Source organism: Arachis hypogaea, chromosome 8, assembly GCF_003086295.3.
Source record: "Arachis hypogaea cultivar Tifrunner chromosome 8, arahy.Tifrunner.gnm2.J5K5, whole genome shotgun sequence".
NCBI classification, from domain to species: Eukaryota; Viridiplantae; Streptophyta; class Magnoliopsida; order Fabales; family Fabaceae; genus Arachis; species Arachis hypogaea.
The window spans coordinates 6800150-6872238 of record NC_092043.1 but is presented as its reverse complement, the minus strand read 5'-3'; the positions used below and the strand labels follow the sequence as shown (position 1 = coordinate 6872238).

The following is a 72089-nucleotide window of genomic DNA, read 5'->3' as shown; positions in this document are numbered from 1 at the left end:
AATTGTAGCAACCCGTCCACCCTGCTCTTCTTTGCATGCACCGAGGACGGTGCAAACTTTTAAGTGTGGGGAGGTCGTCCGACCGGTCGGCGATTTTGGGAGACAAAAATTCTAATCCCAACACTTTTGCATTTCATTCTAGGATTTTAGGATTTTTACTCGCATTTTCTTAGTTTTTACTCGCATTTTCTTAGTTTTTGCATATATATACAAAATAAGCTTAGTCAAAATAATGAAATTTTTCAAGGATTTCTATCTATATGGCACCAATTGATTTGAGTGAAAACTTTTCATAGAACTTGCTTGAATTATATATATTGTGAAACATGGTTTTTGAGCTAAGAACACAAGCAAGTGAGTTTTGAGCCTAATGGTGTGGTTACATCTTATAACCACTTATTTTTCCTTCTTGTGTGCATTATTCTCTTTCTATAATTGTAATCTTTGATTTGTTTGATTCTTTATGTCCATTATTTTATGTATTCATGAATTTATATGATTGAGGCCATCATTTGATTTAGCTCACTTACCCAAAAAGCCTTACCTTTTATCTTCCATTGTTAGCCAACTTTGAGCCTACGCTTAACCCACTTTATTATTTAATTTAGCACATTACAAGCCTTAAAGCGGAAAACAATAAAAGTCCTTATTTGGATCTTTGATTAGCTTAGGCAAGTGTGTATGAGTATCATTCAAGTGTGGGAATCTTGGGACATTGGGTGAATAAAAGGGTGTATTTTGTATTTTGTTGAAAATATTGAGAATTGGGTACATACTCATGTATTGATCAAATGTAAAACCTTATGCATTGATGTTCTTGTATATAGAAAGAAAAAAAAAAGAAAAATGAGAAAAAGAAAAGAAAAAGAAAAAAAAACAACAATATGAAAAAAAATAGAAAAAGAAAGAAAAAGAAGAAAAATAATAAAAAGGGGACAACATGCCCCAAAGCGAAGCTCAATAAGATCAATGCATAAGTGTTGTGAAATGAAAAAGAAAATGCATGAGTATGTGAAAAGGTGAAAATGGGTAGTTAGGCTAGCTTTGAAATTGTATAGGATGTCATAGGTTAGGTGGAAAGTTTAAGCGTATCAAAGATTCAAATTTCAAGCTCACTTAACCATATATGCATCATACCTTGACCCTAGCCCCATTACAACCAAAGAAAAGACCTCATGATATATGTGTGCATGCATGAAATATATGTTGATTGCGAGATGAAAAATAAATCTTAAAAAGCATGATTAGGGGAGAATTGAGTGAATCAACCCTAAACACTTGAGCGAATAGAGTGCAAACACTACCGGTGAGGGTTCGATTGCTCAATTACATGTTTCCACCCATAAGTGTCAATTTTCAGGCAAGTTTGTAAAAATATTTAATAGCTCAATTCAATTGTGGTTTGGCATGGTTTTTAATACCTTTAGCCCTTGTGCATATATGCTTCTTGGGAATTGATTTATTTTGACCAAGCAATTGCATTCATTTAGATAGTTGCATATAGGTAGATTGCATTTAGTTAGTTTCCATTGAATAAATGCCATACCCTTACTTCATTCTTGGTTTTAGCATGAGGACATGCTTGGTTTAAGTGTGGGGAGGTTGATAAACCCCATTTGTAGGGTTTATCTTGTGCTTGATTTAAGGGATTTTATGACCTTTTACCCACATTTATCCATTGAAATAGCATGGTTTTATAACTTCTCCCTTAATTGTGCTTAAGAGTGAAAACATGCTTTTTAGGACTTAAAATAGATAAATCTAATTCTCCTTGATTCCATTAGATGCCTTGATATGTTTGTTAAGTGATTTAAGGGTTAGGAGGCAAAGATTGGATCAAGGGAATGAAGAAAGAAGCATGAAAAGTTGGAGAACTCATGAAGAAATGAAAGAACCGGAAAGCTGTCAAGCCGACCTCTTCGCACTTAAACGACCATAACTTGAGCTACAGAGGTCCAAATGATGCGATTCCAGTTGGGTTAGAAAGCTAACATCCGGGGCTTCGAAACGATATAAGATTTGCTATAGTTGCTACACGTATGGTGGCGCGCACGTGCATAGTACGCGCACGCGCCGTTGCTGCCACCTGGTTCACTTAAAGCAAAACGTGGCCAGCGATTTTAGAAGCCTTGTGGGCCCAATCCAACTCATTTCTGATGCTATTTAAGCCAAGGATTGAAGGGGAAATGAAGATACTTCACATACTTTTGACCATTAGTCATAGTTTAGTTCTAGAAGTAGTTTCTAGAGAGAGAAGCTCTCACTTCTCTCTAGGATTAGGATTAGGATTAGGCTTAGTTCTTAGATCTAGATTTCAATTCACCTTCTTCTACTTCTATCTCTCAACTTTTTGTTGCTACATTCATTCTTCTTCTATTCTTTTGTTGTAATTTCCTTTATGTTGTTCTTGTGTTTTTATTGTAGATCTACTTTTGTTTCTTCTACTTTCTTCCAATTCAATTCAAGGTAATTCATAATAGATGTGTTTCTTTTGATTGTTGTTATTAATTCTTTTCAATAATTGTTGTTAGATTCTACTCTTGTTATCAATTTACTATGCTTTTCTTTTGTACCCTCCAAGTGTTTGATGAAATGCTTGGTTAGATTTTAGAGTAGAATTTTATACTCTTGGCTTGGAAAGGTAACTTAGGAACTCTTGAGTTACTAATGTCCAAGTAATTGATGATTGGGAGCCATTTACTCTAGTTCTCACTAATTGAATTAGTGGAGAGTTAGGACTTATGGACTAGGATTGATATAGCTCATTTGACTTTCCTTTACTACTAGTTAGAGGATGATTTAATGAGATTAATCCTTGCCAATTCTCATATTGTGATTAGTGATTAGGATAGAGATCCTTGACCACCAACCCTTGCCAAGACCTTTTTAGGCCTTAGTTTACTTTCTTGCCATTTATCTTTCATGCTTCATATCAAAACCCCAAAATAACTCACAACCAATAACAAGACACTCTATTGTAATTCCTAGGGAGAACGACTCGAGGTTTCAATACTTCGGTTTATAAATTTAGGGGTTTGTTTTAGTGACAAACAACTTTTTGTATGAAAAGATTATTGTTTGGTTTAGGAACTATACTTGCAACGAGAATTCATTTGTGAAATTCTAAACCATCAAAAATCCAATCATCACTTTTCTGTTTACTATATAGTGCGTTGAATTCTATTTGGTGTTTTGTGCTAAGGAAAATAATGGAGAGAGATCACATGGTTTACTACTCACACCCAAGGAGTGATTAATATTACTGTGGATGGAGGAACTACTTGAATTTTGGTTGGAAAAGTCAAGACCAAAGAAACTTCAGTGCTCCATGTTCCAACTATCAAGAACCATTAGCTCTTGAGTTTTTCATGAGAGAATGCATACATGATATAAGAATGAGTTTCAAAAATATAGAGAAATATGTGGAGTTGATTATCAAGCCCCAGAAAGAGGAACAAGAAAATTACTTCCCAAGAGATACAATGTAAACTCCTATGGAAGAAGTTCATACTCCAATGAATTAGAGAACTCTCCGCCCTCACACATGGAAGAAGAGGAAGATGCACAAACAAAGGAGGTTGTAAGGGATGAAAACAATTATAAAAATCTATACTCCAATGAAACAGAGTGTAACATAGAGGGTGAGTTTATTGAACCACCAATTCAAGATGTTCTTGATGAAAGATACACTTCAACCATCACACAACATCCAAATTTTGAAATCAAAGAAGTGAAGAAAACCAAGAAAAGTACTGAAACGGGGATTGTGACCAAGAGACAAAAGAAAATATCCATGAAAAAGAGAAGGTCGGCAAAAAACAATCCAACCTCTACCCCAACAAGTAAGGTGAATCAAGCTAATAACAATAAAAGAAATCTTGTTAGGAGAAATTTATATCAGGGGGAACAAATTTTCCCTTCTTCTCCCTTAGAGTCATTTCTTTTAACCAACTGGAAGAAAAGAAAGAAAATTCAAGAACAATCGTCAAGCTAGCGACGTTAAAGAAGCGCTTGTTGGGAGGCAACCTAACGTTTGGTATTTTCTTTTCATTCTCCTTTTTGTTTTGTTTAAGATTGTGTATGTGTTCATGAATTAAGTTTGGTGTGCTACACCAAATTTGTATCGCACTGGGTACTTGGCCTAGTTTTACATAGATTGTATCACACTAAGTTTGGTGTCCTCACACCAAATTTGGTATTGCCACAATCACCATGCAACACATTAACAATCTAGCTATTTTATACTATTTTAGTTTTTCTTGAGTTTTGTTTTAATTTGATTAATTTATTTTAAATAAGGCCTCTGCATTGCTTGATTTTCTTTCACTTGCTAGTCTTATTTACTCTTATTTCCATCACCATTATTTCTCTTTCTTTGTTGCTTGAGGACAAGAAACCATTCTAAGTTTAGTATTGGAAGCTATGCTCTATATATCTTAAAAGGGGATAAAGAATAAGATAATGAAGAGAAAGGTAAAGATAGCTAAGGTTGTTTCCTTCCTTTTTAATTATATGCATGTGTATTCTTCCTTTTAGATAAGCATAATATAATTTTGAATTGTAATATATTGCCTTTACATCATGATTATCATCTTAAAATTTGTGAGTCAAGACAATTAAGCATCATGATCATCAACAAACAGGATAATTAAAGAAGAAGCTAGTATGAGCATATGAGTATTAGAAGGCTAGCATGACTATTTTTGCTCAAACATATTTGAATTTTGTTTGATTGAAATTTTTATCAAGAACACTTTATAAAATCTTTGAAATTTTGAAAACTTTGAAAAAGCTTGTCAATTAATGATCAAGTATAGAAAAAAAATAAGAGAAAGGGGAAAATGAGAAAGTTGAAGGCTCTGAGTACCAATGACAACTCATTAGTCAAGTACTTGTAGCGTTTATGTATCAAGCAAAAAGCTTGAAAACAAAACACTTAGAGTCAAAGTTAGGCTCAAGTGCAAAGGACTCCCTCAAAATTCAAGGCTCTGAGTATCAATGATTAGAGAGTAAAGAAAAGAAACAAAAGTAAAGCTTAAAGAGTTCTCTAGTTATATGCTTGTGGTGCTTATGTATCAGGTGGTAATACTTGAAAATAAAGCATTTAGAGTCGAAGCTATAAAAACAAATGGTGCAAAGCACCCAAGAAGCTAAAAAAAGAAACGAATGAAAAGCTTGTTTCAAGGAAGGAATATAAGAAAAGATTTCATAAAGTGAGCAAGATAAAATCATTAATCATTTGAAATTCTTTTGTGAGTGTTGCATGCATAGTAAACCAGCCAACCATCAATATTAAAATTGCTATCCTTCTTACCTTGGATTGTCAATTTATATTACATGGTTCTTTGTGTAACACCCTAATTATCAAAATGTCACGCTTCCGGCTGCGCCACTCTGATGGCTCGAGTATTACGACTCTTAAAATATTTAATACTAAAATATGAGCATATTTAAATCTTAAACCGAATTTTCAAAACATACGTCCATACTTTTCAATACAATTCATACGACTCATGTAATTATAAAAATATATTTTTCATACTATTATCGACTTATAACAACTCTTAAAAGTAAAATGAATTTAAGAAAACGTCCCTACCTCGATAAGTCAAAACTATAGCCCAAACGACTCACATAATTCCTTTCGTCTCGACCCGAATTGACTGCAACCAAAACCTCAGCTCCGCTTGCTTTCTCAATAGCAGAAGCATCCTCACTCGCTACATGTAAACTCGGTTACTAATTCCTAACTCATTAATATTGCAAAGACTTTTATACACTCAACAGGACACTAACACGGAGGTTTTCGAAATGTAAATACTCACTGTAATGACAAAACGAAGCAGCAACGGTCTCTGAATCGGTTCGGCGGCAGCCACCTCAAGCGGCAGCGGCGACCTGAACAACATGCAGCAACATTGAAGTTCCCAGAAACTCAACGGAAAAGAAAACCAACTCAAATCTCTTACCGGCAGTGGTCATCGGCGACGACAGCGGGGTTCTCCGACGCAAGAGCTTGGCGGTGCACCCCCATCCAAGACGACGAGGCTCACGACAGTAGTTGGGCACAGTGGCAGGGATATCTCTGCGACGGTTCTTCTCCTTCGATGCGACTCTCTCCTTCTCGCGACGTTAGCGGCATGTAGACCGGCGACCACTCCTCACGGACGGCGACTGGGTGGCGGCGAACGATGTCTCTCTCCTCCCTTCTGGTGGTGACACGACAGCGGCAGTGACGCAGAGCTCCAACGGCGAGGCATGGCGACACGCCGGCGACGCTCTTCTTCCCTCCTCTCGCACCTTCTTTCCCGTTCCTGCGGCTCCCTTTTTCTTTCTTCCCTTTCGTTCTTTCTTTTTTGTTTCAACCGCTAGTGTGTGTTTGTGTTGTTGGTGTGCGTGTGTGTGAGCCGTGGGTGAGAGGGGGTGCGGTAGCTAGGGTTAGGGTTAGATCAAATTAGGATTAGGTTTAGATGAAAAATAGGATTTGATTTGGAAATTTTTGGGTTTAATTAGAGTAAGATAGTTTGAATAAAATTAAGGCATAAGATATTAATTTAAACTCTAATTAAATCTTTAAAAATTACTTAAAAATATTATTTGTTGTACCAAAAGACTAATTAATTAAAAATCAAATACTTTAATTGAAATTATAAGATAATAAGATTAATTTTTTTATTTTTAAAACTTAAAGTATTGAACTATAAAAATATCAACTATTTAAATTAAATAATATAAAATTCTTATTATTTCATAACTACTAACATTATAATTTAAATATAGAAAATAAATCAAAAATTATAAAATTTGATAAGAATCTTAATCTATTTCAAATTCAATTAATCAAAACTTGTTTTAAATATTCTTTAATAAAGTAATTTCTGAAACTAAAGTTACAAATAAATAATTGAATTTGAAATTAGTTTATAATATACCTTTTCAAAAATTCTGGGTCTTATACTTTGTTTGCTTGAGGACAAGTAAAGCTTAAGATTGGTGTTGTGATGCGTGAGCATCTTTCCTATCTTTTCCTAGTGAATTTGCATTTGAATTTATAAATTTAATCAAGATTTAAGTACATTTAAGCCACTATGAATGCTACTTTAATTTGTGTGTAATTTTGTTTATTTCAGATAGCATTTAGATGGATTTGATAAGTTTGTGTAGCAGAAAAGGAAGAAAGCAAATGATGCTGTCAATCCTGACCTCCTTACACTCTAACAGAAATAACTTGAGTTATAGAGGTCCAATTGACACGGTTCCAATAGCATTGGAAAGTTAACTTCCAGAGATTTTCAACGATATATAATAGTCTACACTTTCTTTATGGACACATAGACAAGGTGGCGCCTAACTTGGACCATAATCATAAAATGCTCAAAATTCATTCAACCAAGGTGGTGCCTAACTTGGAAGCCATATGAAAGAAGAAGCTTCAAGTTCCATTCGGCCAAGGCAGGGGCGCCAGTTCAAAGAGAAACGCTGGTCCCTGATAAACCACTATTTTATGGTTTATATTGTGCTTAATTGAGTGGATTTTATCAATCTTTCATACACTTATTCATACTAAATGCATGGGTTTACATTCTCCTTCCTGATTTTGTGCTATGATTGAAAACATGCTTCTTTGGTCTTAATTTTGCTATGTTTAATCCTCTCTTATTACCATTCGATGCCGTGATATGTGTGTTAAGTATTTTCAGAGATTACAGGGCAGGAATGGCTCAGAGGATGGAAAGGAAGCATGCAAAAGTGGAAGAAATACAAGAAACTGAAGGAATTGCCAAAGCTGTCATCCTGACCTCTTTGCACTCAAACGATCATAACTTGAGTTACAGAAGTCCAAATAATGCGGTTCTAGTTGCGTTGGAAAGCTAACGTCCGGGGCTTCGATTTAATATATAATTTGTCATAGTGGCCGTACAGCTAGACAATGCGAATGCGTACTCCATGCGGACACATCGCAGTGACAAAAATCAGCGTGGCAGATTTTGCAATCAGCAATTTTTGGACTGTTTTTGACCCAGTTTTCAACCCAGAAAACACAGATTAGAGGCTATAAAGTGGGAGAATCCATCCATTCATTCAACACAATATAGACGACTCACAATTCACTTTTCATAATTTAGATGTAGTTTTTTAGAGAGAGAGGTTCTCTCCTCTCTCTTAGGTTTTAGGATTTATGATTATTTCTTCTTCATCACAGGTTAAATGTTCTTTTACTCAATTCTCTTTTACTCTTCATGTTAGATTTGATTCTCTATTTAAATGCAATTTGAGATATTTCATATTTATGATTGCTTTTTTCAATTTATGTTATGATATGGTGTAATGGCATTCATGTTAATAGAGTAAGTTTCCAACTTGGCTTTGGAGTTGATTAATATTAGGAGACCCTTGAGTTGGGATACTCAAGAGTTCAATTGTAATTGGTTCGTTGTTGGTTGGCTTGTTAGTAACTAACTCTAATTCTTCCCAAGGGAAGGATTAGGACTTGTGAATAGAAGTTGACTTTTAACTTGACTTTCCTTCATTCGTTGAGGGTTAACTAAGTGGAAACAACTACTAATTATTAATTGATCTTGAAAAAATTCCAACAAGGATAGAACTTCCGATTAATCTTCTCCTAGTCAAGGCTTTTTATCGTTATTATTTTATTTTCTCTGCAATTCACTCTTCTTATTTCTTAATCCAAAATCCCAATTTACACAAACTCATAACCAATAATAAGAACACCTCCCTGCAATTCCTTGAGAAGACGACTCGAGATTTAAATACTTCGGTTATTAATTTATTTAGGAGTTTGTTACTTGTGACAACCAAAACTTTTGCACGAAAGGATCCTCTGTTGGTTTAGAAATTATACTTACAACGCGATTATATTTGTGAATTTCTTTACCGATAGAAATCCGATCGTCAGTCCCCACATCCATCAAGCATGGGCACGAAGATTTTATTTATTTATTTATTAAACTTTTATTTTATTTAGAAATAAAAAAGATATTATTTAGTTTTATAAATTATATTTTTACATTAATTAAGTTTAGATATAAAAGAAGAAGATATCTGGACCTAGGCACTCTTCCTAATTTTAATTTTCTACACTTTCATACTTTCTCTACTAGGGTTTATTTTCTTCATGAGGAACTAAGCCTCCATTATTAAGGTTAAGAGCTCTATTTACTTTGATGGATTAATAATTATTTGTTCTTCTACTCTTGATTAATGTTTTTATTATTGTTTAAAAATTGGTTTCGTTCTTCATCTTAAGAATTATTGATTATTGGGAAATAACTCTAATTCAACTTGAATTCTATTTGAATCTTGGAAAAGTTATATCATTAGAATTACATCTTGAAATCAATTCTTCTCAACTCTCTATTTATCTGGATTTAACGTGATACGTGACATATAATCGTCTTATTTTCTGGTATCTAGGGTTTGTGTGGCTCATAAACTAGAATTAAACTTAATCTTCTAATTTAATCAAGTGACCAAGGAATTGGCGGTTGATTGAGTTAGAGGAGATTAAATTACTAAGGAATTTGGGTTTAATCACTTAAGGTTTACCATGAACATAATCTTTGTATGATCAAGGTAGTTAACATTGAATATTAATCCGAAAATTTAAATATCTCTGATACCTTAACTATTTTTATCATATTATTTTATTAACCAATTTTAGTTTGCTCTTATTTAATTTTCTGTTTTTATGTTATTTGCTATTAAAATCCTAAATTTTTATTGTCTGACTAGAAAATTAATTGACAATTGTTGCTTGATCTATTAATTCTCGTGGGATGAACCCTCATTCACCTGAGGTATTACTTTGTACGACTCGGTGCACTTGTCAGTTCAGTTGTGGTATTTTAATTCTGCACCAAGAAGCTTTCTAACTGAGCTGCTGAAGAAGAAAACGTTAGAAATCGTCTATACCTCTTAGAATTCCAATTGGCCGAACTAAAGAGAAAGAGGAAGTATGTTACTGTCAACTTCTATCAGACAAAAGTAATGCTAATGAATAGAAGAAGAGGATATGAATATTTTTATTGGATTAGATTTTTTATTAGAGTTACGAATATCGAGAAATCGTAGTTGAAAACTTTGGCGAGGGTTATGGTTCTATGGAAGCTCACATTCTCTCTCTCGATCTTTCTTTCTTTTTCTTGTCCGTGACAAGAATGAATGAATGGAAAGGAATAAGTGAATGTTATGATTAATGGGAATTGGTGTAAACCTCATTAGGAGGAATCGCCAATTAATGAAAGAAAGCATATGTCATACTTATATAAATATATGCACTAAGACGCATTTTCTATTTTCTTTTCCTTTTGTGTATGACTCGGTGGTGATGATAATGAATGATTTAGAAATGATTAATGACCAATTAATGTAATATATATATATATATATATATATATATATATATATATATATATATATATATATATATATTATATAAACCACATTTAACTTTCTTTTTCCTTTGTTCCATTCAATGGTTTCAGCTAGTTGCTTGAAACCAAGAAGAAATAATAATAATAATAATAATAATAAATATTTTAAATAAAATAATAAATTATGAATAATTTATTATCTAATTTTCAAAAATTCGAGTTGTTATAACAGTAGTGATTCCTGCGACCTCTAGTAGCAGTGGCGACAAGATCTGCACATCATCGTTGCCCTTGTTCGACGATTTGTGTTCGCTACCATTGCTGCTCTATCAACGAGGGCTATGAACGTTCCGTACCTTTCCTTTGTAAGCGCGCATGAGGTCCTACATGATGGTGGCGATTCTCTTGAGATCCGCTTCGATGACTCAATTCTTGGTCTTTGTGTTGCCTTTTACAAGAATGTCATGGACTCTGATTGGGACTATCTCCGACGACAGCCTCCATGCCAGCATTTGAAGCGCTACTCATGAAGCTTTGAGGCTGGGGACTGAGGGATTCGAAGAGTCAGTAATACATCGTTATCATGGTTTTTTTAAATTTTAAATTTTTAATTTTTGTTGCTTCATTCTCTAATTTTGCATCTCTATAATCTGACTTATTATTGAATTGTAGATCTATGATTGTTGAATTTGAATGCTCCATTTTTGTTATTTGGATTTGAATTTGTGTTTGCAGTTCTATTAGTTTTGTTGTTATCTTTATAATAATATGGTTCTGTTGAGGCATTGTTGTTTGAATTTAAATGTAAAATTTTGAATTTGAATGTTCCTCATCTTCAAAATTAATTTTCTAGCAGATGAGTAGCCTTTTTTTTAATCATTTTCTCATTCTCTCTATTTTGGCTTTCTCATTCACTCTTCCTCCCTTGCTTGATGGTGGTGGTAAAGAGAAGGATTTGGGAATGGTGATGACGGCAGTAATGGTAGTGCTTAGGGATAAAAGTGGTGGTGAGAAAAAATTTGGATGGAAGTGGTAGTATGGAGTAAAAAAAAAAAGTTAGAGTTAGATTATATTAAAGAGTATTTTAGGAATTTCAAATTATTTTTAGAATTCGAATAATTTTGTTAGTAAAATCATGGATAAAAATGATAATTTTATTTATTTGTGAGTAAATTTATTAACATTCTAAATTTTTATAAATAAAAATAGTAGTTTCCTCTTAATTAGACTATAATAAGAAGTTTAGAAGCCTAAGCACTAGGCAACTTGTGTGTATTGATTAATCAATGCATTTTTTTTCAAATTCACTTTTTATTATCTTGTGGTTATAACTTATAGTTATAAGTCCATCCAAGACTTAACTATCTATTTTTTTGTTATACTATGTCTTATTGGGTTGATAATAAAAGAACATTTTAAGTACTGAGTATCTTAGATGTGTAATACAGTATTTATTATGTATTCTGAATGTATTTGAGATATGATATTGTTAATCAAAAAAATATTTTTGAAAGGATAAGCTAATTTGAAATGTTAGAGAGTTGTTAGGATGGGAGTGGAAATCGAAAAGACGCATGTGCAAGCATTAAATGAAAGTTATTTGACGCGTATTCAATTTCAATACCTTAATAAATCGGGAAAGTAATTCGAATAGGGAGTCAAATGGTGCTTTCAAGTTGAGAATCGAGCAGTTACACAAAGAAGGAAGTTGAAGGTTTTCCTCTGGGTTTGGAATTTATTGGAACGTTCATTAGCAAAGGAGCGAGAACGATTATCTAGGAATGCGCATGCCAGGCAGCACCATGTAATTAATGGTCGGTTATAGAAGTAGATTATAAATATTAGCAAGTTTTAGGAAATAAGGGTTGGAACTTTTCTTCAGAAATACACTCAAGCACACTTACATCCCCAGCAAATTTCTGAGTCTGCATTCGAGTTCAATTTCTGTAGGGTTCCTTCCATTGTCTTTGATTTTCCATTTACAATTTATGTAAACTTTACTTTTTCTTGTCAGATTTATCTTCAAAGCATCTTTTAATATTATTGTCAGATTTACATTCAAAGTTTCTTTTATTTACTTGCCCAATTTATGTTTCAGCACCTTTAGTCAAAAGCCCTTTGATCAAATCAAAGACATTTTAATCGCTTTCTTTATAATTCAGCACAAGTCATTTCTGTAACACCCTACTATACAGAGTTTTACGCTTAAGTCGTAGCACAGAGATAATGGGGGTGTTACGGACCTCTATGCGAAAAATATTTACATATAATAGTGAAAGGAGGTAAAACACTAGGAGTCTTGAAAAACGGGTAAACAAAAATCGTAAAATAAAAAGCGCAACGCTCAAGAGATAAGATTACTTGCGTGCTAAGAAACGTAGAAGATAAGGATGAGAATAAGTAACAGAATAAAAGAAGGCCAAGAATACAACATAACTAGCTCCCAAAATACACAAAATACAAAATAAGATCCTATCTCTCCCTCAACCTCTATGAGGAGCAACATACACAAGTTTCTCGGAGAGCAAGCTAAATACATATATACATATATATAAACAGAAACAAAAAAATACACCCAGGAACTACTTCGCTTCAAAGATCTAGACGCCTAGCGAGGAGCCTCTCGACCTGCATCTGAAAAATAATAACACAGTATGGGATGAGAACCGGAGGCTCTCAGCATGGTAAAGGTGTCACGCGTATAATAAATAAGGTCCTGGGAATGCTAGAGGCAATCCTAGAACTCCGTCACAATTACAGAACTTAATTTTTAAGTAAAAGTCATAAATAGAGGTAGGTAGTCTAAGTATACTATACTCCCTTGCCTTAAACCTAAAACCTAACACTTAACCAATTCACTATTCCTCCATCCCTCTGTCATCCATAATTCAACAAACACAAACAACCAAACAGATTTACACACAAGTAAGAAACAGATAGTGCAAGTAGCAAGTGTACAAGTAGCAGGATATATACATTCAGTTAGGCAATCCCAGGTAGTGCACAACAACCAAAACAAACAAATGCACATGATGCATGCCTGTCTTATTGATGAGCGGATAATTTATACGCTTTTTGGCATTATTTTTAAGTAGTTTTTAGTAGGATCTAGCTACTTTTTAGTATATTTTTATTAGTTTTTAAGCAAAATTCATATTTCTAGACTTTATTATGAGTTTGTGTGTTTTTTTGTGATTTCAGGTATTTTCTGGCTGAAATTGAGAGACCTGAGCAAAAATCTGATTCAGAGGATGAAAAAGGACTGCAAATTCTGTTGGATTCTAACCTCCCTGCACTCGAAATGGACTTTTTAGAGTTACAGAAGCCCAATTGGTGCGCTCTTAATTGCGTTGGAAAGTAGACATCCTGGGCTTTCCATCAATATATAATAGTCCATACTTTTCCCAAGTTTTGATGACACAAACTGGCGTCCAAACGCCAACTTCCTGCCCTATTCTGGCGTTAAACGCCAAAAATAGGATACAAGCTGGAGTTAAACGCCCAAACTGGCATAAAAGCTGGAGTTTAACTCCAAGAAAAGTCTCTATACATGAAAGCTTCAATGCTCAGCCCAAGCACACACCAAGTGGGCCCAGAAGTGGATTTCTGCATCATCTACTTATTTCTGTAAACCCTAGTAACTAGTCTAGTATAAATAGGACATTTTACTATTGTATTTACATCTTTGGATTATCCTTAGATCATTTTTGATCAGTTTTATGCTATCTTAGACTTTTATGGGGGCTGGCCATTCGGCCATTCCTGGACCTTCATCACTTATGTATTTTCAACGGTGGGGTTTCTACACCTCATAGATTAAGGTGTGGAGCTCTGCTGTTCCTCGAGTATTAATGCAAAGTATTATTGTTCTTCTATTCAATTTAAGCTTATTCTTATTCTAAGATATTCATTCGCACACAAGAACATGATGAATGTGATGATTATGTGACACTCATCACCATTCTCAACTTATGAACGCGTGCCTGACAACCACTTCCGTTCTACCTGAAAACAAGCTTGAATGTATATCTCTTGGATTCCTGATCCATGACGCATGGTTACCTCTCCTGACAATAGAGCCTTCTATTTCGTAAGATCAGAGTCTTCGTGGTATAAGCTAGAATCAATTGGCAGCATTCTTGAGATCCGGAAAGTCTAAACCTTGTCTGTGGTATTTCGAGTAGGATCTGGGATGGGATGACTGTGACGAGCATCAAATTCATGACTGTTGGGCGTAGTGACAGACGCAAAAGGATCATTCGATCTTATTCCGACATAAGTGAGTACCGACAGATGATTAGCCTTACGTAACCCGTAGCTAGACCATTTTCACTGAGAGGATGGACGGTAGCCATTGACAACGGTGATCCCCTACATACAGCTTGCGATGGAAAGGAGTATGAATGATTGAATGAAGGCAGTAGGAAAGCGGAGATTCAGAAGGAATAATGCATCTCCATACGCTTATCTGAAATTCCCACCAATGAATTACATAAGTATCTCTATCTTTATTTTATATTTATTTATCTTTTAATTATCAAAACTCCATAACCATTTGAATCCGTCTGACTGAGATTTACAAGATGACCATAGCTTGCTTCAAGCCGACAATCTCCGTGGGATCGACCCTTACTCATATAAGGTTTATTACTTGGACGACCCAGTGCACTTGCTGGTTAGTTGTGCGAAGTTGTGAAAAAGAGTTGAGATTACAATTGTGCGTACCAAGTTGTTGGCGCTATTGAGATCACAATTTCGTGCATCATTTATGGCTGATGAGGCTCATCTGTCGGTTATCCAGCCAACCCGACAAGTCCAAAAACCTTAGACTGTCTCTCGTCGCGCATCCCCATGAGTCTATGCATATATTTCACATTCATTCATCATTTAAAACAATCACTGGGGGGCTATCCATACCCGGGAATTTATACGTGTCCGGTCACCCTTACGACGTAGAGTCAACAGAGTGTGGAGATTCGACTTGGAACACGTGGTGGAAAGCCACGGTTCTTACCCAGGAAAAATCGTATATGAGACATCATCATTCATAACCCATTTCATAGTCATAATCATTATTTAATCATTCATCAAGCCATGTCATATTAACTTCATTCATTAACCACTTCCCTTTCACATTTCTCTTCATATTTACCTCTTTCTTCATTCTCAAGTTACCTCAAACTCCTAACTTCTGCTATTTATTAAACTTACTAATAGGATTTAGGATTAATAGGGCAAAAATATGGGGTTTAGAGTTCAAAATCATGTTTAGAACAGGAAAACATAGGTACTGGAAAATAGGGCGTGTGCGTATGCACATACCTGTGCGTGCGCACAGCTCAACAAGAAAGCAGAACGTGTGCATGCGCACGAATGCGTGCGTGCTCACACATCACTTGGTGTGCAAGCGCCTCACCTGTGCTGGTGCTACCAACAGAAGGCCCATCTTGGTGTGCGTATGCACACTTTATGAAAAATACCAAGTGTGCGTGCGCACAAGTAAAATTTTGCTTCTGTTGGGTGCGTGCGCACAGACCTGTGTGTAGGCACACACCAAAAAACCTGGTTCTGCTGCAATGTTCAAAAATCCAGTTTTTAGCACCAAATTTTCGGCATCCATAACTTTCTCTACAGAATTCGGTTTTCCACAAACTTTATATCAAACTCAAGCTTATAAAACACTCTTTAATTTAAAACAAACCTTATCTTGATTCAAAATTTGTAGAGCAAGATATGGACTACCAAAGTTCATCAAAATTCATATTTTATCCAAACACCCCAAACCCTATTTTTACCAAATTCACATTCCTTACCCACACAAAATCTACATATATACAATATATCAAGCCCTATTCCATCATCACCAACCTCTAGTACATCAATGCTCATACCATTCCATAAAAATCCATACAGTAGTCCCAATATTTACCATTTCAACCATAAGCTACAAACTTCAAACATTCTTTAACTTACTCCTTTAATTCATTAATGGCAACTCATAAATTATCATTAACTAATCAGCAAGCCATAATTGCCAAGATCTCATCAACACATACCACAACATCATAAACTTATCATTAATAACTCTAAAACACATATTCAATGACACCAACAATTCAAGCTTACTAACTCCAACACAAGCCCACTCATTGATTCATACAACATCATTACAAAGCTAAACATTCAATGCATTTGACCATTTCAACTTATCCTATAATGCTCTAGCCTAAGTTTTCACAATACCATATATGTTAAATACGCAAAACCTAAACCATACCTTGGCCGATCACCGCGTTTGGACCAAGGCAGCCACACAATCACAATCACATCCCCTCACAAGCTTGAGAAACCAACTAAAGTCTTGGCTCCAATCACCACTAAGCTTCCAAATGCTCCCAATTTAATTCCAATGCATATATATCTACTTAATTCACACCTAATTTCATATATATGTTCCAAATTCAGATTTCTCATAATAATTGCAAGACTGGGTTAGGGTTTAGGTTGTTCTTACCATACCCATACACATAATAACTCAAGCCCAATAAGCTCCGAAAGCTAAATCGAACCTAAAACACCAAATTGGGTAAGATTTCATCACAAGGGTCCAATTGCACCACAAGAAAATGGGTAGAGATTCTGAAACAAAAATGGAGCTTACCGGTGAAATTGATCCGACAGGAATATAGAGCTCGACGCGCTAGACACGTGGCCGTGAACGGTGTGGCGATCGGAGCTCAAACGGAGAAGTTATGATGGTTGGAGTGTTTGATGAGGGTTACGGAACTCTCTTCCTCCCCTCTTCTGTTTGGCGTCGCTGGAGCTAAATGGGGAAGAAGAAGCTGCTTCTTCTTTTAAGTTATAGGTCCGGTTAGACCCACGGGCCCAGTTTGGGCTCCGATTCAATCGGTTCAGTCCTTCGGGTCTAATTTTGGGCCAAATTTTTTAAAATCGGTATCAAAATTCTCGTTTTGACGAGCTCTATCCTAATTCGATATTAGTTTTGTATTTTTAATTACCCTAATTAAAATTCAATTTATTGACTAATTATTTACCGATTTTAGCGAGGTTTACAATTTCGATTTCAGTCAAGTTTACTTTTCGAATCTTTTCTTTTACACTTATTTTATTCTTTTTGTACTTTTCAAATTTATTTTTTTATTTTAAAACTTGTCTAATTCGAGCATCTTTGATACACTTACAGAACTGGTACCCGTAAAAGAGGAGTAGGTTTCGTTTCCAAACTATTAGAATCGAACCACTATCGATTTATTGAAAATCGACAAAACAAATATAAATATACAAATTAAATACTGAGTATCCAAGATATATACATAATAAAATAGAATACTCAGTACCCGCAATATGATTAAATTGTTAAAAATAGGTAGTAGTCGATCTATTATGTTATTTGAGGTTTTTTTTTAAGTTTTGAAAAGTTTTGAAATTGCATAAGCTCAACGCTAGAATTACATATACTCCAAAAATATTGACAGGCTAAATGCTTAGTTTGTATTTTTTTTTATTTTAAATATTTAAGTTGTTGAAGTGTTATAATATTTTGATTTATTTAATATTAAAATTGATATATTATTATTTCTTGATTTAATTAGATAAAAATTTTATATTTTCTATATGTTAAGATATTTGAATCTTAGTAGTTAGAGCCAGCATTAGTGTTTATTACTTTAAATTTAAATGGTTTAAATTGTTCAAATAATTGGAAGAGTATTATTAACATTAGAATCCGGTTAACTATATATGAAGCTATAGTTATTTTAACAAAAAAACTTTTTATTAAGTTAACATGTTAATAATATAATTTGATTAAATTAAATTATTTATTTAAATTAAATTATTTAATTAAATTGTTTGCTCTGTTATAATTAAATTTATTCTATTATTTATAATATGTAGTAACATTGTATTATTTAATTAATCAATTATATATGAAAGTATATTTTTTAATTAAATTATCTATTCTATTATATAAAAACATTGCATTATTTATTAGTCAATCATAAAATTCAATTATTTAATTTAGATTTTTTTAAATTATATGCAATATTATTGAAAGGAATAATGAACAATATTGTGATAGTCACTGTGGTTGCTCTTATCACGTCGTATGACGTTGTCTATCTCACTGTCTGACACGTTATTATCGTACATTAAGAAGGTTGGATTCGAATATGCAGTAGAATTAAAGGATTTCATCTTTAGCAATGTTTCACTCTCTGTATTTGTGAAGCAGTAGAGACTCGAGACCCATATTTTTCACCTTCTATGGGTTGAAGCCACCATCACACTCCAATCCAAGATGTGGCTTATCATCACCCAATTGGTGGCTGTACTACAAATTTTCAGCAATACCATAGACACCCCACATGACAGTAGGTTGAGAACTTGTTAGGTGATAGACCTCCACCTTAGTCAGATAACAGGAAGCAGATTTTTGGGCTAAAGATTACATGGCTCAGAAACAGGGTTGCACATATTCTGCTAGAGCGGACCCAGATACTGATATGGAAAAATAAAGTAAACAAGAAGACAAGGATTCAAACGGAATAAAAAGATACTTTAAAATTTAAATAAAAGCAAAAAGGATAGATTGAAATTGAATACAAAGAGAATCACTATACTTTCTACCCAATTTCTTGACGCAACAAGAAAGGAACTCCTCAACCTAACTTGTCCACGCTATATTTTGGGAATTGAATCGAAGGGACTCCTCAACTTTCTACCTAATTCCCTGGTGCAACAAAAAAGAAACTCACTCAACTTCACTTGTCCACATCATGGTTTCATCACGAAACCAAAAGGGGTTTCACACTTTTAATCACTAAATGACGACTACCATCATTTATAAGATATCTATAATCTCTTATTAAGTTAAAATAAAAAAACCTAAGCCCATAACATAAAACCCAATTTAATAACTAAATAAACAAAATCAAAATACATCAAACTAAATTAAACATTTTAAACATATAAACTAATAACTTTTAAATAATACTTAAACTCTTAATATCACGAACACTTGAAGAACGTATCATTTTCTTACTCCTCAAAAAAGATTCATCCTTGAATCTTGTAGTTGAAAAAATAGTGTATCAAAAGAACAAATACACTGTATGCTTTTTTTATGTTTTTTTATAAGAACATAAAGAAGGACGCGAGAGACACTGAACTCTTTTTTGTTTTTTGTTTTTGGTACATGAAGAACAAATATAGATTAATAGGGATTAATCTATTACCTAAAATATGATACCAAATGATACTAAAAAACAAAGTAAACAAGAAGACAATAATTCAAACGGAATAAAAAGATACATTAAAATTGAAATAAAAACAAAAGGGATAGATTAAAATTGAATACAAAGAGAATCACTCTATTTCTATCCAATTTCTTGACGCAATAAGAAATGGACTCCTCAACCTAACTTGTCCACATCATAATTTGAAAATTGAATCAAAGGGACTCATAAACCTTCTACTCAATTTTCTAATGTAACAAGAGAGACTCACTCAACCTCACTTGTCCACATCATGGTGTTATCACGAAACCAAAAGGAAAGTTTCACACCTCTAATCAATGAATGATGACTACCATAATTTATGAGGTATTTATAATCTCTTATTAGGTTAAAATAACAAAATTTAAGCCAATAACATAAAACCCAATTTAATAAATAAATAAACAAAATCAAAATAAATCAAACTAAATTGAATATTCTAAAAATATAAACTAATAATTTTTAAATAATACTTGAACTCTTCATACTACGAACATTTGAAGCACGTATCAGATACTCTTTGCAAGTATGGCAGATGTTACTTGCTTATGTTGATAGGGGGATATTTATTTATGGACAAGTCAGCAAGTCTTGTCTCCCTTAGATGGTTGTCGCTCTTGGAGGACTTTGATAGCTACAAATGATTGTTGTCGGATTCTGTATTTCTGTCGCACAATTACTATTTGCTGTGCAGCGTTGCTCAGCGTGATGTGATAGACATTACTAGATGCATACCGTTATGATGTCGTAAATTTACCATCGGTTTCCATCCTTCTGCCCCTTGAATACGATGTAGTCAGAGGTTAGACTCAAGTTAGATGATCCGGATGCGGCAATGTACTCCGAATCATAATCACTCAAGTCTTCTTTGACATGACCAATTGGTTCGGCAAAATGAATTGACTTTGTCGCTACTAGGGTGTATGTAGGTTCAAGGACGACGACCCACAACCACCATTTATGTCACGAATCATAGTGTACTACTCCATCACATGCTAAGGTATTATGCTCGCATGTACGTCGAACATAGACGTCACATGCTAATCGACTTCGACTCAAAATATCCTATTTCGAAACTGTCCACTCAGGAGTGCTGATAAAAATCTGTACGCAACTCTCCCAACCTCCTTAAAACTTAGTGCTCCATATTATTCAAAATGAGATTCTTTAAGGTGTCCAACGAATCAAGACGGCAAGTACGCAATATCACAAGTGAATCACACCCAAATATCACCCCGTCGCCGCTTCTAATTAATTATCCCAAAAAAACTGGGTTAAGTACGTTTTGGTCCCTAAGGTATCAGTCGAAAAAATTTTTTGTTCCCAACTTTTTTTTGCATACAAAATGGTCCCTAAGGTTTAACTTGGTTTTAAAATCGTTCCTAATAAGGTGTAACTTAGTTTTAAACTTTTGGCGGCGGAAGCAGAGGCAGAGGTGGATCATGAAGAACTTCTTCTTCTTCTTCCCTTTTCTCTTCTTCTTCTTCTCTTCCGCCTTCGCAAGAGTAGAAATACTCTCCTTCTCTTATTTTTTTATTTTATAATTTTTTGTTATAGGTAATTTGATCCAAAATTTAAAAATTTAAGTAAAAAGAACAATTTTAAAACTTAATTTTAAACCTTAGGGATTATTTTGTATAAAAAAAAAGGTTGAAAACAAAAAAATTTCAACCTATATCTTAAAGACCAAAATCATACTTAATCTACTAATCATGTGTATGAAGAATAAAGAGAGAAAAATACAAATGAGTGAAATTGATGCAGTGTGATGAGCTAATAACCTCTTAATATATTGTATTTTGACAATATATCTAGGGTACCGAGTCACCTAAATATAAATAAACGTATTCTAAATACTGAGTCACTTAATTGTATATAAATACATATTTGAGTACTGAGACACCTAGATATGTATACGTAAATGCACGTGTCTTGGGTACTGATTACCCGATTTATAAACAAATGTCTCGTTTATACATATTTCGAGTGTAATTGATTTATTTATTTTAAAGGTTGTATCTTATTTCAGATATTGAGTCATTGAATTATATTTTTAAAGATTTTTGTTTTTCAATATTCGGGACGTATAACAGATATTTAGAAAAATAAATATTCTATAAATTGTATATTTTTATAAATAATAAATTCATTTAGTAACTTTGGAAAAGCATTTAATGATTAACAATTTAACATATCTTGTATCACAGCGGTTTGGCTGGCATGCATTGTATATTTTATTTCTTTTAATTTTAAAATTATTGAGCAAATTATAACCTTCTTTCAAAAAAGTTGAATAATCATGCTACATTGTCAATAGATATGTAGTTAACATAAGAAAAAATAAGGTTGTCTTTGTTTTTCTGAGATTGGGAGTAGAATTAAAAACTTAAAATTGAATATTGTGTTTAGGAATTAGATATTAAAACTAAAATTTTGGTTTTAAAATCTAAAATTTTAGTCTATTTAATATTTTTAAAAAATAAAAATATAGAGGACTAAAATTTTTAGAAATAGAGACTGAAATTTTAATAATATATTTTTTTAAAAAAATTCATTTAATTTTTTAAATTTTAAATATAGTCTTTAACTTTTATATTTAATTATTTATCTCAAATTAAATATGATATTAAGATATAATTTAATACAGAGACTTAATTTAATTACTGTCTATCAATCTTAGTCTCTCTTTTAAATATATCTAAAAGAATTAATTAATCAATTTTTTTCCATCTATTAATTTATCAAGTATAAAGAGTGAAAATGAAGTTATTAACTATATATTGGTTTAAAAATTTTAATTATGTTATGTATATACTAAAATCAGTCACTAGTATAAAATATATATTAAAAATAAATTAAATTACATATCTATTTATACATAAATATATTATTGACTGATTTTGGTATATAAATAGTATTTTATAAAAATTTATTGGCCACAACTAAATTTTAGTAAACTTACAAGTATAGTTACCCGTGCCATACACGTAATAAGATTAAAATTATAATTTTAAATTATTTTTTAAAATTATTTTAAATTATAATAATTTGATTAATAAAAAAGTAATATATTATGCATTGTTTATTTTTTTAATCTAGTATTAATTGGATTAACTCTAAAATAATTATTAATCGGTTTTAATAATCTATTTTTTTCATTAAATTAGACATATATACTGAATGTGATCATAAATAATATAGTAATAATTAAATCCACCAACAAATATATTGGCTATTATCACACTATAAAACAAATTAAATATAAAGGATATTAACACTTATAAATCAATAAAATCGCACTGTCTTTGATTCGTGCAAGGGTTTACTTACCAAATAAACTTAAAAGATAAACAAAAAATATTTATAAAATGGATTTAGCATCACTTGAAAAAATCATGAAAAATAATCAACTTACCTTATTATTCATAAGAACCATTTCTATGTAAGTCGTCTTGTTCTTGTCAAATTTAAATGGGACTTTTCATAACATTATATATTAATTTTGTTATTAATTCTCCCTCTCTCTCTCTCTCTCTATATATATATATATATATATAATTCTATACATATACATAAATAAAAGAATATATGAATTATATTTTGTTAAACTCTATGTTACTGGTTATTAAAAATATTTAAATCACATATATTAATTATTTTTTCTATGATTATTTTGTTTTATATATATGATTTTTTTATTCTACAATCGTGCAATAATTTTTTTTTATATCCATATATATTCCTCAATTCCACCCCATTTATACGCATATTAATAGTTTTTGTTTTCTAATAATGATATTTTAATTTTTTGTTTTCTTTTTTTCACGTATCTTTCATTTTTTTAAAATAATGATGTTTTAATATTTCTTTTTTTTTTTTAAATACATTTTTATTAATAATTACATTACTAATCTAAAATATAAAATGCAAAAAAAGTGATACATCTCTAGCAGAGAAAATAAATTTAAAAATTAGAAAAAAATAAATTTTATATTAAAAAATATAAAAATAATATATTCAAAAAGAATAGTCATAATATATAAATTGAGCCAACAATTTAAATTTCTCTAAAACTAATTTAATCAAATACCAATATTAGAAATAAATTACTGAAATAACATTTAATCTATTCTAGTCTTTAGACACGTATAGATTCAACTGAAATAACATCGTAAGTTTGAACATTTAGAATTCGTGTAAATTCAGACAATTCCCTTGTTCTTTGAAAACCTTTTGTATCCCTGATAGAGTTGAATCGCAATTCCTTTTATGGAAAAAAATTACGGAGGTGGCTTTGATGTGTTGGAGACCAAAATCTGGAAGTCATTATTTATATTTGAGTGTGACACCCATTAAATCCGAAAGGCCAAATAAAATAATATCTTTGATCTTATTCTCATTTAATTCTAAATCAAAAGTAATAATGACTTATTTAATTCAGCATTTATGATAATAAATGAGATGACCACTATATAAGTCATTTAATGTAAAATAGCTTAATTTACAATTATAATTAATATATGTATTGCCCATGAATAGATTAGGAAATAATAATTTCATAACAAAATAATCATTCAATTTGAATTACAATTAATTGATTGATAAAAATTATAATAAATTGAATTTAATGAGGTAAAAGAAATAAATAAAAAATACCATTAGAAACATGCCACGACAGTTTTATCATTAAGTGCATAAATTTAATTTTTATATAATAGAATAGATATTTACAGATTATTATATTAAACATAGACTAAAAAAAATATACTAAACAAAATAAAAGCATCAATAGTAAAATATAATCTAAAAAATCACTTAAATTCAAAAAGAACCTCGATGAATTATAATAAATCTATATATGAGAAGTAAAAGTAAAATAAACAATTAAAAATAAAGTAAAAAAAGTAAAAGAAGATAGAAAAGATAATGTGAGGAGTAGATAAAAAATGTATTGCAATAGAAGATTAATATAATTAATTAATACAAAGGATGAAAGAGAAAAATTAAAATATGATCTTATTAAAAAAATTTCAAAAACTATTTTAAAAAAGAACCTATTAATCAATTTTTATAAAAATATTACAAAAAGTTTAAATTATCCTTGAATAAAATAATAATATCATTAAGAATTATTAATCAAAATAAGTAAAAAATAATTAATATAAAACAAAATCATAAAAAATATTAGCAAAATTAAGATAAAAAAACAAAAATAAAAAATTACAACTACTTTACCTGAAGTGCAAAATAGAGAGAGAGAAAAAGAATATATAAAATAATGAGATAATAAATTGAATTAATTGAGTTCATTTATTTTATTGCTTTATATATTATTTATTAAATAATTTAATATTTATCTCAATCAAATTAAATAATAAATTAGTTATAATTAATTTGGTTTAATGAATCAAACAAAATTTAAAATAATTTGATATTTACTCTAATTAAATTAAATATTTGAAGTTATGATTAGGGTAATTTAATGAATCAAATAAAATATTAAATGATGAAATATTTATCCTAATCAAATTAAATTACATAATTGATTAGTTATAATTAATATGATTGAATGAATCAAACACATGAAATTAAAAAATAATTTAGTTAACTTGTGTCAGACACATTTTAAAAATATTTATTTTTTAACAATTTTTATAAAATATTTTTTATAATATTTTTAATTTATGGTCTAAAGGCACAGTTATAATAATCCATTAAAAGATACTTAATTAGTTAATACAAATAATTAGTATAATTGATCTAGTTCAATAAATTAAAAGAAATAAATGTGAAAAGAAGAGATAAAGAGAAAGGAAAATTATAAAAACGTATAGTCATTAAAACGTAATAAAAAAAGTTTCTTTTAGTTTTTTATTTATTAATTATTAATTTATTATAATTAATTTTACAACATTTATTATACGTTATCCATCTTATAAATTAATACAATCAATTAATTGATATCAATTATCGATAATTAATTATCATTGATATAACTCATTTCGCTATACTATCTAAATAAATAATTAAAAATACACATCTCAATTTTTTGTTAAAATAGAATAAAATAAAATACATAAATTGAGTACATATAAATATGAAAATTATAAAATTTTATTAACAACTCAAATAAATTAGTACTTTTAATGTCTATTTTAAAAATAATTACTGATATTTTATTCTTTTAATAATAATAATTTAAATAAAGTAATTTCCTATAACTTATTTTGTTATCTATTTTAAGTAATTACTAACGTTAATTTTTTTTTGTTTTATCTTTTTTAATTGTTATTATGTTATTAGATTTGTTAAATAATATTAAAAATTTATTTAAAAATAAAAATAGCGATAGCACCTTGAATAATTAATTCAATAGAATTAAATTTAAACGAATAAGATAATTCAATCAATTATATAAATAATAGCATATTTATAAATATTAATAATGGAAATAGTCTCACTAATGTAAATGATCAATACAATAATTATATGAAAAAGCAACTAATCACATAATTGCAAAATTTTTAAAATCCTATATAGTTGAATCTAACCACCAAATAAAAAAATCTATATAATAATGTCCTAATATTTTAGCATACTATAAATCATATCATATTATAATTTTAAATCAACTCCTTAAACATATTACCACATAAAGCATCTAAAAAGATACACCAAATTAACGAATATCACATGGGTCACAACATACACTCTAAATTGTCACAATATTTCAAATAAAAAGAACATCAATATAGAGAAATCAATGAATATAACTAAAATAAAGAGCAACAAAGAGACACACAAAAAAATAATAATAAAGAAAATCAATAATAACATTAACATATAAACCACATACACGGATAATGTATATATTAATTGTGAATCACAAAAAAATAATATATATATATATATGACAAAATAAAATATTATAAAATAAAATTATAGTAAAATTATTTAAAAACAGCGTAAAGATGACACATCTTTTTTGTTAATTAGGAGCTAAAAGAAAATAAAGTATGCGCCTAATAATAAGCAATATAATTAAAATAAATAAAAATTTAAAAAATATAAAAAATGAAATGTATAGATAAAGATAAAATTAAAAAAAAACAAAAAATAAATAAATTACAAAAATTGTACCTTAAATACGAGAAAGCGTGACAGGGAGGGAGGGAGTAAGAGAGAGAGAGGAAAGAGAGTGAATGAATAAATAACATTTGATCTTGTATAAATAGATGGTATTGAAAAAAAAATAATTAAATTAATTTATATATTTTATTATCATATTATTATTTATTAAATAATTTGATATTTATTCCAATCAAATCAAATAATTAATATAATTAATCAAATTAATTAATTGATATAATTAATTATAATTAATTAATTCATATAAATTATAATAAATAGTGAGATTTAAATGTCTAATTAAATTAATTAATTGATATAATTAATTAATTATAATTGATTTACTTTAACGAATTAAATAAAATAAATTAAGAAACACCTCAAAAGCATGCCACATTAGTTCTATCATTAAGTGCAAAAATAAGATTTTTATATAATAAAATAGATATAATAGATAAAATAGATGGATGACAAAGATATTTTCTTGAATTAGTACAATTATACATTATTCATTAAATATTAATTATAATATTGTAATATAATTATAATAAAAATATTTTTCTAAAATAAATTTATTTAGAGAAATATAAATTGGTTATTAATAATCGGTGCCATTATTATATAATTATCATATTATTATAATAATTATTATTATAATTATAATTAAAATGATTAAAAATATTTCTGATTGATAATTGATAAGTAGTTTAATAATACATTAAATATTGATTTTATATAACTATGATAAAGATCTTTTTTAAATTAGTATAATTATGCATTATTACTTAAATGCTAATTATAGTATAATTATAATAAAGATATTTTTATAAAATAAACTTAGAAGAGAAAATAGTGCATCCATTTTGGAGAAAAAATGGATTCATGAGAAATTGACACCTCACTTTCATTAGTTGAGAAAAAACCCAATTTTAGTATATTAAGTAGATAAATGATTAAAAATTTGGCTGAAAATAAAACTTCATAATCTAAATTTATTTGGTTAACTAATTAATCTACCTTATGTCCATATAATATTATTATTATTATTATTATTATATACTGATTAGAACTATATCAATTATATCAATTATATGAATTTGAAACTATTATTATTATTATTATTATTATTATTATTATTATTATTATTATTGCATAATAGGTTATTAGTCACGTGAATTATTATTATGAAGTCACGTTAATTATGCTTAAAATTGATATAATTGCTATAATTGTCATATACTCTCAATCATACTATATTAATTATATTCAAATTATTAGTCAATTATTTTAATAAAAATTCTTGCTATAATTAGGTTATTCTTATGTTATTTACATGTATCAATTGTAATAATTAATTTAATAAAAATATTTATTTAATATATATTATCTATATTAATTATATACCAATATTGATAAGAATGAGCTAAAAAAAGTAATATATAAATATATATAATATTATTTTTATATAAAAATATAAATAAATGGATATAAACTGTATTATATAAAAAAATAAAGTCTATATATAGAAATAAAGAAAAATTCAAGTAATTATTTACTGATTTTTATGATTTTTATTACGTTTAATGAAAATTGAGTGATCTAAAAAATAAATATGGAGATGACATGTGTAAGACCTAGAATCTTTGAAAAGTCTTATTATGAGCAAGTCTCAAATCCTACAGTTATTTATAGCCTTAATTTCAGAGATTATTTTATTATAGATAATTAAGGCAAGTTTTGATTTATTGGATTTGAGATAAGTTATGATTATTATCCAATTTTATAATTATTGAATTATTTTCTATATTTAAAGTATAAAGTTGATAGTTATGAAATAATAAGGATTTTATATGATTTGGATTAGATAAGTAATATTTTAAATATTATTACTGCTATTTTGGAAAATGAAGAAATTAAGTATATTATTTCTAATTTTTGGATTTAGGCATTTTATTGAAAATAATTTGTGAAATTGATGAACAAATAATATTTTCTATGTACAAATAGTGTTGAATTTAATTTGGGTTTCAATTACTATATTATTCCCAATTTTATGTGAAATTACCATAATGCTCTTAACCCTAATTTCAAAATGAAACCTTCCCTAACTTAACCCCTTCAGCCACTGAGTTCTCTTTCTCCTTCACAAGTTCAACACACAGTTTCCTTTGTTATCCCTGAAAGAAAGAAGCAAAGAAAACGAAAAGGGGAATAAGGGAAAAGGAGATCCGGAGGAAGAAAGAGCACCGGGCAAGCAGCAGCTCGCCGGCCAGCCGCGCTCTGCCACCACGTCTAGCTCGCCGTCGATCGCGCTCCCGTTTGCCACCACCACAGCGCCGATTGCGCCGTCGCTAGGGAGAACAGAATCGAGAAGGGGTTGGCTCGTGAATGTGGGTGGTCGCGGGCTCGGGGCCGCCGCGTCTCCATCACCACCGCGTCCACGCCGTGCCGCCGCCACTGCTAGGGTTTGCCGTTGCCACCTTATCACCGCCGGCAGGCACAGAAGGAGAGAGAAATCGGAGTTTTTGCACAGCAGGGAGAGAGGGAGAGCGCGACAGGGGAAGCCATCTCCGCCTGAGCCACCGTCGCCGGACCTCCTTGCCGTCGCCGAACCTCCTTGCCGTCGCCACAGAAGCTGCCGTCGTCGGTGCCGTTGGAGGCATGAATGGGAGGAGAACGCGCAGGAGGGAGCTTACAGAGAGGGTGATGCGCGATGGCGGTAGGTTATTCCGCCGCCCTTGCTGCCGTCAGAAGCTGCCGCCGTCCAGCCAGCTGCTACAGTGGTCATCGCCTGTCGTGAATGGCTGCCGCAGAAGTGGTTGTGGCTGCCGGAACCACACCGGAGCCTCTGGCCGTTTCTATCACTTGAGACCCCGCTGCCGTCGCCGGAAAATTCTGCCGGTAAGGCTTTTAAGTTGAGTTTCCCTTCTGTTGAGTTTCCTGGAACTTCATCATTGCTATGTGTGGTTCAGATCGCCGCTGCTGCTTGGGGCTGACTGCCGGGTTGCCGCCGAACCGATTTGGAGATCGCCGCTGTTTCGGTTCAGCCGTTCCTCCTTCGGTTCGGTAAGTGTTTTCAGTTTGAAAGTCTTTTGGTTACTATTCTGTTATCATACGCTGAGGTTTGTAGTGTTAATTGCTATAAGATTGAGTTCGGTTGTTGTATGTTGCGATTAGAGTTGTTGAGACTGTTGCGAAAGTGGCTTGGAACCGAGGTTTTGGCTGCCGGGATTTTGATTGTTGATTTTGGGTCGAGGCAGAAAGGATTCTGTGACGCGTTTGGGCTATGGTTTTGCGTTTTGAGGTAGGGGCGCTTTCCAAAAAACTATATTTTATATGCCGGAATTATTACATATGGGTACTGATGTGAGATAATGTATTTGGTGATTGTATAAGCCTTATGTGATGTTGATTATCCTGGATGAATGTAATTATATGTTTGAATGGATTATTATTTGGTTCTGATGAACGAACTGTTGTGTGGTTTTGTGAAACATAATGCCGTCCAAGTTGATTCTTTAGAGATTTGAAATATGAGTTTAATCTGTTGAGGATTGGTTTGAATTGAGTCAATTATTTTGATGATGTGAAAGATAGAATACTCTTGAAATTCAGCCTGGGTTGCTTTAATTAATTTTGGTTTTGATAAATGATTTATTGCTGAACCGATTCTTTAAAGCTTTGGACATGAGTTAAATCGATTGATATTGAGTTAATTTTGAAATGGTATCCTTGAGGTACGCCACTGAGGCGATTGTTGGATTTAGCTTACTTTGAATTGATTTTCTGGTTTTGTGTTGTTGAAAAGGAATGAGGAACGGTTTAGTTGGGACCCGAACCGGGTGGCAAAAGTCCAAGTTTTAGGGGAGGTGCTGCCGAAATTTCTATAAACTCTCAGTCTTGTTTGAAAGGTTATTTAAAAAGGGTTGGAATTGAGAAATTGTATTATTTGATTTATTAAGAGAATATTTATGTTTTCAAGCTTAATTCATTTAGTGAACTTATGCGTTGAGTTCGGCTTATTTAGAAATGACTATTTGTACAGTTTGAATCACTGAAGGAAAGAATGATGCTCTAATATTGATTTTTATATAAAAAGGAACTTTTAGTGGTTTTAAAGGAAATCATACTTTTGATTGAGTAATTAAGTTTGAGGCATTTTGGAAGAGCTAGAAAAATGACTTCCAAAAAGAAACCTGAAAGTGGTTTGATTCAAATGAACCGGTTCCGTTCAAATGAGTTAATTTTTGGACCGGGTTGGAACTTGTGATTTATGTGTCGGTTTCATAATAAATTCCGTTTTATTTACTTGAACCGAGAATCTATGACTTTAAGGGTTATAATGAATTTTAAGGAATTGATATAGGTTGACCTTCCCTAAAGACTTGGGACTCTGCCGAGAAATTTTGTTATAAAATTCCATTGTTAGGTGGGTGATTTTGAATACTTTGAAATAAATCTTTTACCTTTCCATGGTTCTGGAAGTTTTAGAAAGAAAATGCCGAGAGTGGCTTTGTTTTAAAAAAGGGACTCACTTTGAGTAAATTGGCTTATGAGCCTGAGATGATTTGAGAAACGAGATTTCTAAAGCCAAGGATGAAAAGAGTTGAAACTTGATTTCAAAGTGAAATGAATTGAGAAAATGATTTATGGCTTAAATGCCGATTTCATGAATTTGATGATTTTGAATGTAGAAGTGCTGTTTTGTTGTGAGCCGGAATGGCTTTGAATGATATGAATATTGGCTGGTTCTGGATTGAACTGTGAGCCGGAATGACTGTGTGTGATTATTAATATTGGCTGGTTCTGGACTGAACCGTGAGCCGGATGGCTGAGATGGATGTTGATCCACGGATGAGAATGAATGCATGTATATGCTGAATTATTGATAATTGTGATTTGCACTTCCACTATCTGAGATACGAGTTTCCCTGGGTAGTAGCAGTGGCTAGCCACCACGTGCTCCAGGTTGAGACTTGATACTCTGTTGACCCTATGTCGTAAGTGTGGCCGGGCACTGTGAAAGTCCCGGATGAGCTCGCCCCCGAAATATTCACCAGTGAGGGTGATGGATATAGATCATGTTTATGATCAAATTTATGATGAGTATAACTCGAGTTGGGGATGCGCGACAGAGGGACAGTCCAATGGTTAGCTACCAGGACTTGTCGGGTTGGCTCTATAACCGACAGATGATATCATCAACCACTAGGGACAGGCATGCATCATATGCATCTATGTGACATTGTTTGGGTATGCATATTGTACTTGGTTTGCCTATGTGATTAACTGCTAATTGTTCTACTTGCAATAACTGTTTGTTTGTGTTTGCATCTTCCTACTTGTGTTTGCATCTGGAACTCTGTTGGATTGTGGTGGATTGGTTGTGGTTGGATTGTTTGGGCCTAGGGCCGTGGTTGAATGAGATGGACCAATGGTTGATTTCGGTTTTGTGGTTCTGCTTTGGAATAAGATATGAAAGGTTATTTTGGTTCAGTATAGATAAACCTTTTTGAAATGCTTTGATGTTTTGAGAATTGAACAGTTCCTCTTTCAGAAAAGATTTCTGACTTTACTTTTATTGTAAACTGTTATTTTTGAAAAGAGGCATAAGATGGTTATTAATCACTGGTACGGTTTATCTTCATGTATTCTATTACAGTAATTCCCAAAAAACCCTCTACTGAGAACCCTTTCGAGGATGATGTTCTCACCCCCTACATTTTTTTCTCTTTCAGGATTTGGGCGCAGAAGTTATGAGGAGTTTAATTATTTGTTATTGAGATGCTCTGTATTGCTTTAGATTATTATTTTTGTACCCTCATCTTTATCTTGATATATTCTGTGAGAGGGATAGGAATTGTACTGGATAATGTTTGTAATATTATTTATATATATGTATGTATATATATATGGATGTACTCTTTATGAGTTTCTGTAAGTTGTATGGTATGTATGGACGTACGTTGTATGGCGAAAGTATTTTTGGGAATGGTATTGCGGTTTAAAGTTTTTAAACAGGCTCATATTCTATATTAAATAGTATAAGTGTTGTCGTAATGTCCGAGCTATCAGAGTTGCGCTGCCGGAAGCGTGAGTTTTGGTAGTTAGGGTGTTACAACATGCATATGTATATTAATACAGAAAGAATATATATTCAAAACACAAATTCATCCTTTATCTTCAGTAAATATTTAGATTAATTCAGTTAAATGAGTGTTTTAATAAAAGGATAGACTATTATTATTATTATTAAAATAAAAAATATCATTAATTGATAATTAGTTTAATAATATATTAAATATTAATTTGATATAATTATAATAAAAATATTTTCTCAAAATAATATAATTATACATTATTTATGAGTTAATTATAATACAATTAAAGATATTATTATAACATATTATTTACTTTATTTCTATTACACTTTGTACATATCATCAAAAGATGCATGTTTCATTATTTTTTTCTTGATAAAATCTGTTTTTATCGGAAAAAAATTGTGTTTAGGTCAACGATTTAATATATGTTTAAATAGAGATTTTTTTCGAATATAATGAAAAAACAATTAAAGAAATAAAGGATAAAAATGAACTTAAATATATCTGATACTACTTCATTTTATTAAAATATTTAAAAATAGCACATCCACAAAAAATACTCATAATATATAAATTGAAACAATAATTTTAAATTATCTAATACTAATTTAATCAAATACTAATATTAAAACCAAATTACTTAAACAATATTGATTCTATTCTAGTCCTTAGTCACGTATAGAATAAAGTCATTCTCGTAACGATAACCAACTGAAATAACATAGTAAGTTTGAACATTTAGAATTTGTGTAAATTCAGACCATCCTCGTGTTAAATAAGCTTCATCATCCGCTATACATGCAATGCGGCAAGGTATAGAATTGCCACACCGAGAAACCAAACTAACCCTTATTCCCCTAAATGGCATTGCATGCATGCAAAAGAAAGCCGATACTTTCTGAACAAAAATCACAATATGTTATAAAAGTATTCTAATAACGAAAAGTTTAAAATAAGAAAATTTAAATATATTACCAATCGTTGAAATTATATATCCGAGTTTGTCACGAATTTAGCAAAATTGAACTTAAACTGAGAGAATTCAATCTCATTATGTGCTCCACTTCGAAGATCTTTGGGCAGATGTAAAAAATATGGAGGGGATGAAACTTTAACTTGCCATATAAAGTTCCATGGAAACAATTCCTCAATCAAAAATCGAGCTCCTCCCAAGAAAGCTAACTTTAACCACATTCTATTATATTGGTCATAATAGGTGAATAGATCCAACCATTCTTCGGTAGAGTAGAGATTATTGCCCCTTCTTTGAACGCTTACATCTATGTAGTTGAACCCGAATCAGTGAAGACAATTCGATGAGGTATTTCATGGATGTGATGCATTGTAAACGATTGTGGCAAAAGACAATCGAATTGGAACATTAGACGATAAGAATAACTTAGAGTAACAACAATTAATAAATTATCAAAAGAATAATATAATAGAATGAATATATGAAAAATATTATAAAAAATTATAAATTGTACCTTAAAATGATCAATTTCAATAAAAAACTAAGAATACATTCTTATTCTATGAAGTAGTAAAAAATATAAAATTATGAGTTGACTCTCAAATTTAGATTCATGTACCACAGAAAAACATTATATATAGACTTTAGTAAAATAAAAATAAATATGTAAATTATTTATTATTAAGGTAATTTTTTATTAAATACATTAATTATGCATCATATATTAGTTTTATTAAAATTATATAATTTTATCATATCATAATTAGAATCATTATCTTCTATCATGATTAGAGAAATCTCAAACAATAAATAAGAATATTACACCTAATATACACAGATTAAAATAGAAAGGGGGTAAAGATATATTATCATGGACGGATTTAATAACTTAAAATATTTGAAATAAATATCATAAAAAAATAGAATTATAATGGGTTAAAGTAATAAAAAAATAACTTTTATAATTATTATATGCTAATGCTAAAAATAATTTTACATAACCCTATTATAATTTTTACAATTACCCGTGATAAATTATTATAATTTAAAGTTGTTACTTTACCCACGTGATAAATTCAGTTTTATCAATTACAATTTATTATTATTATTATTATTATTATTATTATTATTATTATTATTATTATTATTCTTGAATAATGAATAAGAATTAAAATTATATCAATATTTTTATAATTAATATAATTAAAATAACTAAAAATATTTAAAATCAAATTTGCGTTATTAATATTATAAGATTTGATCATTTTATGATTAGAATCAAATATTCTTATCATGATTACCACGACTGGTGCTATTATCATATCATTATCGTATATTATTATTATTATTATTATTATTATTATTATTATTATTATTATTATATTTTTAATTGATAATTGAAAAGTAGTTTAATAGTGTATTAAATATTGATTTGATATAATTATAATGAAGATATGTTTCTAAATTACTATAATTATATATTATTCATTAAATATTAATTATAATATAATTATAATAAAGATATTTTTTATAAAATAATTTGGAATAGATGGAAAATTTTATTATTTTGAAGGGAAAACGGACTCACGAGAGATCGACACGTTACTTTTATTAATTAGAGGAAAATTCAATTTTAGTATATTAAGTAGATAAATAGATAAATAACTCACTAGTCGTGTCTAAACTTGTAAATGCTTTAATATATTGGTTAACTAATTTTCATTTTATTTCATTATTCAATCTTATCTGCTGAGAAAAACGGATTAACTTCCAGTTTTATGTATTGAGTATTGACATAAAATACATCAAATAATTTATTCAAAATCATTTGAGCACTAATTACTTAGCTTTTATAATTTGAATATAAAGGGATCCAATCTGAAAGAAAATCTTGTGATTGTTGAGATAGGATTTGTTACGTGGATGCCCATTTATGAAGGGCGGTGTAGTATTTTTAAGGAAGAATGCTTTTAATAAGCATTTGAAAATCTATCCTATGGACATCTATAAATAGAGGTCCAAGCTTCTGAAAGTTACATAACAACAGAACAAAATACTATTCTCCCTTCCTTTCATACAAATAAATCAATCCTCTTTTATGCTGCAATCAAATACTCTTCTCCTTGTATTTCTACTACAATTCTTTCTCTTCTTTTATTTTATAAGTATTTTAAATTCTATTTTCTATTACTCTTTACATATAATATTAATAGCAATATTAACCATCTTTATTATATTGAGATAGTAACAATAAACAAATGCAATTCTCTCTCTCTTTATTTTTAATACTTTTTCTTATCTTTGTATATATATACACAATACAACATATAATATTATTATATATATATATAATAATTATTGAGCTAATTATATTAATAATAGAGTCTTCTATTTATACATCTTTATTTTATATATCTTTTATTTTACAACAAGTTATCAGCACGAGACTCTGATCAAATCTTTAGGAAGACTCAGGTAATATTTTCATTATGTCGAAACTCTCTCATCTTGAATTCAATGCTCTTGATATATCTGGAAACAATTATTTATCATGGATACTAGATGCTGAAATCCATCTTGATTCAATGGATCTTGGAGATACCATTAAGGCTGAAAATAATGCATCCCAGAAGGATAAAGCCAAAGCCATGATTTTTCTTCGTCGTCATCTTGACGAGGGATTGAAAAATGAATATCTTACATTAAAAGATCCTGCAGATCTTTGGAAAGACCTCAAAGAAAGGTATAATCATCAGAAAACGGTGATACTTCCTCAGGCCCGATATGAATGGACGCACTTGCGTCTACAAGATTTTAAATCTATAAATGAATATAATTCTGCAATGTTTCGAATCACCTCACGAATGAAATTATGTGGGGAAAAGATATCTGATCATGATATGTTGGAGAAAACTTTCTCAACCTTCCATGCCTCGAATGTGCTCCTGCAGCAGCAGTATCGAGAAAAAGGGTTTAAAAAATATTCTGAGTTAATTTCTTGCCTTCTTGTTGCTGAACGCAACAATGAGTTGTTATTGAAAAATCATGAAGCGCGCCCAGCTAGCGCCGCCCCATTTCCTCAAGTAAATGCGGCAAATCATTACCCCAGAAGAGGTAAATGGCAAGCTTTTAATAACAAGAAAAATTATGGAAGGAAAAAGAATTATGTTCAAAAGAGAGGATCTCACCAGAAGTGGGATAAAGAAAGGAATATCGGGCAGAATAAATCAACCGAGGAGAAGTGTTTCCGCTGTGGTGGAAAGGGCCATTGGTCACGTACCTGTCGTACCCCAAGGCACCTAGTCGATCTTTACCAGGCATCTTTGAAAAAGAACGACAAAGGAAAGGAAACAAATTTTGTTTCAAATGATGCTGAGAACTCCACCACTCATTATGATGTATCTGATTTCTTTGAGGACCCTGAAGGAAATATTGGTCATCTGATCAATGATGGAATAGTTTAATATGTGGGATTGTGAAGTACATATGTAAATAAATAATGTAAAGAACTTATTGTTAAGTTTTATTTTCTATGTATTTAAGTTTCAAATGTGATGTACATAAATAATGAAATATTAATATGAATTTTAAAATTATTAAATGTGTCAAATTTTAAAATAAAATTTTAGTATATGACATTATTTTATGTACAGTGTTTCTTAGAAAAATAATTCTGATCAAGTATTCAATTTAACTGTGCATACTACTCATTTTATTATTATTTGTTTTTGAAGAATGGCAAGGATATGTAATGAAGATGTATGCCTTGCGGATAGTGCAAGTTCGCACACTATTCTCAAAAGTGATATATATTTTACCCATCTTGTGCCAAAAGAGGAATATGTTAACACTATTATTGGCTCAGGCAATGTGATAGAAGGCTCCGGAAGAGCTATAATTTTGTTTCCTGGAGGAACAAAACTTATAATAAATAATGCACTGTTGTCTACCAAGTCTCGAAGAAACTTGTTGAGCTTTAAAGATATTCGACGAAATGGATATCATATTGAAACTATGAATGAGGGAAATCATGAGTATTTATATATCACAACTCATGATTCAAATAAGAAAGTTATATTAGAAAAATTACCCTCACTTTCATCTGGGTTGTATTATACCAAGATTAGTGCAATTGAATCACATGCCACTGTAAACCAGAAGTTTACTAGCCCAAATAAATTCATAACTTGGCACGACCGATTGGGTCATCCGGGAACAACCATGATGAGGAGAATTATTGAAAACTCTCATGGATATTCACTAAAGAACCAGAAGATTCTTAAAACTAGTGAATTTTGTTGTGCTGCATGTTCTCAGGGAAAGCTAATTTTAAAGCCATCACCAGTAAAGATTGGATTTGAGTCCCCTGAATTCCTAGAAAGGATTCAAGGTGATATATGTGGACCTATTCATCCACCATGTGGATATTTTAGATATTTTATGGTCCTGATAGACGCATCTTCGAGATGGTCACATGTGTGCTTATTATCTTCTCGCAACCTGGCGTTTGCGAGATTACTGGCTCAAATTATTCGATTAAAAGCACAATTTCCAGAAAATCCAATTAAAGCAATTCGTCTTGATAATGCTGGTGAATTTACTTCCCAAGCTTTTGATGCTTATTGTATAGCTAATAGAATAAGTGTTGAACATCCAGTAGCTTATGTTCACACACAAAATGGGTTAGCAGAATCACTTATTAAGCGCCTCCAATTAATTGCTAGACCCTTGCTTATGAGAACAAATCTCCCAACCTCGGTTTGGGGGCATGCTATTTTACATGCCGCAGCACTTATTCGTTTGAGGCCAACGAGTTATCATCAATTCTCTCCTATACAATTAGCTTTTGGCCAGCAGCCAAATATTTCCCATTTAAGAATATTTGGGTGTGCGATATATGTTCCCATTGCACCACCTAATCGCACCAAAATAGGACCCCAAAGAAAATTGGGGATATATGTTGGATATGATTCTCCCTCTATAGTGAGGTATCTTGAGATACAAACTGGTGATGTGTTTAAAGCCCGGTTTGCGGATTGTCATTTTGATGAATCAAAATTTCCAACATTAGGGGGAGAGAGTAAGCTTCCTGAAAAGGAACTTAATTGGAATGCATCATCGTTGATGCATTTAGATCCTCAATCAGGGCAATGTGAACTGGAAGTTCAAAAGATTATACATTTGCAAAGAATAGCAAATGAATTGCCTGATGCATTTTCTGATACAAAGAGGATAACCAAATCTTACATACCAGCGGAAAATGCCTCAATTCGAATTGACGTCCCAGTAGGACAAGTAGCCACTGAAGCAAATTCACGCCAGAAGCGTGGCAGGGCGGAAAATGCCCCAATTCGAATTGATGTCCCAGTAGGGCAAATAGCCACGGAAGCAAATACACGCCAGAAGCGTGGCAGGCCTGTCGGTTCCAAAGACAAAAATCCTCGAAAGAGAAAAGAGGTAAATAATATTCCTGTTGAAAAAGACATAGTAAAGACACCTGAAGTTGTCCAAAATTCTGATATAACGTCAGAAGACGTTCAGGTACCTGAAAATTGTGAAAATGACGAGATCTCGATAAATTATGTCTTTACAGGAGAGAAATGGGACCGAAATAAGACAATTGTCAATGAAATATTTGCATATAATGTGGCATTAAATATCATGCATGAAAGTAAGGATATTGAGCCAAGATCAGTTGAAGAATGTCGACAAAGAAATGATTGGCCAAAATGGGAAGCAGCCATGAAGGCTGAATTAGACTCACTTGCAAAACGTGAAGTCTTTGGACCGGTAGTCCGTACACCTGAAGATGTAAAACCTGTTGGATATAAGTGGGTATTTGTGAGAAAACGAAATGAGAAAAATGAAGTTGTGCGCTATAAAGCCCGACTTGTGGCACAAGGTTTTTCACAAAGGCCCGGTATAGATTATGAAGAAACGTATTCTCCTGTAGTGGATGCGATAACATTGCGTTATTTGGTCAGTTTATCTGCATATCATAAACTGCATATGCATTTAATGGATGTGGTAACAGCCTATTTGTACGGCTCATTAGATCGGGATATCTATATGAAAGTCCCTGAAGGACTAAAGATATCTAAACCATCCAATGAATATTCGCAAGGGTTATACTCAGTCAAATTGCAAAGATCTTTATATGGTCTAAAGCAATCTGGACGAATGTGGTATAATCGTCTTACTGAGTATCTGGCCAAAAACGGATTCAAGAATGATGATATCTACCCATGTGTTTTCATAAAGAAATCTGCATCTGGATTCGTTATAATTGCTGTGTACGTTGATGATTTAAATATCATTGGGACTCCTGAAGAGATTCCAACAATTATAAAAATTCTAAAAGAAGAGTTTGAGATGAAAGATCTTGGAAAGACTAAGTTTTGTCTCGGCCTGCAGATCGAGCATATAAAAAGTGGGATCTTTATTCATCAAACAACATACACAGAAAAGATCTTGAAAAGATTTTATATGGATAAGTCACATCCATTAAGTACACCAATGATCGTAAGATCCTTGGATGTGAAAAAGGATCAATTCCGTCCTAAAGAAGAAAATGAAGATATCCTTGGTCCTGAAGTACCATATCTTAGTGCCATTGGAGCGCTAATGTATCTTGCTAATAATACGCGACCTGACATATCATTTGCTGTGAATTTACTAGCAAGATATAGTTCCTCTCCAACCAGAAGACATTGGAGTGGAATCAAACAAATTTTTCGATATCTTCATGGAACAGTTGATATGGGATTGTTTTATCCCTATGGATCCAAGTCACAACTAGTTGGCTATGCAGATGCCGGATACTTGTCTGATCCACATAAAAGGAGATCTCAAACAGGATACCTGTTCACATATGGTGGTACAGCTATATCTTGGAGGTCCACGAAACAGACGATTGCTACAACATCCTCTAATCATGCTGAAATACTGGCGATTCATGAAGCTAGTCGCGAGTGTTTTTGGCTGAGGAGTCTGATTCAATATATTCTATCATCATGTGGACTGATTGATCATAAGATAGCTCCAACTGTCCTGTTTGAAGATAATACAGCATGCATTGCTCAACTTAAGGGTGGATACATCAAAGGTGATAGAACAAAGCATATTTCTCCCAAATTCTTCTTCACTCATGACCTTCAAAATCAAGGGACAATTGATGTCCAACAGATCCGTTCAAGTGACAATCTGGCAGATTTATTTACAAAGTCACTCCCAAAATCCTCCTTTGAAAGATTGGTACATGAGATTGGAATGCGCCGATTTCGAGACATTAAATGATGTCGGCAAGAGGGGGAGACTGTACTCTTTTTCCCTTGGTCAGGTTTTTTTTCTCATTGGGTTTTTCTTGGCAAGGTTTTTAATGAGGCAGTCCCCATCACTAAAGGATATTGTACTCTTTTTCCTTCACTAAGGTTTTTTTCCCACTGGGTTTTTCTTTAGTAAGGTTTTAACGAGGCAATAATTCTAAATGGACATCCAAGGGGGAGTGTTGAGATAAGATTTGTTACGTGGATGCCCATTTATGAAGGGCGGTGTAGTATTTTCAAGGAAGAATGCTTTTAATAAGCATTTGAAAATCTATCCTATGGACATCTATAAATAGAGGTCCAAGCCTCTGAAAGTTACATAACAACAGAACAAAATACTATTCTCCCTTCCTTTCATACAAATAAATCAATCCTCTTTTATGCTGCAATCAAATACTCTTCTCCTTGTATTTCTACTACAATTCTTTCTCTTCTTTTATTTTATAAGTATTTTAAATTCTATTTTCTATTACTCTTTACATATAATATTAATAGCAATATTAACCATTTTTATTATATTGAGATAGTAACAATAAACAAATGCAATTCTCTCTCTCTTTATTTTTAATACTTTTTTTTATCTTTGTATATATATACACAATACAACATATAATATTATTATATATATATAATAATTATTGAGCTAATTATATTAATAATAGAGTCTTCTATTTATACATCTTTATTTTATATATCTTTTATTTTACAACAGTGATGCATTTTTCTTCAAAAAATAGACAGATTATGTAAAATCTACACTTATGATTTGGCTAGTTATCTGGCAATACAAGAAAATGATGTAACCTATACCATTGGATCTGTTTAACACTTGGTACCAATTAGGATCCTTTACAATCTTAGCGTACACACAGAGTCTCATTTTTTGGGTTAATTATGTAATTTAACATATATATAGTTTTATATGTGAGGACAAAAAGACATCCATTTTGTAACTTAGATTAGATTGATATTTACTGCCACTGAAGCATCAAGTCCACTTGTGCCTCATGTATATATATTAAGAGGAAGATATATGATTAATTGGCTCAACAAGAAACATTAAATAATTATGAGAAATTGGTTTCAATAATTTTACTTTTAGTATCATCTTCTCTTGGACTGTAAGACCATAACACGAGGTTTCAAAATAGTTTGATAGATTGCAAGTGTCAAGATGGTAGCTTTGTTATGAGGTATTGAACGGAGAAGGTTGAGAAACTCACATTTAGTTTTATGTTTGTTTGTTTAAAAATTGGTATTAAAATTTTAATTTTAATTTTTTTAAATTTTAGTATTTTAATATTTTTAAAAAATAAAGATGTAAGAGATTAAAATTTTTTAAAAATAAGAAACTGAAATTTTAATAACATTTTATACCTAAAATATTTTTATTTTAATTAATTAATTAATTTTAATTTTATTCTTTATAGATATTAAACTAAAACTTCATTTTTATTTCAATCTCTATCTTTCACATTATACTAAATATAATATTAAAATTTATTTCAATCTCAATTTTTCAATTTTTATCTCTCATTTTTTATTTTTAGTCTTTGTCTTTCTCTCAAATTATATAAAGTAGGATAATTGATTGAATTACGGACAATACTGAATTTAATTAAGTCATTATTGTTGATAAAAATATATCTATGAATAAGAGAAAAGAAGCAAAAAAGGATGATGACAAGGAAACAAACGGCTAATTTTTTTTGTGTATTGTTTAAATATATGTGTAATACATTATTATTGGAAGATTGGGTGTTTTTTTTTATATGGTGTTTTATTCAAATCGGACGGTCCGATTTGTTTGAAGAGAAAAATAAATTACAAATCGGAGGGTCCGATTTGTTTGGAGAAAAAAATAAACTACAAATCGGAGGGTCCGTTTTGTATTTTTTATTTTTTTTTATTTTTTAAAATAAAAATCGGACGGTTCGATTTCAACATTAAAAATTTTTTTTTTCGAATTCACAAATCGGACCGTCCGATTTGTGATTGTTTGTTTGAAAAAAAATAATAAAACATGCACCGATTTGTACATCCCATACCAATGTGAAACACACTTCTGTTCACAGCTTCTTGTTATACACTTCTCTCTCTCCCACGTAAAAAATAACAAGCGGAAACATTAACCTATCCAAGTAAATGGGTCCTAAACATCAGCCACAAATTCAGATTCCGAGTCTTCAATATCCAGAATACTCAGATATTTATGTCTTACAACGACAAGCTTCTAAAAGTTCTTGTTACATATAACACTCAAGCATATGCCACTTCATATTCCAAGTAACTTCAACTAGCTAGTGACCATCAACTAGATCATTTTTTATTTGAACTCACTAAAAAAATATATATATATAGAATTATCTGCTGGTTTGTTTCTCTGTTGTTTATTAAGCGCGAAAGTTGAAACGATGGCTGCTTTTACATCGGTTGCTCTACAACCTTTGGTACCTTCTTTTGAAGGAAACCGTGATCATAGTTCATGGTTGGTGAGTGTGAAATCACACAGATACACAACAGGTCAGAGATTAAATCAGATGAACATTGCAAGGGGGTTAACAATTCATTGTGCAGCAACAAAACCAGCAAAATCACCAGGTATTAATATTAGTTTTCTCTGTGTTACTGTCACTGAATTCCAGTTGTGTTTGTGGTAGCAATTTGAGGAGCATTAACCAGTTTTTTATTTAAACTTTTCTTGGTGATATTAGCTGAAGAAGACTGGAAGGTTAAAAGAGAAATTCTGTTGGAAAAGAAGGTATATCTCATTCTCCTTATCAGAATAAAGTGTTATTTGAACATAATCGTCATGGTATTCTATGCTTCATCATAAATTCCATGCCTTATTTAGATCCCAAGTTATAATATATTCAAAGAACTATGACCTTACAAGAGAGATCACAGGATAAAGTATGATACCAAATATTTAACTAACTAAGAGCACTGCTGTAAAGTTAAAATGGTAGGCAAAATCTATTTCATAATCATATCACATCAATCTAAAAAAGAAGTCTAATGCATTTTTCCTAATAATTTGTGTTAAACATAAGGGAATGTAAAATGCCACTTTTATCATCAAATTCAGAGTAAATGAGTTGCATGGTATGATAATATGGAAATTGCAGGTAAGAAGTGTTGATGTAAAGGAAGCTCTGCGCCTTCAGAAAGAGAATAAGTTTGTGATTCTTGATGTAAGGCCTGAAGCAGAGTTCAAAGAGGTTAGTGAACAATGTGCCTACACACACATTTATCTAGTTTCATGTGTACAATTCTTCTCATTTCCACTAATCTGATGAAAATAAAAAACCATTGGGTTTGAGAATTTGTGCAGGCTCATCCTCCAGATGCCATTAATGTGCAAATATATAGGCTTATAAAAGAGTGGACTGCATGGGACATTGCTAGGCGTGCTGCATTTGCATTTTTTGGTATTTTTTCTGGTACAGAAGAGAACCCTGAGTTCATAAAGAGTAAGAGATATACACTACATGATGCATTTCTTGAATGCATGCATTTCATGTTTCCTGAATCTAAAGAAATATTTGGTTTATGCTGATGGCAGCCGTTGAATCAAAATTAGATAAAAATGCAAAGATAATAGTAGCTTGTTCATCAGGGGGTACAATGAAGCCAACACAAAATCTGCCAGAAGGTCAACAATCAAGGTACTAACTTTTCTCCATCTTCATATATTCATTTCAGAGTATAGAGGGTAGTAATAATACTATTTTATTAGTAACAATATAAATGATTGATTCTATGAAATTGAAATCCATCCAGAATTTTAACATAGCCCTAAACTCCAAATTAATAATTCGGGGGCTGAAATGCACAAGAATTTGTGTAGTTAATTAATTAATAGCTTGCATTGCGTGCATGTAAGACTAGAGTAAGTCACATGAATGTTTCGTTAGCATGCGGCATATCACTCTTGCAAGTATAATAGCCACAATTGATTTGTTCAGGATTACTCACTCATTTAATACAACATAACCTCTATATAATTTTTTCTCAACAATAACATAATAATATACTAGGAAAAAAAATACCACTATACACAATAAGATATATTTCTACTCTCTATTGCAAATAAATTATTAATTCTTGATAACTAAGAGCAAGTTATAATGGAGGTGAAGAAGCATGTAAAATCCAACTTACTTTGCTACTTGATAAGCAAGTCAACTTGTCTTACTACTAGATAAATATGCTTACATAATTTTGATAAACTCTAGTCATAAAATTTGATTATCTTTTTATAATTTGATCAATTTTGACTTGTCAAACTTCTATAATTTCCTATAACCTTCTTGCAACATAATCAACTCTTGTCCATTCTTTCATGAAATTTTCATCCTTCACCATTTGTTATCAACTTGAGTAAATAATCTTGTCATTCATGAACATTCTAGCAATCTCTAGGAGTTCTAATGCAACTTGAATTCTTCAACTTGGTTATTGGTAATTGATAAGTTTAGTTTAATTTCCAACATTTATGCTTGATTTTCACAAATTATTGTAAACTTCAAACCACTAATCTGTTGCTATAATAGTTACATTTAATTCTTTCATAGGTCTCTGATAGCAGCTTACGTGCTGGTCCTTAATGGTTTTACCAATGTGTTCCATCTAGAAGGAGGCCTTTACTCATGGTTTAAAGAGGGTCTTCCTACTGTTTCAGATGAGTGAAGCCAAGGCCACGTTTTGACCATAACGAGAGTGCCCATAAATGGATAAATACCTATAGAACAAATGAAATGAAATGTCACCATTGAACTAGTTCGGAAAAATAGTGTTAGAACTGACAAGAAAATGTGTCAAGACTGGTTCCCTTGATTACATTTTGAGATGTAGTGATATGCATACACTAAGGATTCTGAACCTCTCTGTATGATGTACCATACTGCTTCAATTAAAACACTTGGTTCTATTGTTCCTTTGTATATCTTATCAAAGAGGAACTACCTAAGCCTTTAAGGATGCTCTTGCCATAGCTAGAGCACCTTCATAAGTTTGATTTCCTCCGATAAAACCACTCATGTGAACAAATGTACAACCTGGGATGCCAGCAACCTCAGAGAGCTTGTCATTCTCCAAACCCCTCCAAGGGGATGGTAATGGTTTTCTGCTCTCGAATCTAGCAGGTGAAACTACCACTGCCTGCAGTCTCCACTTCTCGCTTCTATCATCCTACAGGTAAAAAAGGTCTCCAATGTAAAATTTTCTTAATAGAGGGACAAAATCATTAAATAAATGACGAGAAGAAGGATTTGCTTCCTATATGATAGTTTGCGTACAATCAATCTTAAACAGCCATTGACTAAATCAGTTAAACATACATACCGGATAAAGAACATATTTGATGGAAGGACTAATTTCCATTTCCTTCTCAAGCTCATGTATGTGAAATTTCCACTGAGGAACAAGGGAGAAAAGGTTTCAGGTAATTAAAATGAATATTATCAAGAATCAAATATGATAAGTAAAAAGTTCCCATTATCCCAAGAGAAAGTACTAAAAATTTGTGCGAATCCATAAATATGCCTTGTATGCTTACAGGACAAGATCGAGTCAGCTTTATGATTTCTCCACTAGAATCAATAGTTTCTCTTGCTGCAAGACACTTCATAACAATCGACCGTGCCGGTAACCATGATTTTGCATAATAGTTCACATTCTGTAGTGTGAAAAAGAATTAAATTAATCCTTTTCAGACCAGAACAGAGAGAGGTATGTGAGACGCAGTACAAGCATAATGTACAAAATCAACATGGACCTTCCAAATAAGTCTCACTTACATCCAAAAATTCATCACCGGCCAGGGACATTGCACGATGAAAGGCCTCATTTTCTCTCTCAGGTGACTGATCAGAATACATCCAATCTAAATTCAATCGTTTTATTCTAGAGGACAAGCTAGTATTAATTACATATTTTGGAGGTTCTTCGATGTCATATTGATTCACTCCATTATCCACAGCATCAACTGCCTATATTTAACCACATATCCACTAAAAAATTGGAGAAAATTATATACTTAACCACAGATGCGCTGAAAAATTAGTTACCTCTACAAAGTTTCTGTATACAGCTTTATATAACTGATGTACATGAGGGTGTCCTTCATCAAGCTGAAGCACCTTTGCAATTATCTCCAACCCATAATGCTGCATGGATTCAGTACCATATATATTGTATTAACTTGGATACAAATATAAAATATGAATAAATAAGTGAGACAATGAGACAAACACCTTGTAGACAAGGCCAGCGCTGCTTAGCTTAGTGGCAAAGCCATGACCCAACACTTCATCGAAGCCTCTTTGATGGTGATCGTAACGGTGTCGTTTAGGGTCATACACGCCTCCAACATCGACTACTGCATCAAGTGTTTCCAAAACCTGTCAAAGCAAAAAATAACAAGATTTCTTTTTTGTAGCACCAAAAAACAAAAAGAGCAGAAAAAGGAAATGTGAGGAGGTTAGTTACGTTTGGGTTTCTAGTTCTTAGAATATGGGCATTGGAGAAGTGTTGGGTAAGGCGAAGCATGAAGCAAGCGAGTGCTTCGTCGCAGTGAAAGGTTCCGCTGTGAGTTCCCACCCGCTTAGCAGCGAGCGTGCAGAAACACGAGGAAGCTACAACGCCATGGTTTGGCAGAGAAGGCTTTCGGAATGTGAAGACCACATTTTTCCACGCTCCCGCGAGCTTCACCATTTTCTTCGAAGTTTTCTCCTTTGCTCTGTTTTTTTTTCTGCCTCTGCCACTGCAACGGCAAGTAAAGCACGAAACAGAGAAAGAGAGGAGGACTAGCTCGTGCTTTATTGCCGCCTAAACGCCGTCGTACTTGGCGACTGGCATCGTATTTCTTTTTTTTTTTTTTGGGGTCTTGCGGTGTATTTCATTTGAGAAAGTCTAAGATATTAGTATATGTTAGTATATGTTGTGGTTTTTAGTTATCAATGGTGTTTTGAATGGTATGAGATTGTATTTAATGGTATAAAATTATTCAATTTTTTTATGGTTAAATGCTGGCAAGAATTTAACAAAAATGCTGGTCCTAACACTCCTCATTTCATTTCTTTAAAATATATGATGTGGCGGGTTGGTTCATTCCATCTTATTTAGTGAGGAGGTCTTAAAATTTTGCACCCACTTTGTTTAATTGTGGACTGGCGAACTATTAAATAATATATAATTTCACAATTATTTTAATAAATTTATAATTTTTAAAGGCATAAAAAATTATAATTTTTATATTCACAAACATTAAAATCTTTATAATTATAAATATCTAATAAACATAATTATAAACTAAATTTTCATCCAAAATATAATTATAAATATTGTCTTCAAAGTAAAATAAACATAATTCAAAACATAATTATAAATATTGTCTCCAAAACAAAATAAACATAATCCAAAACACTCAATTTTCATATTCATTCTCTTGTAAGTTGGGTCGGGAGAAGTTGGATTTTGGCAAAAAAAATTGCAAAAATACCCTCTTGCCAAAAAAACACTAAATCCGGCGGAAAAGTCCACCAAATCCCACAATTTAAGCAGTGCGGATTAGGCGGACTTTTACTATTTGGCGGTCCCAATTTTCTAGTCCGATCCACCTTTTTTGGCTGATTACGTGGACTGGCCCCGCGGGTTTAGACTCATTTGCCACCCTTATTTGTGTGTTTAAGGTTTCAGCTTAAATTTTTCTTCTCTTTTTTGGTCCAACCAAAAACAGAAATTGATCAAATACAACCAGATCTGATGAACCAAATTTGATGAAACCAAGCAACCAGGTAAAAGGCAAGCAGAATAGCAGAGAGGCTGAGATAAACGAATAAGAAAATCGAAGCAGGAATCGACGAGCTAGAAATAGAGGATGATGAAGGCGAGAACAGAGATGGAGGTGGCGCGACGACAACTAGGCTGTGCGATGAGGAAGAGAAGAGAAGAGAAGACAGTGAGGCGACGCGACTGTAAGACAGCGATGAAGACATGGCTGCAAGACTGCTAGTGGATGAAGAAGCGATGAATGTCGAGATGGTCACTGATAAGAAGATTAAAAGTTGAAAGGTCTGAAAAGGAGATTGTGAGAAGAGCAGAGGAAGGAAAACGAGTGAGAGAGATGCACAGGGAGGACACACCGCCGAAATGAAATATTTAGAGAACTAGGGATAGGGTTTCTGATTTTTTAATTTAGCTATATATATTATTGAATTATATATTTATTTATTAAGTTGTGGATCTGTGGATCGAATTTGCGGATTCAAATGTGATATTCGAGATTCGATCCCCTTATAATGCGGATCGGATCTTATTTGATCTAATGACAGTGTGGATCAGATAATATCTATAATTTGTGGATTGGATGCGAAGGGGTTAGGGGGAAGGGATTGTAGTGACAAGATAGAGGTTATGTTGGTTATAGAAAATATTGGTGGTGTTGATGGTTTTGGTGAAAATGTTGACATAGTTGGATTAGAGAATGTGGGAGCAAGTGAATAGAGATAAAATTGAAATTGGAAATAAGATTAGAGATAAAATTAGAAAAAGTAATTTGACTAATAGTTGATCGCCAAAAAATTATGAATAAGTTTAAATTGAAATTTATTTCAAACATTAAAAAAATTTAAACAAATTAAAATTTAGTAATATTTTTAAAAATTTTTGAAAATATTAGAAATAAAAGATATATTTTACTCGAGAGAAAAAGAAAGTTGTATAAAAAATTTATGCAAATCCAAATAAAAAGCTCTTACATAAGAGACATGTTAGATATAATTATTTACGCACTTTTTTCTATCAGTTTAAATTTTTAAGAGAACTAGTTTGATGACAAAATTAAATACCCAGTAATACGAAGTCAGCATGTAATCAAGAGATGACAACAATAATAGATTAAGAGTAGTGAAAGATTATTGAGTAAATAATTATTTCTAATCATATAAAATTTGACTACTCACAAAACTAACCACAAAATATTTAAATTAATGTTATACTCATAAAAGATGAGTATCGGTTGACAAAAATAACTAATCGTTAAAATTAAAATTGTCTCAGTTAATTTTCTTTTAATTTCTAAATTATTCTTATTCTATTATTATCTTTAACCTATTTCTTCCTTATCCCTTATTAGAATCAATCCTTGCCAAAATCAAAATCAGAATCAAAATTAAAACCAAAATCAAAACCATCCCTCACCCATACCTTCCTTACTCTTTCTCACCACTCTCGTTGTCTCAACTTCATTTACTCATATTTATCCGTCGTCTCAACCCCTCCCTCACTCTTTCTCGTTACCAGCCAAATTGCCGCCAAATCTACTCCTTCTCACTTTCATCTCATATTGTTGTCACCCAGTATTTCTTGCCATTGATTGCTTTAATGGCAAAAGACAAAGCGTACACATAGTAAGAAAGGATGATAGAGGTGTATGCATCGGGGATGAAATCTTCCTCGCTGTTGCACCCTCTTCCTTTTTATCTTCTTTATTCTTCTTTTCTGTTTTCCTCTCTTTCTCGCTCGTCTTTCTTTGGTTTTACTTTCGACATCGACGGCAGCGTGATGACTCTCTCTTTCGTCGACGGCGTGTTTTTCTTTTCTATTCTTTCTTATCTCTACTTCTTTCTTCTTTCTCTCTATTTATTGTGTGTATATATTGTGTTGATGGTGGCGTTGTCATTGGTAGTGTAGCAGTAGTATGGTTGTCGCATTTTTTTTCTTTCTTATATGTATGTGTGTTGTATTTATGGTGGTGTTGGCAATGGTAGTGGTGGTGGTGGTGTAATAGTAGTGAGGATGTGGTGGATAAGAAAGAGATTTAGAGGGTGTGGAGGAGATGAGAGAATAGAATATAATTAAAGGATGATTTTAGTAAAGGTAGAATTGATTCAGATTTTAGAAAGATTTCATAGTTTGATTTTGATTTTGGTTATGGTTCTGATTTTAATTTTGGAACAGATTGATTATGGCAAGGGTAGAGAAGAAAGAGGTTGAAGATAATAATAGAACATGGATAATTTTAAAATTTTAAAAAAATTAACGGAGCCAACTTTAATTTTAATAATTGGTTATTTTTGTCAAATAATACTTATTTTTTATGAGTATAGTATTAGTTTAAATTTTTTGTAGTAAATTTTGTAACATCCTAATATTCAAATCCTTATGCTCGAGTCATAAGTCAATGATATTACGGTGGTACGACTCTCAGGTGGATTCTTAATACATAATTATAAGTATAACTGAAAGGAGTATTAATCGAGAAGCCTGAAAAGAGTAAAAATAAAATCGCGAAGACGTATCACTCACGTTTCAACAACCAAAAGATAAAACGTGAAGTCGAAAGCGATATAAGGATAAAGGCATAAAGGAGATTAAGAGAAGGACAGCATATAGATATAAAACATAAGTAGATAGCCACTAGTCGTGACCCACGAAGTTTAGGCCAGCTAGGGTACAGTATGAAAGTGGTCGACAACAGTACCTCCTAATCTCTCCCAAATAAAACATGAAATCCTCTATAGGTGGTGCACGAAATTGCAATCACACTTTTGCAATTCCGCACAACTAACCAGCAAGTGCACTGGGTCGTCCAAGTAATACCTTACGTGAGTAAGGGTCGATCCCACGGAGATTGTCGGCTTGAAGCAAGCTATGGTTATCTTGTAAATCTTAGTCAGGATATCAATAATTATCAGGGTTGATTGTGAAAAGTAAAAGAACATGAAATAAGTACTTGTTTTGCAGTAATGGAGAACAGGTTGAGGTTTTGGAGATGCTCCATCTTCTGAATCTCTGCTTTCCTACTGTCTTCTTCTTCAAGCACGCAAGGCTCCTTCCATGGCAAGCTGTATGTAAGGGTTTCACCGTTGTTAGTGGCTACCTCCCATCCTCTCAGTGGAAATGTTCAACGCACCCTGTCACGGCACGGCTATCCATCTGTCGGTTCTCAATCAGGCCGGAATAGAATCCAGTGATTCTTTTGCGTCTGTCACTAACGCCCCGCCCTCAGGAGTTTGAAGCTCGTCACAGTCATTCAATCATTGAATCCTACTCAGAATACCACAGACAAGGTTTAGACCTTCCGGATTCTCTTGAATGCCGCCATCAGTTCTAGCTTATACCACGAAGATTCTGATTAAAGAATCCAAGAGATATCTACTTAATCTAAGGTAGAACGGAGGTGGTTGTCAGGCACACGTTCATAGTTGAGAATGAAGATGAGTGTCACGGATCATCACATTCATCCAGTTTAAGAACAAGTAATATCTTAGAATGGAAGCAAGCATAATTGAATGAAAAACAGTAGTAATTGCATTAATCCATCAAGACACAGCAGAGCTCCTCACCCCCAACCATGGGGTTTAGAGACTCATGCCGTAGGAAGTACACAAAGAAACGTGTAAAGTGTCATGAGGTACAGATACAATGTCAAAAGATCCTATTAATAGTGAACTAGTGACCTAGGGTTTACAGAAATGAGTAAATGACAGAAAAATCCACTTCCGGGCCCACTTGGTGTGTGCTTGAGCTGAGCATTGAAGCATTTTCGTGTAGAAGCTCTTTCTGGAGTTAAACGCTAGCTTTTATGCCAGTTTGGGCGTTTAACTCCAATTTCTATGCCAGTTCCAGCGTTAAACGCTGGGAATTCTGAAGCTGATTTGCAACGCCGGTTTGGGCCATCAAATATCAGGAAAAGTATGAACTATTATATATTGCTGGAAAGCCCAGGATGTCTACTTTCCAACGCCGTTGAGAGCGCGCCAATTGGGCTTCTGTAGCTCCAGAAAATTCACTTCGAGTGCAGGGAGGTCAGAATCCAACAGCATCTGCAGTCCTTTTCAGCCTCTGAATCAGATTTTTGCTCAGGACCCTCAATTCTAGCCAGAAAATACCTGAAATCACAGAAAAACACACAAACTCATAGCAAGTCCAGAAAAGTGAATTTTAACTAAAAACTAATAAAAATATAATAAAAACTAACTAAAATATACTAAAAACATACTAAAAACAATGCCAAAAAGCGTATAAATTATCCGCTCATCAATAGGCAAGTTCAAAAGAATTCAATACATAATATGAGTTTTTCAAAATAAAGGTGGAGAGATTCTAAGCACAAAATTAAGAAGAGAATATAAAGATCTTCGCCATCTCTCAGATGAACCACAGCTCTCTTCTGAGCACCTGGACCTGTATCTGAAAAATAAGAGATATATACGGAATGAGAACCCCCGACCCATGGGTTCTAAGTACGGTAAAAGTGCCAAATAAATACAATGCATTGTAATAAAAACTCACTAAGCATCCTAACCTCCCTTTCACCAAACATTCACCCTATGTTCTCGCTAATCCATAAATAGGCAACTGTCATAAGGGAACGCTAAGTCTAATTCATATATTTCATGCTTCTCAACTCTCTCTAACTCTCCAACGAATCAAAATCAGAGCCATAAACAAAACCATCACCAGTTATTCTATCTCAACAATTCTATATCGTTACCTCATATCCTCACCTGGAACAAGTGAAATCACCTTACTGCGTCTACCCAGGGAACTCAAATTATCTCATTCAATAATCATCATCATTATTTAATTGCATGATCAACTCATCTCATCTAGAACAGCCCTCAGCGTCAACCGACACCAGCAAGAGGGACCTCTCAGTTGTACAAACACAAGCAATACACAGATAAGGTACAAGCATAACAAGTAGCATATATGATATAGCAATCCAAACAAATAGATAAACCCAAACAATTCAAACATACGCAAATGATGTATGCTTGCCCTATGACTGATGATATCATCTGTCAATTATATAGCCAACCCGACACGTCCTGGTAGCTAACCATGGACAAAAACACCCATCACGGAGCAAGTAGGTTTGAGCTACAACCCCCTTGCTACTACTCGCTCAACAGAGCCAGTAGAATAACCACTACTGCGGCTACTATCCAGGGGTGTTTAAAAGCTCAATCTGGAGCGAGTTGAATCACCACTACTGCCGCTACTACCCAAGTGTCACAATCTCTGACCTGGAGCAAGTGGGACAAACCACAACCCTTTCTACTTCCCAGGATCTCAAAACATACATTCATTCATTTTAAAATCAATCATCATTATTATCAAATCTCAAACATTAACCTGGAGTAAGCGGGACGAACCACCACTCTTACTACTACCCAGGTATCACAAATACACATTTATTCATAATCACCCTTCATTATTATCAATTCTCAGACAATGATCCGGAGCAAGCAGGACAAACCACGACCCTTGCTACTACCTAGGTATCACAGATACACATTTATTCAAAACTCCATAATTAAACTTATTTATCATAATCCTCCTTCCCCATCTCATACACGGAGCAAGTGGACAACACCACTGCCTACTATCCAGGGTTACACGTCACATTCAACACTTTCCATCATTACTCATTTACCACATTCATTAATCATATATGCATCTCCGGCATACTTGCCACATGTTCAAGTTCCCTCAATCAATCATAATCATTTAATCATTAATAATCATATACATGTACATACTCAGCCATATTTCAATGCTTGTCACAGCCATCCGACTCATAACATATACAGCACTCTCACCATCATCCTCAGCAACTCGTACAATCATCATTTCTCATCATTCATCATTGATTCTTACTTTACTTCATCAACAAGTTACCACATGCCCTAACTTCTTTTCATTACTAGGCATGCTATAAAGATTAGGACCTAGAGGATGAAAATAGAGGCTTAGAAGTTTGAAATTCAGCTTTAAAATTAAAAAAACCAACTTTTGTTGAAAACAGGGTCACGTGTGCGCGTCGCCCATGCGCACGCGTGGAAGCCAGAAAAAAACAACGTGATGCGTGCGCGTCGCCCACACACACGCGTGGTGGTAAGAAAAGCAAAGCGATGCATATGCATCAGCCACGCGTACGCGTGGGTGCGTTTTGTGCTCCTCACACAAAACCAGCACAGTATCCGCACAACTCTCAGGATTTTCTATGGGGCATTCACATCAGTGCAGTGACGCGTATGCGTCAGCTAGGTGCACGCGTGGGTGAGTAAAAATCGAGACTGACGCATGCGCGTCGGCCACGCGTGCGCATGGTAGCACGATTTTCCAAAATTTTTTACTAAGTTAAAAAGTTGCAGAATTACACTTTTAAACCCCAAACTTCCAACACACATAACTTCTTCTACAAAATTCCTTTTTCAACCATTTATGAACTGTTGGAAAGTTCTTTGAATAAAATTTTATAAAAATTCATTTTTGAAGGATTTCAAACTCCGTGGACCGAGTTACCAACCGCCGAAGTTGGTCAAAAATCAGTTTTTACCCAAACATAGAAATCACCAATTTTTCCAATGTTCACAAGCCAAATTCATTTCCACTCATCCAAATGACCACAACCCGACCACATTCACATAATTACAGTCAACTAAACCAAACCTATCTCCTCTATACAAATTCACCCAAACTATCAAATTTCACACCTAAATTTTCTCAAACCTTATTGTTTAATAACCAAACCAATTGTTCACATTCAATATCAAAAATACATCCAATCTCTTATATCATCACACAATACACACATCAACTTACCTTCCTTACCTTTTTTTGGTCTCCGGCCTAAAATTTACGGCCTCCGGCCCAAATTCACAATTTAAATGCATATTCCACAAACCAATACTCACTATCCAATTCATCAAATTCTCAATACACCAAACATAAAATTCACACAATTCTCAACCCAATCATTAATTTACATTATATATCAACTATACATATTAGCAACAACCATTTACACAATCCAAACTTAATTCTAGGGGCATCTAGCCTAGGAATTCTCATCACACCACACGGTACTTAAATGAAACTTAAACCGTACCTCTTGTAGCCAAAATAATTGAGCATCTTCTTTGGAAGTCTCCACCAACCCTTAGCTCCAAGCCTCACCAAGCTCCACAAGCAACACCAACCTCCCAATTGTGCACCAAAATCACCAAATACACTAACATAACCAATTTCACATATATACATCAATCTAGGGTTCATGAAAATGATAAATCACAAGGGTTGGAGGGTTTCTTACCTTAACCTACTGAAGTTTGTGATACCCATGACTCATACTAGAGCACTCATAGACAACCAAAATCACAAGTATTTCTCAAAACCCAAATTAAATTTGAATTTAAAGAAAAAAATAAAAACTGGGCAGAGAACAGTGGGATAATCACCACAAAACTAGATAGAATTGTAAAGGATAAGAAGAGTAACACGTGGCCTCAAACGGCTCGTCAATCGAAGTTCTGGAGAGAAAGTTATGGTGATTTGAAGTTGGAACTTGGATTAGATTTTCTCCTCTCTTCTCTCTTCTCCAAAGCTGCGTCCCTACCCTCTTCCTTTAGGGTAAATGAGCTTAAATGCTCATAACTAATGTTTATATGTGTTGGGTCTTGGGTCCACTTGGGTCCGGTTCACTTATTTTTGTCCGTTGGCCCAATTTTGGGCCAAAACCTTTAAGATTAGAACTTTAAATTGCATTTTAAATATTTCTACATATCCTAATTATAAATCCTAATTTCTTAGCCTTATTCACTTATAATTAATTTTCTCAGCTGCAGTACCAGACAGATCTTAGTCGGTACTGCCGGTCAAAATTCCAGTGCGCGGTTTTATGCAGAAAACTATATTTTCTGACTAAAAAAAATTAACTGAATCCAAATATCATATTTAAATTATTAAATTCTAATTGCTAATTTTTCTAATCATTTTCACTCATATCTAATTTATTATTTAATTAATTACGGTTAGACCGGGTTTTACAATTTTTGTTAGCGTCAAATCTTATATGGTTAAAAATAACTATTCACTCAAGATTATTTTAAATAGATAAATGCATAAATAAATAAAATTATAATTCTAGAATAAAATAAAACTCAATTAAAATAATTGCAAGTTGAAACGAGCTAGTTAAAAATGTTAGTTTGATCGACCATGTTGATTTACAGTTTTTGACACTCTAGAGTCATAACAAAAAAATAAAAATAAAATATATTTTTTGTTTCTAATATTTGTAATTTTTTAAAAATATTTATAATATCTAGTTTCATTTAATTTTATTTTAACATTTTCAACTCATTTTATTTTCAAAAATAATATTTATAATTTTTTATATACTTCTTACATTTATTTGTTTTTAATAAAAAAATATATTTTTTATATTTTTTCTTTTTAACAATCACATTAATATCATAAGTAAAAGATATGAAAAAAATAATATAAAAATAATATAAATTCCTACCTAACTTAAAGCCACTTTCGTATTTTCTAAGAAAAAAGACGCAACAAGAGAAAGTTTAACAATGACTCCAAAAAAGGCCATTCTCGACTTAGGTCCAATAGTTATACAAGGCCTAACCCTTCGAATCAAGTCTCCTATTTCAGGTGAGTAACCTGATTCTAACCTAAGATGGAGATTACTCTAGTAATTTTCTACTTATGAGAGGATCTAGCACATTAGAAGCGATCCAACCTCCCTAATGCGAATAAGCAAGCTACTATAGGTGATAACCAAGATGTAACATCCTACTCTTCAAAACTTTATGCTTAAGTCATAAATCAATGAGGGTTTGGTGCTACGATATAAAGCTGAGATATAAATACTTATGTAAAGAAGAAATATTAAACTAGAAGCCTGTAAAGGAATTTAAAATCCCAGATAAAAGACAAATCGCCATTCATTCACACTCGATAACATGCGTAAGCGCGTTGGGAGAAAGGTAGATAAATTAAAAACTTGAAGGAAGAATAATTATATATATAATGATATCTATTAGTCCCGGCTTGCGAAGATTAAGCCGGTTAGAGTTACAACAGTAAACTCTCTAAGGATGCATCATAAGTCTCTATAGGCAAGTCTCTAAAATAAATACAATATAAGTGTTTTCAAAGGAAAGAGAGAGTTTAAAACCAAAATGGAAACAAAAGTCTTCTTCGCCATCTTCCAGGTAGAACTGCCGCTCACTGAGGATCGCTAGGACCTGCATCTGAAAATTAGAAATAATGTATGGGTGAGAACCCAACCCAACGAAATTTTTAGTAGGGTAAAAGTGTCAAATCGATACAATATAAAGTAACAAGAAATCTCTAAGTAATCTTAATATTCAACGTCTCATTAATCCAAGCCTAGGGTTCTCACTAATCCAAATTAGGGTAATTAAGCTAAGCATTCCACTATACTAGTAATTCATAATCTCATTCTTTCAATTTCATCTCTCAGCCTTTCTCCTTTCACTATCACATGTCATAATCATATGATTCAGTAATTAAGTATCAAAATTCAGCTTTTTACAAACCTCCGATCACCACTTTCAAATCAGGAAAATTCTTAAGTGCCACCACCGCCAGCATAAGAGATCTCTCAATTGTCAAACACGACTAAAACTCCAAAGTGGTCCCTGAGATTGGGCGAGTTACCCATAATAGTCCTTGAATTTCAAAATTCCCTAATAGTATCCCTCACATTCAGCTCCGGGACCCATAGTTATCCTGCGACTCTTTCTGGTGCACAGTCAGCAAACGGAGTAATGATCTGGCACCTCCCATGCCATGCTGGAGCCAGCAACGGCTAGCTGACGTGGCAAATCTTAATTTTCTACCCAATGTGGTCCTGGTCCCATTAAAACCCTAAAAACTAAGAATGATTATTATATGTAGTATCTCTTCTTCCCTTCTCCTTCCTCCCATAATTGTGGTCCACCATTGTGATTTAACGGAGATTCCATTGACATGTGCAAAGGTGCTTTCCACATAATAAAATCAACCTGTCAGAGCCAAATCTCAGTGAAAATTTGGGGTTGCAGGATGAAACTCGTGATGAACTTGGTGCAGAGTTCCACAAGAAGTTGGATTTGAAGGATGGGGATGAAAGGGTAGCTGAAATGAGAAGAAAGATTCGGACTTTATAGCTAGTAGTGGAGAATATGGTGGTGAGGAATTGGGTGGTGAAGGTGGTTGTGCCCCCGAAAACACGTGAAGCACAAGGGAGTGATGATAATGATGGTTGGAATGATGATGAAGGTTATGGCTAGAATGAGAATGTGAAAGAGAGTGAGGTTGATAAGGTAAGTGGAGATTTTGATGTTAATAGTGATGGTAATGGTGATGATGAAATTGAAGTTGAAGGTGATGAGAAATGGAGAAGAAGAAAGATAAAAGCAGTGGTAGAGTTCAACAGCAATATCCACTGAAGCCTGATGCTGAAGATTGTGCTTTCTATCTTAAAACTGGAACTTGCAAATTTGGATTCAATTGCAAGTTTAATCACCCACTTGGTAGGAGGAAGAACCAAGTATTAATTATTCTTCTGTTCCTATTATCAATTTAGCACAGTGGTCTGGATTGCATGTTTGAAAATTAAGGTTAAAATTTACTTATGAATATTTATCATTTACCCAAGATTTTTTTTCCTTGTATTTTTAGCATTATATATTATATCAATGGAATGAGTAGATTGAGATAAAGGGCATTTATGCTTAGCTGAATAATCACTGGCTTGCCTTTCATCTCTAAACATTGCTTTAGAGCATCAATGGAATCTCTGTTAAATCACACTGGTGGACCATAATTATTGGACGAAGGAGAAGGGAAGAAGAGATACTACATATAATAATCATTCTTAGCTTTTAGGATTTTAATGGGACCAGGACCACATTGGGTAGAAAATTAAGATTTGCCACGTCAGCTAGCCGTTGCTGGCTCCAGCATGGCATGAGAGGTGCCAGATCATTACTCCATTTGCTGATTGTGCACCGGAAAGGGTTGCAGGACAACTATGGGTCCCGGAGCTGAATGCGAGGGATACTGTTAGGAAATTTTGAAAGTCAAGGACGATTATGGGTAACTCGCCCAATCTCAAGGACCACTTTGGGGTTTTAGTCTGTCAAACACATACAAAGTAGTACAAAGAATACACAAGTAGAGAGAACAGATAAAGCAGTTAGATCAAATAGAATATAGATACAATTAATCAAGAAGGCAAACCAAAGACCAGATGCACACCCAATAAATACGCACAAATGCAAATGATGCATGTCTACCTACGGCCAATGAGCTCATCTGTCGGTTATACAGCCAATCCCGTCATGTCTGGTAGCAAACTCTAGATAGTCCCTTGGTGCGCGCATCCCCAAGAGGTATTCATTTTCCTTGGAGGAAACTATCCAGAAAGGTCTAAGTATCCAGTCACATCTTGTAACGGAGGGTCAACAAAGTCTCAAATATCTAAACCCGGAGCAAGTGGGGCGAACCACTGCATCTACCCAGGGAGTTCTAATCATCTTTACTAGGAGCAAATGAGGCGAACCACACCCTTGCATCTACCCCGGGAGGTATCATTCTAAACTAGGAGTAAGTAGGGCGAACTACACCCTTGCATCTACCCTGGGAGCTTAATTACCAACTTGCAGTAAGCGAGACAAAACTACAATCTTTGCATCTACCCAAGAAGCTCAAATAATCTCAATCAAACTTATTCTCATCATCCAACCACATCAATTTATCCCTTCAATTACTTCCAACTCGTCCCAATCTCAATCCGAAACAAGTAGAGCGAACTACTGCATCTACTCAGGGAGCTTCAAATCTCAACCTGGAACAAGTGGGGTGAACCACTGCATCTACCCAGGGAGCCTCATATCAATCCAACTCATCCTCATCATTTAAACATGTCAACTCATTCCCTTCAATCACTTCCAATTCATTCCAATCTCAACGTGGAGCAAGTGAAGTGAATCAATACATCTACCGAAGGAGCTCAAGCACATATCAATTGATTTTCAGTCATAATTCATCATAATCATTATCACCCTCAATCATATCTCAACATCATAAGTATTCATAGATATACACTTACACATAATCCCCGTCATTATCATCTCATTTCAATAATATCAACTCATCATTAATATAAATCCTCCACTCCACAATCTCTTTCAATATCAATTTAACCTATTCAATGTGCTCACACTCATTTCAAAGCCTAAGAACTAGCTATTAGACCTTAAAAGTGAATTGGATAAGCTAAAACAGTTAAAAAAAACACATTTTCTAAAAACAGGTTGGTCATGCGTATGCATGCCTCATGCGTACGCACAAGTTCACTTTTGCACGTATGCATGGTACTCACATAAAAATTTTTAAATTTTGGAACGTCCATCATGCGTACGCATAGGTCATGCATACACATACGCATGACCTTAAAATTCTACAACTTTTGTAGAATTCAATTTTTAAACCAGATTGTCAAATGTTCGTAATTTTTTCGTTAAAAATCGTTTTTGGGTCCGTTCTTTGAATGTCACAAAATAGACAAACCAAATTTTTATTTAAAACAAGTTCCATAAAATTTAGAGGTCCAAGAGCCAAGTTATGCCCCATCAAATTTCGTCAAAAATCTATTTTCACCCAAACATTTCTGCATAACAATTTTCACCAATTCAAATTCCAATTCAGTTCAAAAATCATTCCAACACCACTTCTAAGCTCCCTTAACATGCATTTATCGATTCTCTACCCTTTCTAGTTATTTAACACCTATTTAATCAATATCTCAAGACAACCTCAACATACACATTCATACAAACAAATTCCACAACTAATCATCATCAAATATCTCATTCTCATATAACATTTCACACCACTTACCTCAACTTACCTCATAGGGATTCATTATCCTATCATAGCCTCTGGCCCAATTTTTATATCAACGCCTCAATAGGCAATCAATTCACAATATTTATTCAATCTCATTCAAACTAAATCATCAACCAACATATATCACAATTCCACTAAACTAAACAACGAATCACAACAATTTAACAATAATCCTAAGTCCACTAGCCTAGGATTTCATGTCATATTACATGGTACATATCTGAAACTTAAACTCATACCTTAATGATATAGTTTCAAGCTTTTTCCCTTCAAACTTCCAAGCCTCAATTCGACTCTCACCGATATCCGAGTCCAATCTCCACAAATATACCAAAGCAAGCTTTCAAATACTCAATCTAATGCCATATCATACAATTTGGTACAATATCAAAAACTAGAGTTTATATAAATTGATTAACCAAGAGGAAAAAGGGATCCTTACCTTTATCTACTGAAATTGGTGATAGAAACCACCAAGAACATAAGCTAGAGAATCCTTATAACATCAAAATCATGAAAAATCCTCAATACCTAAACTCAAATATAAAATTAGCTTTGAATGAGAAATTGGAGCTGGGATTTTGAGTTACTAACCAAACTATTCAAATAGAATTGAAGAAGAGGAAACAAACTTCACGTGGTTGCAAACAGTGTGGCGATCGGAGCTCGGAAACAAAAGTTATGGAGGATTGAAGGTGGTCGGAGTTAGGGTTTGCTCTCACTTCTCTTTTCTCTCATTCTCTTCTCTATTTCAGCAACTCCCTATGAAATGAGAAAATGAAATGTTGAAATGTGTTAAGGAAAAGGCTTATAAGCCTTGGGCTTAGACACAACATGGGTTCGGTTCAACTGTTTTAACCTGTTAGCCTAATTTTGGGCCAAAACCGTTAAGATTAGTATTTTAATTTCTTGACCTTCCTCACTCATAATTAATTTTCTCACTCGCAGTACCAAACAACTCTAAGTCGGTACAATTATCCTTGGTTGCAACTTTGGCCACACCTGCATTTTTTACTCGCCTATCTTACTGTCATCGCTTGTATCACCTATGACGGTTAAAGCCCAAAATCACCGACACTGAAGAAGTCTCCGCCGGTTGGTATCAATCGCCATAACGTCTTCTAAAATGGTTGCTGCGATACCCATTGCACATTCTATTCTTTTTCAATTATTGCCCCTGTTGAAGTTGTTTTGCCGTCGTGTTTCCATGAAGATTTGTACTTATTGCCCTTCGGTCGAAACGAAGCGTTTTGCTCCCTCGCTCTCTACGCTGCTAGACATTGCACCACTTGTGGTCTTCCTCCAATTTCGAAATCCACCTACCTTTCCAAACTGGTTGACGCAAAAGCCCCGAGCTACCCTCTTAGTGTCGCCGAAAAATGATTCTCTATCACCTTCTGATGTAGCTTCTTTGGCAAGTCTCCCGGTCCGGTCCATTGTCCTCCTCTCCCATCTCCAATGACCAGATTCTCTATTTTTTTCTATATTCCTTGGCCCTCGGTTGGACCCCTACGGATACATCTATTTGTTATAGATCTCCTTGCAAATTTTATGTCCAGTCTGCCGTTAGTTCATTCGTCATGCACTTTTTTGCTATTTGATGCGCTAGAAAATTTCTTCCCTTGGAATCAATGTGAAACCACTTCTTGGGATTTCCGAAGCTAACCATTGTATATCTCTAAGAATTGGTTCTATCTCCCCTATTATGGCCTTTGATTTCACAACTTTGACTAAGATGAAACTATCAGATTCAATCATTACTTGCTCTATTTGAAGATTTCTTGCCAAAATTAGTGCTTCCCTAACTGCATATGCCTCTACTGCTAGACTAGACAAGACTTTGATCTTTCCTATTATTTCAGTGATTATTTTTTCTGTCCAATCTCTGATTGCTACTAGTAAGGCACCCTCCCCTATTTGGTTTTGGTATGCTGCAACAATATTTGCTTTGACCTAATCTTCTGGAGGCAGCCTTTAGGTAGCCTTCTTGTCGCTTCTCCTTGATTGTACTACTGTTGTTGCTTGAGTTGTTTCTCTTATTATGTTAGCTTCTCTGAATTCTAATTCCATCATGTTTGCTTTTATAATTGTTACTTGTGGATTGATTTCTGCTTGTTAAAAATTGTATTATTTCTAGTTGTCCATATCTTTCAACTCATGAATCCAATCCTGGCCATCCTGATTTTGTTGTCCTCTCTTCCTTGTGTCTTTATTCTTTTGAACATCTCCATTAGCCATGCACCAAAGCTTGTTACTGATTCTAAGGTTGGAAAATAATGAGTTTGTCTATCAAACTATACTGTTCTTGTCCATGAACAGAACAACAAAACATGCTCAATCGTTTCCACTTCTTCCATGCAAATTTGACATTTAGGATCGTTTGCAATTTTTTTTTTTGCATTAATTGTAATTGACATGAATGATATTTTGTATTGTTTTCTATAAAAAAAATTAATTTTTTATGGGATCTGAAGATTCTATATATCTTTACATAAGTCTCTAAAATCTGTATTAGTTGACGGAACATCCCCTCTTGATCTGATAGCTCTTTTTTCACAGGATAGTAACCCATCTATAGGGCCATATAAGTTTGTCTTCTCTATTATTTCAGTTAATTAGAGTTTGTAAAATCTTTTTCTTTATCTCATTTGGGAATATCTCACTAATTTTATGTTTATTCCACCTTACGCCCTCTTTTAAAAGAGCTCTCACTAAGTGAATATTAGGATTCCTTCTGCATTGAATTCTGTCTAGCCCTAATATCCATTTATCTTCTCAAATTTTAATCTTGGAACCTTCCCCAATTCTCCATCTACTTTGTCTCTTTAAAAAATTCCGTTCGATTAAAATGCTCTTCTAACCCCAAAATGCCTCTCTTATGCTCTTATTCTCCTAAAAATCTTCATTCTCACAATATTTAGCTTTTAAAATTTGCACCCATAATGCTTCTAAATTCTTTATAATCCTCCAAGCTTGTTTAGCAAGATGTGCAATATTTTGACATTGAAAATCCCTAAAGTCAAGCCCCCATCAGCCTTACCTTTATTAGTTCTACTCCAACTTTTTCAATGTATGCCTTTATCCTTGTCCCCCGATTCCTTTCAGAACTTTACAATTTTAGCACTTAATCTTCTACAAAAAATTTTTGGGAATAACACCACATTTATTGCATAAGTTGAGATAGCTTGAATGACCGACTTGATTAAAACTTTCTTTCTTGCTTGATTTAACAGTTTTTCCATCCATCCATCCATTTTAGCTCTAATATTTTTCTCAATCTACGCTAAAACTTTATTCTTTGACCTTTTTCATTGCACTGGAAGATCTAAATATTTCTCGGGTCATCCCAAGCCGCTATACCTATGATATCCTTTGCATCTATCTTGATTTTAATGGGCACTTATTGACTATAGGTGATCCCTGATTTGTCTAAGTTGCTTCTCTGTCTTAAAGCCTTAGTGTATTTATTCAAAATAAGAATAATTTGATAAATTTTCTCCTCCTTTGCTTTATTAAAGATAATGCAGTCATCTACAAACAAAAAGTGGATAATGACAGGGGCTATTGAGGCTATTTTAAACCCCAAGATTCTTCCTTAATTTTGTCTCCTCCATAAGAATAGAGAAGACCTCTGGTGCTAAAATAAAAAGATAGGAAGAGAGCGAATCACCTTGTCTTAACCCTCTGTGTTGATTGATCTCATTTGATAAGTCATCATTAATTTTGAATCTGTAAGTTGCACTCATGACACATTCCATACACATCCTGACCCACTTGCTATGAAATCCAAATGCTACCAAAACTTTCTCAATAAAATTCTATTCAAGCTTATCATATGATTTATTCATATCAAGTTTGATTGCTAAGCAATTAGAGCTCCCTTTTTCTTTCTTGTCAAGCTAGGAAAAGCCTCTTGTACAATAAAAATATTGTCTTGAGTGTATCTTCCTTTACAAAGACACTTTGAATAGGAGATATTATTTTGTCTAATATGTTCTTAATCTTATTTACCAAAATCTTTGAAATAATAGGTCTTAACTGATTTAAGCTTTCCAGTTGTCTTATCTTTGAAATTAAAACGACTGTAGTCCCCCTTCTCCCCTATCCCTTTTGACATTTTCTAGTTTACAAAGAAATCTTTAACAACTACATTAACTTTCATGTGTATTTCCTTCCAATGGTTTTGGTAAAAAAGACTATTTAGGCCATTAGGTCATGGTGCTTTTAGCCTTTCTGTCATAAAAAATACTTCTTGAATTTCTTTATTTGTGGCTTCCTTTATTAATTCTTCATTCATTTCCTATGATACCCTTCTTGGAATCTTTTTGATGCAATCCTCAATGCTGCCTCTTGTTGTTCTCATGAAGAGATTTTGAAAATAGTCCTCCACTAGCCTCATAATATCTTTGCTACCATTGACCCATTGTCCTTCTTCATTTTTTGATCTTTCAATCCTATTTTTATCTCTCCTTTGGACTATAGTCACATGAAAAAAAAGAAGTAATTTTGTCACCCTATTTCAACCATTTTACTCATGTTCTTTGTCTCCAAAATTTTTCTTTTCTTTTCCAAAGTTGAGTTATCTCCTTTTTTAACTTTTGGATCTGCATCTGTTGAGCCTCACAAAAATTCTGGTTTTGTAGCTTGGTTACTTTCTCCTTTAATTGATCAATCTCCCTGTCAGCTCTAGAAAATGTGGCTCTGCTCTAGCACTTTAATTCTTTTTTGCAATTGTTCATTTTATCCTTCAAAATATTCCAATTTTCTATTTCCTAGGTCTGCTGATTTTAACCTCTTTTTATGACCTTATTACAATCTTGATGATCCTTCTAAAATGTTCCATATTTAAAAAATTACTACATCTTTCTTTTTGTGCAAGCTTGAGTAAAGTTGGAATATAGTCACAGCTTATAGCTGGGAAAGCTTCCATTGAAGTGTGTTGATATATCTTTTGCCATTCTCAATTTGCCATGGCTTTATCTATTCTCTCCCTGGCAATAAAATTATTTCTTGGGTTACTAAACCAAGTATATTTGTTACTATTTAGCTCCATGTCCATGAGATTATTACTATCCACAAACGTTTTAAATTCCTGCATTTGCTCTCTTGTCTTCGGGTGTAGGTCGATCTTCTCATCTTGGTTTAGAATGTCATTGAAATCTTAAATAGAAAGCTTAGGACCTGCTAACCCCGTGTTATTTGTTGTGAGTTCTCGCCATTATTGTTTCGTTGCCTAAAAAATTGATTTCCATAAAAGAAAAGCAGTCCCAAATATTTCCTATATTATCTTTAATATGCGCATTAATATATCAATGCCTGCAAGAGTAATATTAACTTTCAAACTTTTATTCCAAACTAGAGCAAGACCTCCGAATAACCTGGGGTTCTATTCAAAAAGAGTGTTCAAAACGTAATATCCTTCTAAATCTTTTAATTTTACATTCCTTAACTCTAGTCTCTATGAAGAACATGACGACTAGTTTTAACTTCTTACATAATTCCAATTCTGTCGCAGGTGCCGCTACCCCGCGATAGTTCCAACTAAAGAGATTTATGACTCTAGGTGAGGCTGGATTAGACCCGCCTCTCCGGCCATAAAACTGATCTTGAGCTCTTCTTGGACAATCACCATTTGTGCATCATCCTCTCCCTTGCTTGTTCCTTCAACCCTGCTCCTCTTTATAATGCTCCTAACTACTTTATCTTTCTCATGTCCCTCATCTTCACCCATGATTCTGAGTATTCCTTTCTCCTCTCTCTTCTTTTTAAAATTCAATTTGCTGTTGATGCCTTTCACTAATTCTAATTTCCATCGTGTTGGTTCATTTGTCATTGTCCTATCCTCTCTACTTCCTTCTTCTTCTTCATCACGTGCCAGCTCCACAATGTATACCTCATCGTTCTCTATTTTGTAAATTTCTTTTTCCTTCCTATTATCTTTTCTGCTATCTTCATTATTCTTATCACTGCATCACCACTATCCTCTTTTACTAATTCTGTAACTACTGCCCTTCCTTAGAAGCTTGTTTTTTCTCATCTCCTTTCTTGTCTGAATGTGTTCCTGTCCCTCGTTCTTTCTCCTAACCTTTTTTTAAAGATTTTCTTTAATGTTCTGGGCTCCTTACTTATATCAACTCCCTCCCATTGTTTATGATCTTGAGTTGGACTATTTGTTTTGGCCTATTTTTTATTTATATCATAGTTTCTTAGACCTAAAATAGAATGTCTTTGATTAAATAAATCCTCCATGCTGTTAGTTTGGTCATCTTTTTCACTTAGGCCTCTTATATCCACGCACATTTCCTTTATATCATTTTACTTTCTGATTGTCTTGGTAACCCTTTTCATTACTTCTATTAGATCGGCAACATACTCTTCTAGATACTTCTCATTCAATCCCTGAGTTTTAGGAATTTCTTCCAACTATTCTGCCAAATTCTGATTTTCCTGCTTTCTACTCTTCTATTTCTCCATGATTTCTTCGTCTAATTGATTGTGTCTCTCCTTAAGATTATTTTTTTCACTAGCTGCTGGCTCTTATTGACATACTATGCGCCTTCCTTCTTCTTGAAACTTATGCGCCTCCTCCTCTGCCTCTTGTTCCATTTGTTCTTCTGACCTGCCGCTTGTATCATATCTGTAGCTCAAATTTTTGACCTAGTTTGTTCCTAAATCTATCGTATATATTGGCTTTGAAGGATCCCAGATCGTCATTGTTGTTTCTCCTGAACATTCTTGTTGTCCATGCGCAGTATCCTGTAGTTGAGACAGTAACTGCTTGAAGTCGCTCATATTTGAAGAAAATCTAGCAGTTTGGCAAGTTCTCTCTTTTCAAGCAGTTTGGCAAGTTCTCTCTTTTCAACCAAAAACCTATTGGGAGAGCCTCTTTCACATTCAATGCCACCCTATCTCTTAAAAGGTTTCTACAATGTTGTTTCTTATTGGATCCTCTACCTTTTCATGCTACCTATTATATCACCAATCTCCGTTGCTGTTTTTTTTTTTAATGAACTCCAAAGGTAATCCATGTATTTGAATCTTTTTTAATGAACTCCAAAGGTAATCCATGAATTTGAATCCAGAATTCTATAAAATTGTGTCCAAACTCTTCAATTGCCATATTTTGTGTCCACAATTTAAGATTCAGCAATTGGCCTTTGAAGCTCCATGACCCATTCTTAAGGATCTATAGCCCTTTTCTCTGATTTTGAAATTGATTAAGATTTTATTTTTTGTTTACTTTTGATATGAATAATTGAATACTCCTTCGAAATTTTTTCACATTCCTATTAATGCATTTTTGCATGTTCTAAAGTTGATTTTCTTCTCAATTATGAACTTTTCTACAAGATTGATGCAGTCCATTCTGAATCCTTTGAGTTCTTTTTGCTTGAATTTGATTGTTCTGCCTTCAATAGATATTTGGTGTATTCCAGCCATCTAGTTTTGTCGATTGTGGTTAAAAGGTTTGGTGATGATGTTGTGTTGAGTTTGACTTTATGGTTCTGTTTCAGGTCTAATAACTTGGATTTAGGAGAAATCTAAACTTAGACTACGGTTATGAAAAGGTTTGGTTACAAAAAACTTTGGTTAAGAAAAAGAAAATTTTGATGATTTGTGATTATGTCTCTCCCTATTGGAGCAATTTCAAGTTCTCTCTTGATGAGAGAAAATTTCTCTCCTTGTTAGAGTTTGTGGAAATTATAACATCATAGTCTATCGATATTCATTATTTTGTATGATCTTTGTTACAGGCCCAGTTGTCTTTATATGTCCAAGGTATTAATATAACATCTCAAAATAATACATATAATATTTTTCAATAATCTTTGGCATAATTTATTGTTTATCAAATTCCATGTCCTGCTCCGAAATATATTACCTTGGTGCACAATGATAAATTGTAAGTGAGCCAAAACTTAAGATTTCTTCCAATTATCGCAGAAAAGAATGTTAACAAACAAATTTAAAAAAATAACATAATGCATTTCATTGACAAAAGAAAAAAATGCATTTCGTTTTTTTTAAGACTGACTACTCAATATTTACATCGTATTTTTACACTAAGAAAAATTACACTAAAATTCTTTTCTTTGCACTTTAATGCACAGATAATTTTTTTTCCTGTAGTAAAAAAAAATTATATAATTAATGACTGAAAACCCCCAAACTAAAATAAAAAAAAATAAAAAAATAACCAATGCAATATAATTGTTAGTACCAAGCAGCTACTTTACAATGTTTTTGTTGAGCCCACCTATAGAAGAAAAAAAAAAAACAATTCAGATCTAATTCACCCGACCCTTCCCTCAATTGATTGAGTATCCTTCTCAATGGGCCCCGAATATTCCTTCTCCTCCTTCCTCCTACTTCCCATCCGCAGAAGCCCATACAACTTCCGGAACTCCCTTACAGTATGAAAGCTTTCCCTACATATAACCGCACCCGGTTCGTTATCATCACTGCTCCGACCCGAGCCGCTCTCACTCAACCTCCCTCCCCCTCTTGCTCTCCTCGAATCACCACCACCGTTTGATTGAGCCTGCAAAGCCGTTATAACCGTTTTCAAGGCCCGAGTCGGTGAATTCCGGTTCGATATCATAATCTCGCCGACTTCGGCAGGGCTAAGCCGTGCCCCAGTCTGGAAAACTTCCTCCACCTGAGTGAAAAGCTTGTGTTCCTTAAGCCCTAGGTAACTGCTCGCGAGAATCTTGAACGTTGAGAAATCGCATAAGGGAAAGTGTATGTGAACGTCAACCCTACCAGGCCTCAGCACCGCTTGATCCACCTCATCCTTCGTGCCGTTCATCGTGAACACCATCACGCGCTCCTCGCCGCAGCACGAAACGATGCCGTCCATGAAGTTCAGCATGCTCGAAACGCTGATCACCGCCGTTGACTTTCCAGACAGCAACCGGTCTAGGTCCTCGATCACAATCATCGATTTGCTCGTCGTTTGCATCAGCAGAGTTTTCCAATTGGATCCGTCGGTTACCTTCGAAACATCGATGTCGTAGATGTCGTAGCAAAGGAACTTCGCCATCGCGGCGATGAAGCTCGATTTCCCCGTGCCGGAGGCACCGTAGAGGAGGTAGCTCCGCTTCCAAACGCGGCCTAACCGGTGATAGTACTGCTTTGACTTGAGGAACTGGTCCAGATCCAATTTCACCTTGTTCTTCAGCTCGGCGTCCATCGCCACCGTATCGAAGCTCGCCGGATGCGTGAACGCGACCGACCTCCACCGCGACGACTCGCCGGCGCTGGAGTTCGTGTACAGCCTGATCTCCTTCCTTCGCAGTTCAATTTCCTCCGCCACGGAAAGAATGTGCTGGAAGTACTGCCGGAAAACCCTGCGCTTGTCCTTCTTCTTGATTCGGAGCACGAGAGCGGCGGAATCGGAACCGACGCCGCCGATGACGGCGTCATTGGTCTTGGTCCAAGAGAGCTTGGCGCCGAGGAAGATGTCCTGAATGGTCTGGTTGGCGTCGAGGTGGAGGTAGATATCTGCGGGGTTGTGGCCGGAGAAGAGGTTAGTGTAATCGGAGTCTTGTACCGAAGGGAGAGAATCAAGGTAGGTGAGGATTTTCCGGTAGAGATGATTCTCCTGGAAATGGTGGTTGTAGAGTGGGACTTTGAAGGACTGGTGGACATGGAGTCGGTCCTCGAAGGAGAGCCACCATTTATTGAGGATTTGGAGAGCAGAGGTTTTGCGGAAGAACCGAAGGACAAGGAAGGTGGAAACAACGATGAAGAAGAGGGTAGATATGGAAGTGGCCCAAGGCCATGGCCAAAGCTTCATGTTTTTGTTGATGAGAACTGAGAAGTGAGAAGGTACGAGAATTGATTTATTTGAAGGCGAATATAATTTTGGTTTGTGAAGTGTGATGAAGAATGAATCAATGATGATGTTGCAGGGAATGATATTGTTGGAATTGGTATTGATAATGGTGATGATGGAATTAGTGTGTTTGAACTTTGAAGAAGTCGTCGCACAAAGAAGGTCCGTGCCGGCAAGTTTTATATTTCAAAGTAAATGGATATATAAACGTGTTGTTCTTTTAAGGCGTTCCGTTTTCAAGGTTTTTGACTCCTACTTGTTCTGCGCAGAAATTTCTAAATTATTCCCATTTTTTTCT

The 72089-nt window shown here is 33.2% G+C and overlaps 4 protein-coding genes across 4 annotated transcripts in view; 2 read left to right on the top strand and 2 right to left on the bottom strand.

Annotated features, from left to right (window-relative positions):
• The first annotated feature begins 28884 nt into the window (after nucleotides 1-28884).
• On the top strand, nucleotides 28885-32836 carry LOC112705873 (uncharacterized). Its single transcript, XM_025756869.3, has 4 exons — nucleotides 28885-29719; nucleotides 29791-29884; nucleotides 29996-30122; nucleotides 32557-32836. The coding sequence occupies exons 1-2, from the start codon at nucleotides 29207-29209 to the stop codon at nucleotides 29812-29814; spliced, it is 537 nt and encodes a 178-aa protein (XP_025612654.1). The 5' UTR covers nucleotides 28885-29206; the 3' UTR covers nucleotides 29815-29884; nucleotides 29996-30122; nucleotides 32557-32836.
• Nucleotides 32837-43266: 10430 nt separating this feature from the next.
• LOC112705871 (rhodanese-like domain-containing protein 14, chloroplastic) lies at nucleotides 43267-46503 on the top strand. Its single transcript, XM_025756868.3, has 6 exons — nucleotides 43267-43821; nucleotides 43935-43981; nucleotides 44349-44441; nucleotides 44555-44693; nucleotides 44786-44888; nucleotides 45798-46503. Exons 1-6 carry the CDS (start codon nucleotides 43635-43637, stop codon nucleotides 45910-45912), a joined length of 684 nt encoding a protein of 227 aa, XP_025612653.1. The 5' UTR covers nucleotides 43267-43634; the 3' UTR covers nucleotides 45913-46503.
• On the bottom strand, nucleotides 45977-48266 carry LOC112705870 (uncharacterized). The gene is made up of 7 exons (XM_025756865.3): nucleotides 47713-48266; nucleotides 47478-47624; nucleotides 47292-47390; nucleotides 47022-47213; nucleotides 46781-46900; nucleotides 46567-46638; nucleotides 45977-46413 (listed from the first exon to the last, which is right to left on the bottom strand). Exons 1-7 carry the CDS (start codon nucleotides 47935-47937, stop codon nucleotides 46189-46191), a joined length of 1080 nt encoding a protein of 359 aa, XP_025612650.1. The 5' UTR covers nucleotides 47938-48266; the 3' UTR covers nucleotides 45977-46188.
• A 21652-nt stretch (nucleotides 48267-69918) lies between these two features.
• LOC112705869 (AAA-ATPase At2g46620) overlaps nucleotides 69919-72089 on the bottom strand; it is a 2220-nt gene continuing 49 nt past the window's right edge. Inside the window, exon 1 of the mRNA XM_025756864.3 lies at nucleotides 69919-72089. This exon is cut by the window's right edge and continues 49 nt beyond it. Coding sequence (XP_025612649.1) covers nucleotides 70247-71752 — 1506 coding nt within the window. The 5' untranslated portion in view covers nucleotides 71753-72089 and the 3' untranslated portion in view covers nucleotides 69919-70246.

Bases quoted from the DNA above. Each gene is read 5' to 3' on its own strand.
- LOC112705873 (XM_025756869.3), top strand. From the start codon at position 29,207: ATGTGGGTGGTCGCGGGCTCGGGGCCGCCGCGTCTCCATCACCACCGC. The intron at 29,720-29,790 runs GTAAGGCTTTTA...TGTGTGGTTCAG, and splicing joins GTCGCCGGAAAATTCTGCCG to ATCGCCGCTGCTGCTTGGGG.
- LOC112705871 (XM_025756868.3), top strand. From the start codon at position 43,635: ATGGCTGCTTTTACATCGGTTGCTCTACAACCTTTGGTACCTTCTTTT. The intron at 43,982-44,348 runs GTATATCTCATT...TGGAAATTGCAG, and splicing joins AAATTCTGTTGGAAAAGAAG to GTAAGAAGTGTTGATGTAAA. The intron at 44,694-44,785 runs GTAAGAGATATA...TGCTGATGGCAG, and splicing joins GAACCCTGAGTTCATAAAGA to CCGTTGAATCAAAATTAGAT.
- LOC112705870 (XM_025756865.3), bottom strand. From the start codon at position 47,937: ATGGTGAAGCTCGCGGGAGCGTGGAAAAATGTGGTCTTCACATTCCGA. The intron at 47,391-47,477 runs GTGTTTGTCTCA...GAATCCATGCAG, and splicing joins GCGCTGGCCTTGTCTACAAG to CATTATGGGTTGGAGATAAT. The intron at 46,639-46,780 runs GTAAGCATACAA...CTTGTTCCTCAG, and splicing joins AGCTGACTCGATCTTGTCCT to TGGAAATTTCACATACATGA.